At 47.8% G+C, this 71,183-nt stretch overlaps 1 protein-coding gene across 5 annotated transcripts; it reads left to right on the top strand.

Annotated features, from left to right (window-relative positions):
- The first annotated feature begins 25,431 nt into the window (after positions 1-25,431).
- On the top strand, positions 25,432-69,343 carry ETV4 (ETS variant transcription factor 4). 5 transcript variants are annotated; one of them, XM_073325890.2, is made up of 13 exons: positions 25,432-25,595; positions 25,998-26,100; positions 26,225-26,318; positions 26,590-26,637; positions 46,863-46,916; positions 54,064-54,187; positions 55,494-55,652; positions 56,068-56,318; positions 62,856-62,930; positions 63,043-63,111; positions 64,666-64,835; positions 66,203-66,304; positions 67,163-69,343. In XM_073325890.2, exons 2-13 carry the CDS (start codon positions 26,044-26,046, stop codon positions 67,382-67,384), a joined length of 1,425 nt encoding a protein of 474 aa, XP_073181991.1. In that variant the 5' UTR covers positions 25,432-25,595; positions 25,998-26,043; the 3' UTR covers positions 67,385-69,343. The 5 variants fall into 5 exon arrangements, with proteins under 5 accessions (XP_073181991.1, XP_073181990.1, XP_073181992.1 ...); XM_073325889.2 differs by having other exon boundaries at positions 64,663-64,835; XM_073325891.2 differs by having other exon boundaries at positions 54,061-54,187; positions 55,578-55,652; positions 64,663-64,835.
- Positions 69,344-71,183: the final 1,840 nt, after the last annotated feature.

Below are 71,183 nucleotides of genomic sequence, written 5' to 3'. Positions count from 1 at the left end.
GGGTCACGACAAGAAGTAATTTTCCCTCTGCTGATACTCACACCTTCTTGTCAACTGCTGGAAATGGGCCACCTTGATTGCATTGGCCTCGTTAGCACTATGAAAGTAATTTTCCCTCCCTAGGGATTCACCCCTTCTTGTCAACTGTTGCGAATAGGCGACTTCCACGCAGGGGTGAAAGTGACCCGGTTCGGGCCGGTACTGCGTACCGGTAAGAACCCGCACCGGACTATACCCAGCCCACATTCAATGTCGCTGCCCCTTCCCCCCGTTGGTGGCCCTGTCGGTAGGGTCCGTACCGGCAGGGCAGCTGCCAGGGGAGGCAAAAGGGGCCGACATGGGGAAGGAAGCAAAGGACCCTGCAGCGCTTTAACGTCCCTGCCCCTTTTGCCCTGACCTGGCCGCCAACGGGCCGGGGGGTGTGGGGGGGCAAAGGGAGCAGCTGCCCTGGGGCCAGCGATTTAAAAGGGCCCGGGGCTCTGGATGCCGCTGCAGCTACTGCAGCAGCAGCGTCCAGAGCCCCGGGCCCTTTGAATCAATACAGGAGTCCTGGGAGGCATGGGCCAGGTGGCCTGGAAGGGCTGGCTGGGGGATGCTGACCCCCCCAGCCCCGCTTCTTCCACCTGAGGCCCCGCCCCTTCTGTGGGCCGGAGCCACCCCAACGCTGTACCGTGTCCTCAGTTACTTTCACCCCTGCTTCCACCTTAATTGAATTGGCTTGTTAGCACTGACCCCCCACTTGGTAAGTCAACTCCCATCTTTTCATGTGTTATATATTCTTCTTACTATATTTTTCACTCCATGCATCTGATGAAGTGGGTTTTAGCCCATGAAAGCTTATGCTCAAATAAATTTGTTAATCTCTAAGGTGCCACAAGGACTCCTCGTTATTAGCAGTGTAATTGGAAACAGCCTGCACTTCCCAGGTTGGGATCCACATACTCTTCTTCCAGAGGAAGAGGGGCAGATGAAATCCCTGGTTATTACTGCCCCCTTCCCTTGGCTCTCCTGCCAGGGGGACTCCTGAGCACTCACAGCTCCGGCCTGGGAAATGCTAGGAACATAACCTCAGCTTTATAAACCCTTATCTCCAGCCCTTGTCTGCGGGATTCAGTTACTGGCTGCAGTGTGTGGAGATGAATATGTTTGGCCCTGCTCTTTGCTACCTGTACTTTCACTCCCAGCCAGGCAGGACAGAATAATGTGAGCTATTTATTCAGCTGTACCGCTCCCTGGATCCTGGGGAAAGAGGATGTGTTCTGGCCTCATTAATCACTTCATTCTTAGCCGGAATAAACAGGAGGAGCTGCGGGTGGTTGTCTCTGCTCAGGAGGTTCTGCAGGGCTCAGAGTTAGCTGAAAGGGAAGCCCCAAACAAAAGAACTCTGGCACTGGAAAACGCTGGGCTGGTTGAGCCCGAGGGTGCGATAGGGGGATGAGCAGCTCCCATCCAGATGGGCCAGGGGATGCCAGGCTGCCTGTCACTTCTTAATCATTAAACAGACTAACATTTACAAACAAAAGTCTGCAAAGAGAGTGGCCCAGAGGCAGATGCAACAGGCCAGAAGGAGCTCGAGGAGAAAGGGGGGTGCATTACAGACTTCCTGCTTTATAAATCTGTGTGTCCCCAGCCTCTGCTTTTTGACTGGCTGCAGGAGTGCAGGATGTGGCAAGGCTGCAATGGGCCTCTGTGCTCCGTTAATCTGGAGTCAATCAGGCCAGTCATAAAAGCACAGACCCCTTCTTCAGAGCTATTAACCTAACTTAACTATGCATACATCCTGACCCCAGGGAGCTGCTTCCTCCTGCAGACTCCCTTCCCCAGCACCGCACCCACAGGGCAGGCCCAAAAAGCAGCAGCAGCATTGCCCCCAGTGCGATGAGGAAGAAACCAAAACGTGCTACACTCCGAGTACTCCTAGAGTCTGGCCTTATTTCACAGTGGCTCCATGTGAATCTGCTCCAGGAGAGTCTCAGAACCAGGCGCAGGGCATGACTCTGAAGTTGCTTCTCATTATCCTTATCTGACTCCATTCCAGCCACCATCAGAGGTACCTTGTCCTTCCTTGAGTACAATTCAGAACTCCACGTCTTGACTTTCCAAGCTGCAGCCACCCCCCCCACCCCGCCCCACACTGATTCCCCTTTGCTAGGCCCAGCCTCCTCTCTTCCCTTCACATGATTATCCAGGGGAGAGGACTCTGCCCCTGCTCTTCTCTCCTCTACTCCCCACTGCTTCCGAGCTGGGCAGAGCAGAGAGATTGCTGGGTCACTCATGCTGCGCCATCTACCTGTTACCCTCAGTCTCTTGTCAAGAGCTGCCTTTTCCCTGCCGCTCCTGACTTGCCCTCTCATTGGTGGCATGGAGCTGGACAGAAGTGGGCATGCAAACCCCAGATAGGGAGTGGGATGTCTGTGCGACTCTCTGGGAGAGCAGACAGGATCCAGCACCGATAAAAAAGTCATCTGTAATGTTTGTGAAAAGTTCATCATTGCTGTGCATTTCTGAGGCTATTTTCTGTCCCTGAGACTTTCCCCTCCCCTGTCTCATTCCTCCCTGAGAACAGGAGCTGCTTTCTGCCAATGGGCAGCGTATTCCCTCAAGGACTAATGCTCTGTGCTTCCTGTTATTCTCTGCTTCATCCCAGGTGGCAGGGGGCGGTGAACAGTGTGGCTTCTCAAACTGGGGGGATTTCCGTCCTGCCTGGAACAGCTGCTCGGCTCTTGGTTACCTTGTCCTCTAGCCCTCTCCTGGAGCAACACCCAGCTCTGGTCTCACATTTTCCCTCCGTCCCATCATGCCTAGGAAGTCAATAGACATCTAATAAGACTCAAAGAGTCTCGTGGGAGATGCTGTAATGACATCCTCCTCAAATAAAGGATTTAGGCGAGATTTCCCAGAGTTAAAAACACATTTCCACTTGTAACATACACGTTTTAAACGTCTCTCCAAAAAGCCCCATTTATCCCATGCTGTGGAGCAGGAGGATCACTGTATCGAAAGTACCCTGTGAAGGCCAGTGAATCGTGTGGAACAGCAGCACTTGTGAGGGGTTCCCTATCCACGACCTTCCCAGAGTGAGGGGAACCCATCCAGTGACCCTGCTCATGGTGAAGAGACATCTCACCAGATCTGGGCCTGTGGGGTGAACGATCTCCAAAGACAGCTACGTCTGGGGTGAGACTCCAGGACAGTAATGGCTTTTACATCACCACGGAGATTATATGAGCTATCCAGTCGAAAATCTAACCTAGCCTGAAAGCTCTTTTCTAATTTGCCCCTAAAATGCCCTGCCCAGCTGTGATGCCTGAGAAATAACAGAAAACAGCTGTCCAAAATTTTCTGAGCTGTTATGTCACTCCAACAAACCCATCCCCTGGAATAATTCACTCCAGCCCAAGAGGCACAGACAGAATTCCCCCCTCACCAGGACTATGCCAGGGCCTTGCTGTGAAGGCTTCTGGTGGAATGCACTGGGCGATATAGTGAATATTGCATTCTCAGGGGATCAGGCATGCAATATACCCACATTTGGGACCATTTGGCTATTGTTAGACATCTGTGAACCTTAAACACGCTTGTAATTGCAGCTGCCATATGACATGACTGCGCTGGAAGGTCAAGGGCCCCCTGTAGCTCATCAGGAGTGAGATGAGTTGGGCCACCTCAAGGTTTCATGGGAATCAACATTCCCAGCCTCATTGAAGGTGGAAGCCCTTTAAGCAAAACAAATATTTTAACTTCATCCAGGTCTGGAAAGGGACTAAACACTTAGAGGGAAACAAACATACAGGTCAAGGGGGAAAGGATGTGGTGAGAAAGTTTGAAGTATTCCAGAGCTCTGCTAACTCTGTTGCCGAACATGAACATATGGCCGTGCCCAGCTCCACTCTGGGAGACCCAGTGCCACGGGTCCATGGGTGACAGGGATCCTTCAATCACAGGCTCTGTATTTTACTTTTCCTGTTGTACTGTTGATGTCTAACGCCACACTGTGGCGGCTGGTGTGAGTAAATACTGAGGGATTCTAATGAAACTCAAACCTCAGAGAGTGCCTTTGAAAGAGAAACCCTTCCTCATCTCAGAGTCCCCCAGACCTCAGCCACCTCCCCTCAGTCTGCTCTGGTTCTGCTCAAAGACATGGAAAATCCTCCACGTTCCAGAGAGAGAGAGAGAGAGAGAGAGGAAGCCAGAATGGGGATGGGGTGTACGAATGAGTGGGTGAAAGTACAAAGAGTTACTGGCCTCAACTGGGAACACAAGGTACATGAAGTACCATCGCTGAACATTTCAGTGACATGTGGGCCTTTGAGTGCTAGATATTGCTTCCAATACTGCCATCTGGTGGTGGTGACTTATAGCACATCAAACTCCTGTCCAGACGCAGACTCACCACAGAAGTTAGAGAAGACCCCTTAGATCAGTCAGTCCATCTGACAGTACAGGATTGTTCCCTGCTGGGCATTTGCTAGTGTCTTTTTCCATTACTCACAAAGATTTTCCCTGGCTTTTCCCATACAAATAAATCACTGCTCAGGGAAGATGACACCATTTACACACTGCTGCCAACATCCCAACAAGTAAAAGTGCAGACCACACTACCTGCAAGCGCAGCCTGAATTAAAGCTGTCTTTCATGGAGTCAGTCAAAAATTTTCATATGAATTTTTGTTAGTTTTTCAAACCAAATTTTTTCATGCACAATGTGCCTTTCTTGTTTCAATATATTTTTACTGAATTTTTAAAAATATTTTTTGCTTTCTGCAAAATCAGTTTTGGTACATGAAAGATTTCAATCACCATTTTAATAATGTTTCCTATAAAATTTTCACACCCTCCCAAAAAATCCCTTTAATTAATTGAACATTTTTTGAAAACATGAAAAATGAGTTTGTTTTGAACATTTTGAAATTAAAACAAGTCCAAAATTTTACAACTTTTTCATTAAAATAGGTTTTAATTTTTTGACCAGCTTGTCTTTCAGATTTCTTTACAAGATGCATCTCTGCAGCTGGGGACACAGTCACAGTTTTTAATGTTACAAAATGTGTCCTGTCCAGATACCAACATAATCCAGACTATCCAGAGAGGAGGAGTCACTGGACAAACATAACAGAAACAGAAGCACAGCTTATTGGTCACCAGTGCAGCCCTGAGTAAATCTCTGGGGTTTGTACATTTCATGGACTCTCAGAAAATAAATGCAATCAACAGCTGATAACTACCTCTTAATTTTAAATGTGCGTTGGGAGTGAGGAGGGGGACCAGAGCACCCAGGCCACATGGAAAACCCAGAGCTGTGAAAAATGTTCTTAGTCTCTGCACATCTTCCTCAGGCCTTGCAACATGGCTGGATTCCTGGCCATACTGCATCCCAGCCCACCAGCCAACAGTCAGTACCCCCTGTGCACTGTGTAAAAGCCACGGACTGGGTCTTACTGCTGTTCAGAGACTTCTCCCCTGAGTAAAGGGACACTACTGTGACAGCATGGAAGGATCCTTGCCCCTTCCCTCACCCCATGAATCAGGCCCTTTGTGACTCAGAGCTGCGTATACAGTTTCACTTGCTCACTTTCTAGAGGGTAAACTTGCAGTATCTCCACTTAGCTGCCGTGCTCTAGAGCAGTGGTTTTCAACCTTTTTCCATTTGAAAACCCCTAAAAAATTCAAATGGAGCTGTAAACACTTTTGGAAATCTTAGACATAGTCTGCGAGCCCACAGTGATCCGCGAACCACAGGTTGGAAACCACAGCTTTAGAACAAAAAGAAAAGGAGGACTTGTGGCACCTTAGAGACTAACAAATTTATTTGAGCATAAGCTTAAGTGAGCTACAGCTCACTTCATCGGATGCAGAAATGACACTGAGATGCACTGACAGCATGCTTTTGGAGAGTGGCCTCTAGTGGACTGTGTATGTCATTGCAACCCCATCCTAAGTTTTCAAAAACACAGGTACGGGTGTGGTTGGGAAGGGAGAGGGCAGTCCTGTGAAAAGTGCTGCGAGACCTTTAATGAGCCCAAAGGGTCAAGGCTCAGGTAATGGGCACTTCAGACATATGATGGTTTAGAGACATAAATGGTTCTTTAGAGTGATGCTGGAGGTTACTCTGCTCTGTAGTTGGAACAAAGCAGTCGGGGGAGGAGAAGGTTCTGAGAATAGCCAAGCAGAGCAGGTTTCAGGAAATGGCAAAATATTCCTAGGTTTTGGGAGGGGCCTGGAACTGGAGCCAGGAGAAAGGCGAGCTCTTCTGGGGGAATCTGCTCCTAAACCACTCAGCTGCTTTTGAAAAGGCCCAACACTCTGCTCTTCCTTAGAACCTGTGACTTGTTTGTTGTGGCTTCCCCACTGCACAGGCATGACGCTGTAGAAATAAAGGACTAACTCTTCAGCCACTGCATACTGGGGCCCCTCCACTGGAGTGAATGGAGTTAATGCCTGCTGAGTATCTGGCCCAATGCGTAACAGCAACAGAAAGAACTTTGCTAGCAGCTTCCACTGTGTCCTGAGGGCAGTTGACATGCTGTATTGAAGTGAAAATCAGATGAGCTATTTAAGGAAATGAAGAAGGTGCAAACAATTACACAGCACTCAATAAAGGTAAAGAAGAGGCACGCAAACGCAAACACCATTGGTGAGGAAGGTGTATGGGGCCTGTGTTGGGTAGCTAGTTGGGAGCAGAGGAGCTGTTAGCAGGTACTAGCAACTCTACCCATCATGGCTGAAGTAACCACCAAGAAAATCTAATCAATGAAATCCCTTTTAAGTTGGTTGGATCACTGACCCAGAAAATAGCTCCCCTGCAGAAAAGGAAATGATAGTCAATAAAGTGAGAAGTCAATGGGAAAAATCTATTAAAGAGAGTGAGCTACCAGGAGACCTTTGGTGTTAACTGAAACCTTTTGGAAAGAAGCCACAAAACTCACAGCAGACTTTTAACCCTTCAAATCCCAGCTTGCCAAAGCACAACCAACATTCATGCCATGCATCTGGCAGAGGATATAATCCATGTCCTGGCTCTACACCTGCCATCTCCTGCCAAAACCCACGTGTGCCTGACAGCAATGGGGGATGGGGTAGGACTATCAGGCAGGCAGAACCTCAGGTTTTGAATCTCAGTTAAAAGACCCAGGCACATTAGGAATATATTACTAATGGACAGACCCTGCTGGGATTTGAAACCCACTACACTGTCCCCTTCAGAATACACGACCCAACAGCAACCCTGAAAGCTGCTATGATATTTCTCTGTACTAAGGAAGGTGGTTTATTTTAGGCTGTGATTTAGGAGCAGAATCCCACCAGAAAGAGATTCCCCCGGAAGAGCTCGCCTTTCTTCTAGCTCCAGGTCCAGCTCCATTTTCCGCCCCCCTTCAGTGTTTTTCAAATGCTAATTAATGAAGCTTCATAGACCCCACCCTCCCCATGAGGCAGGTAATTGGGGTGGACACATCCCTTAGGGGAGGATTTATTAAAAGGGATACTCTATATCCTAGTAAAGAGGAGAAGATAGAAGCTGATAAAGTACAGGTAGGAGCTAAGAGCCTATTCAATTATATCACATGAAGGCAGACAGCTAAATATTGACACATTTTATAAGTGCTTGTATACAAATGCAAAAAGTTGAAATACTTGGATAAGTGAACTTGAGTGCCTGGCATTAAACAAGGATATTGATATAACCAACATCACAGAAACTTGGTGGAATGATGATTATCAATGAGACACAGTAATACCAGGGTACAAAATGTGTAGGAATTTTGTCATGCTTGTGGGATTGGCGCTATATGTGAAAGAAAGCGTAGAGTCAAATATAGTAAAAATCTTAAATGAATCAAACTACCATAGACTCTCTATGGATAGGAATTCCATGCTTGAATAATAAGAGTATAGCAGTAGGAATATACTACTGACCACCGGATCAGGCTGGTGCTGGTGATGCTGAAATGTATAGAGGGGCTACACAAACAGAAAACCCAATAATAATGGGGGATTTCAACTATTCCCATATTGACTGGGAACATGTCACCTCAAGACAAGATGCAGAGATAAAATTTCTAGACACCATTAATGACGGCTTCTTGGAGCAGCTAATGTTGGAACTCACAAGGGGAGAGGCAATTCTTGAGTTAGTCCTAAGTGATGCACAAAATCTGGTCCAAGAGGTGCATACAGCTGAATCACTCCGTTATAGTGACCATAATGTAGTTAAATTTAACATCCCTGTAGATGGAAAATATCAAAGAAACCTACCACAGTAGCATTTAACTTCACAAAGACAAACTACACAAAAATGAAGAGTCTAGGTAATCAGAAATTAAAAGGAAACAGTCACAAGAGTGAAATGCCTGCAAGCTGCATGGAAACTTTTTAAAAACACCATAAGAGAGGCTCAAACTATATGTATACCCCAAACAAAAACAAAACAGTAAGAGGACCAAGAAAAGTCACAATGGCTAAACAACAGAATAAAAGAGGCTGTTATATACAAAAAGATCCCTTTTAAAATTGGAAATCAAATTCTACTGAAGAAAATAGAAAGGAGCATAAACTCTGGCAAGTCAAGTGTAATTAGGCAGGCCACAAAAGAATTTGAAGAGCATCTAACAAACTCCACAAAACCCAACAATTTTTAAAGTACATTAGAAACAGGAAGCCTGCCAAACAATCAGTGGAGCCACTGGATGATCAGGTTGCTAAAGGAGCACTCAAGGAAGACAAGGCCGTTGCAGAGAAGCTAAATGAATTCTTTGCATCAGTCTTCACTGCAGAGGATATGAGGGAGATTCCCACACCTGAGCCATTCTTTTCTGGTGACAAATCTGAGGAACTGTCCCAGACTGAGGTGTCAGTAAAGGAGGTTTTGGAATTGGTAATTGATAAATTAAACAGTAATAAGTCACCAGGACCACATGGTATTCACCCAAGAGTTCTGAAGGAACTCAATATGAAATTGCAGAACTGCTAACTGTGGTATGTAACCTATCACTTAAATCAGCTTCTGTACCAGATGACTGGAAGATAGCTAATGTGACACCATTTTTTTAAAAAAGGCTCCAGAGGCAATCTTGACATTTACAAACTGGTGAGTCTAGCTTCAGTACCAGACAAATTCGTTGAAACTACAGTAAAGAACTGAACTATGAGATGAACACGATATGTTGGGGAAGAGTCAGCATGGCTTTTGTAAAGGGAAATCATGCATTGCCAATCTATTAGAATTCTTTGAGGAGGTCAACAAACATGTGGACAACAGTGATCCAGTGGATATAGTGTACTTGGCCTTTCAGAAAGTCTTTGACAAGGTCCCTCACCAAAGGCTCTTAAGCAAACTAAGCAGTCATGGGATAAGAGGGAAGGTGCTCTCATGGATCAGTGATTGGTTACAAGATAGGAAACAAAGGATAGGAATAAATGTTCAGTTTTCACAGTGGATTGAGGTAAATAGTGGGGTACTCCAAAGATCTGTACTGGGACCATGAATTAGACCCCAGGAGTCTTGACCCCAGGTCCCCTTCTCTAATCCCTATACACCATTCCCGCCCCAGAGCCAGAGATGGAATGAGCCCTGTATGCATGTGGGTAAGTGAGGCCCCTGCCAAATCTGAGTCAGTTAATTGTTCCTGTCACAGTAGCCAGGACCCTGATCTGCCCTGACAAATTCCCGCCTTTGAACCTACAGGGCCTGAACCTTTCTGTTTTGGTTGTGGCTCAGGCTAGAGCACAGAGGGGCACATGTGCTTTCACCAAGGAAGTGTCTTATTAAAGGTGACTTGGAAGAGTCAGCCTCTGGGGTTAGTGAATCCCACAAGGTTAACTGTAAGAGCCACTGCCTGACAGAAGAAAGGCCACCCCTTCTTCTTCCTCATCAATTAAAGGGAGTGGGGACCCCCACCCCCCAGCTTCACCCCCAGGCACCAGAGAAATGACAGGGGAGATTATTTCCAGGTTGTTGTCTCCAATTTAATTTTCTCCACTCTAATTAGATTGTGAGCGCTTTGGGGCAGGAATCGAGCCTCGCTGTTTGTGCCTGGCCTGGCACAATGGGGCCCTGAGGAGCTTGATTACTATGATCCAATCCAGTGATTCTGTGCAAGGAGCTGGACTAAGAGCCCTGGAGGGCAAGGGCTTCTGTTTGTTCATAGAGCAGTGTCCTTCAAGAGTGCCTTGCCCTGATCCAGAGGGCCTTGCGCTAGGGGGCGAAAACAGGCATTGGGGCTGGAGTGGCCTGAGCTGGTGCAGTGTGTTGTTTTGGCTCCCCAGCTTGCTCTGCTGCTGGTGTTGGATGCTCTCCTTTGTTGCTCCTACCCTGTTAGGGCCCCACTCCTGTAGCACTTCTCCCCCCATCACAGCAGAGAAGAGAGCAAAAAATTAAATGCTGAAGCACTGGGACTTGGAAGTAAGAGACAAGAGGGGGGAGGAGGAGGAAAGTGCTCTAGCCCTATTCTCTTCCCGGCAGGTACAAGGCGCTGGAACGGAGGATGGCAGACTGCTGTCTGCTCCCATTTCCCTTTCTCTTCATTTTGTCTTAGCACTTCCCGAACAGACACATCTCTATTTGCTGCCACAACTGCCCTGGTGCATTATAACAAGATGACAATCAATTAACTGCTCACTCTATTGCAATAAAGAAGCCACCCAACCTTATATAACTCTTTTTAATTGTTTTCTTACATTATAACATTTTGCTAAACTTATTCTGCCATAAGTTATATCGTTTAATTTCTCAAAGTGCTAATAATTTAATGGCTTCCTTCCTGAAGACAAAGTGCCTGAACTGTCTTCTCCCATTCAGAAGATTATAAAAAAGGAGCTGGCATGAATACCTAAAAGGGCCGTTTTGGCTGGAAAAGAGGTTTCTCCGAAGTCTCTATGTTGAGTCTGAGACACAGTTGCAGAGGTGCAAAATACCTGTCCACTGCTGTCTCCTTGTGACTAGGGTATACGTTAATTGTAGTCAGTCACCTAATTACAGGATTGTTCTGTAAATATCGAGTCTCGCACGAAGAATCCTGTGGCTGTTGGGAAGCTCCTTAGTGCCATGAACAACCCCTTGGGAATGAAAGAGGAAATTTCCTTCAAGTTGCTAATAAGACCTTTCATGATGCTGCAAAGCTTAGACAGATTAGTCCGTAATTCGCAGTGCAATCACTTTACACTTTACATAGTTGTGCTTGAAAAAGTGAATTTACTAGCAGGCTTTGATTAATAATCGGCTGTCTGCAATTTAGACTTCCCTAGTCCTCTGCCAGTTGTATTCACCCTGTTTCTAGGAATATGGATTGATTATACCAGTGCTGTTCCTGGCCTTCCCTAGGCACACACCTCTCCTAGTTCCAGATTCCGTCTGCAGATGAGTTATGATGGGGATGCCATCAAATATCCTTCTAGGAACTGGGATTGTTTCACTTAACTGTTCTGGCTCAACTTAATGCTTCAGCTCACAGGGTTACAGACCCAGAGGGCAGTGTCCAATTCAGTCAGCTCTCTGACAGTGACACATCCTTGGGGATAGATCAACTGCTAATAATCGGATTACATTATTAAAATGAAATAACGTATTAAATGGTAAGAGGCAGTTGAATCGCTAGGACTCATGCAGCCTGACCACTTTGTCTTCTTACACTACCACATCTCTGAAGGTCAACAGGGTTATGGCAGGTAGGTTCTGGAATGGGAGATCTCCAAGTAACATCTAGGCCTGCTAGAAGTAGAGTTGCCATTACTGTCCTTTGAGCTAGTACCCGAGCAAGGTGGTGAAGGGCATAGTCATACCAGCTATAGACAGTTGGCTGTGGTGTAAAATCATGGTCCTGATTCTGTGTGATTCTTGAAGGTCCCATGACACTTTGTGTAAGCGTTGGTGTGTGAACTCCACTGCCCTGATCAATTTACATTTCTGCCAAACTAAACTCTGCACTGCAGTTTCAGTTGGGTACAAGACTCTTCTCTTTTTCTGTGTGTCACATTCCTGCTTGCTGCTAACCAGTGGCTATGTTACACACCAGATTTTCAGTGGCAGCTAGTGTGACTGTGTGTAGTTTGAGTTAGTAAGTGCTTTGGGATCCTGCAGAATGAAAGGCCCTACAGAAAATATAAATTGTTTTTGTGATCATAATTGTAATCCATCTTTCTGTAGCATTCGCAGCTGGGAAGGCATGTGGTAGGAGCATGAATTTCTGCTGGTTTAGGGATTTCACTTAACAAATTCCACAAGTAATAACAGCAGCTGGGATCTCATCTTTGGACCTGATTCCTGTTGATCATGACAAAGAACTGGCCTGATCCTGCAGTCCTTTATGCAAGCAAATTCCAGACAAAGTCAATGGATCTTTTTCCGCATGAGGACGGCAAGATGATTTCTAATATTGATATGATAGATAGCAGTGGACAAGTCTAGGTAATACTTGCTCTCTAGCCCTCACTGGTACTTTGGAGATGTTCATCTGTGCTGTGGCATAATGAACTCTTCTAAAAGCAGCCCAGATTAGAGAGAGAGCCATTTCTACTGCTGAATGAGATCTACAAGAATTGCCACAACACCGAGCTCCCAGTCCTAAAGTGATGCCTGCAGCAGAAATGCAATAGGTTAGGTAGAGGGCTATGTATAAGAATGAGAGCGAGAGCGTAAACTCACACATAATGCTCTTTCTCCTTGTGCTACTCCATAACAGTAAGGAGAGCTCAGCCCTGAGCTCCAGACTCTGCTGCCACTCTCTTCCTGGAGCAGGTCAGGTCAGGGCATGCTCAGCAAGATTCCTGCCCAAGTCACTTCATATCAGGCTGCAGGGAAGACACCCGCCTGCCCAAAGGGCAAACAGTACAGGCTTGTCAGCAGAGCAAACCCACTCACACACTCAAGAGCTATCAGCAGGGTTTGCCCTTCAGACCTCCCGCACCACAGCGCACTCCACTGGCAACAGAGCTAAAGGAGTAGCTGAGTGAGCTGGTAGCAATAATAGGGTGCTGTTTTTGAAGTAGGGGACTGGCCACTAGCAAGGGTTAGAGCAAACTCTTTGCCAGTATGTTACATGAACATCCATGAAAATGATAACCAGGAACTTTGGGTCAGTCCTTCTGGGGACAGCCCTCTTGGGCAATGCTCATTCATTTGCTGGAGTTTCCCCTTTCACAATCAACTACCCGTTCCGTTTCAGCTCCTTGCAGTGTCAGAAGCCAACTTGCTGTCTCCAGTCACGCGCCTCTTCCTGCAGAATGAGAGATGGAGGCAGCCCAGGCTGGGAAAGGGTTAGAGAGGCAGGCTACTCCTTTCTGACCCCCCCCCCGTGCCTGAAGGCTGCCATGTGTGCAGTTCCATCCCACACCACACACAGGCATTGGAAACGTGTCTCTAGTGTTAGGATTTCTGTGTTTTCTCAGATATCACAGCATCTTGCTAGACAAAGATGGCTAATAGCAATAGGCAATTAGTAGACTTAACACCTTATTCAGGATATTCCTGTCCAGGGAACAACCGGGTATTGAAGAGTGGATGGGCTGGTTTCACTCCAGATGTTAGGAAACCTGAGCTCTTCATCCAGCTGTGTATTATTATTTTTATAAAACATAAAGGTCTGTTCATGCCTCCCTCCTGAAAAACAGGCCCTTTTTTCAAAATTCAGTTTGCCACATTTTTAAGACATTTGCCATTTGTTCCTTTTGTATCAGGATCCATGACTGAGAAATCTGCATTGTACTAACCATAAATGGTGCGATTTACAGGGCAAGGAGCTGAGAACGAGAACTGGCTTTTCTCAGACCAACAGGCTGAGGAGGCAGGTGAATGGGTTGGGGGGGTGGGCTTAGCACAGAACTTAAGTGCTACTTAAAAAGAAACAAGCCACCAAGCAGTGAAAGAAACATCAGACACAGGTGACATAGGTCTGATTGTTTGGAGTAAATCCATGGCTAGTCCTGAGGGAGCAAGAGCCAATTGCCCTCTGTTTTATATTTCCCTTCAGTACTTCCACACTGGCAGAATCCCAGTAATTAATCATCCTGAGTGTTAATTTTTGGGCTGGGAAGGATGGACACCGGAACCATGTGTCCAAGCCCAGTTGCTTGGGCCTTTGTTAACTAGACTGGACAAACCGAAAGAACAAACACAACAGGGACCAGTTCGGGTCTAGCAGGAGGGTGAATTGGATGATCTAATAGGTCTCTTCTATCTATAACTTGTATGACTCTATGATTCCTTTGCTCAGTCGGAATTTTCCCATCCTGGCCTCAGCTCCTTTTGCACAAACAACACAAGCCCTCAGTGTTTTCCCCACTCCTGAATGATGCAGTGCCCTGCAATAAGAATGTTAATGTCTATTTTGCTTCTATTTTATTTGTATGAGAGTTGAAGAAAAGATTTGCTTGCTAGCTTGCTCTGGGGCATGAGTCTTCCCCAAAGCTATTGTTGTCATTGAGGGATAAATCAGAGAATTGACCTTGCTAGTGATAAGTAGCCTCTGTTTCACATTGAGACACTTAACTCACCAATGAGGTCAGCCGTCCCTATGATAATTACTGCTTCATTCTATTACTGCCTCTCTTGTATCGTAGCGTAATGGGTTTCTTTGCTCTTAAGGCAATGTGCTACCTGCTTTTTATTTCCAGCCTAGGAGCTCATAATATGAGTGAAACATCTCAAATAATTGGACTAAATTGCCCAGACCAATGCGGGAAAGACATCTTTTTAGTTTTAGTCATTTTTATGCTTTTGCTCTCTTCCTTGCTAATTACAGCCTGGATAGAAGTATCAGAACCCAGAAGAAGCCTGGTGAATCCTGGCCATCATAGCCTGGGCATTCTCCAGAAACCAAGAAATTCAAAAACCAGTCTGTTCCCACTACTGGCCCCCAACGCTCATGAGATTGGCTTGAAAATCATAATTTTTTTTAACAAAAAAGATAAATTGGGGGTTCTGTTTATGGCTTTCTGGTTTATGAGCCTTTGTGGTTCATGTTTTCCACCTTTTCACTGCTACAAACTAGTCAGGAGCTGTGGTTTTAGGAGGAACACCAAATATCCCTAGACTCACAATAAAATCTTGAGAGTTGTCAACACTGTGTTCCCATGGATTTTCCTTTGACGTTTAGTGTTTACGCTGATCCACTGCAAGACGTGAGGCTGAGGCTGTGCTCTAAAGGGAAACACGAATCCAGAGGGTGAAGTTCTGCTCTGGGTGGAGGGCACCAGATCGAGACCCAGCACCCAGGGACCACTTGGCCTCCTCCTAACACACTGCACAGGAGGAAATTGAACCTAGCATGAACATACAGGCCAAGCTCCCCTAGGAGGAGGAGTCATTTCTTAGAATTCCAGCAGTGAAGTGGGGAAATCCCTATGATGACTGTTCCTGGTGGGATTCAAACTTCAGCCCAGCAATTAATTAATATTATCTACCTCAGTGGTCTCCAAACTTTTTGGCTCGCGCACCCCCAGGATGAAGACCAGAAGACCTGCCACAGACACACCTCCGATGGAAGAAGACTGGAAGACCAGCCGCAGGTGCACCGCCGCCAGAAGAAGACTGGAAGATTTACCGCAGGCGGGCTGCTGACAGAAGAAGAATGGAAGACTTATCGCAGGCGGGCCGCCGGAGGGGAACACCGGCCGTGGACGTGCAGAGCTGCCACTGAAGAAAAAAAACGGCAGAGTGCCGTCTGGCAGCACTTCTGCTGCCGCACACCCCCTGGGACCATCTCGTGCACCCCCTGGGGTGCGTGCACCCCAGTTTGGAGACCACTGATCTACCTAACTGACTTATATGGCACTTTGTGCAGGGCTCAAAGCGCTTTGAAGAATTTCAGACTTTGGATCAGATCCTGCTTCTGCTGAATCCATGGCAAAATTCTCACTGAATTCCTTGGCAGAAAGATTGGGCCCTATATACCATAGCTACGAGGAATCAGGTGGCTCTCATAAATATAGATATAGATGTAGATAAAATCTTCATACCATGTATGCATGCACACAGATGCACAGGCATGCACAAACACACATACATATATACACATTTGCACAAGCTTGTCTCATCCAGGTGTAACAAGGCCCCAGTCTAGACTAGTGCCTCTGGGCACTACTGGAATACAAACAAATGATCAATAAAATAATAATAATTAATGGTAGCCTTGCAACAGATTTTAATGAATCACAGTGAAAAATGGCATCACCATCCAATTAGTGAAAAGGATGACTACTATAACACACACACGCCGTGTGACTCTCTCACATATTTGTTCACACTTGCTCACAGTGGGAAAAGGGAAAGGGAAGCAGTAGCTTTGCAGTAGACTGTCTGTACAACACGGGCGTGACCCTGGACCCTGCAGAACATTTGCTTGCAGCCTGAAATGGGGTTGGCTTTGTTTTAGACTTTATATCCTGTGCAGGTGAGACAGACCAGACCAGGGACTCAGAGAAGCCCAGGGCCAGGATCTGGGATTCTGACAGCCTGGGGCCATAGTATTGGGAGTATACCACCTTTCCACCTCTTCACACACTGGGGTAAGTAGCAACAGGGCCCTTCCATTCCCTTTGCCCTGACAGCTGCTTCCAGAAAGCCTGCCACTAGCCATCCTCCCCAAACATGCCACAAGGTGGCAGCCTCTCAAAGCATTACTGTGGTGGCCATGCTGGTTTGGCTCAGGGTTCTGCACTCAGAAGATTTCAGAGGAGCAGCCGTGCTAGTCTGTAGTCGCAAAAAGAACAGGAGGACTTGTGGCACCTTAGAGACTAACCCATTTATTTGAGCATGAGCTTTCGTGAGCTACAGCTCGCTTCCTCGGGTGCGTGCCAGAAGAGTTAAAGGTCATGCACTGCGGTAACCCAGAGGCTGTGAGGATGGGGATTACTCAGGGCTGCTGTTATGGGAGATGATACTAATTTACATCACAGCCCCGCTCACCCTAAAGGGCTTTACAGAGGGCAGTGTGGGCACACACCGGAATCACGGTGCCACTGCAGGGCAGCCAGCTTCTGTGTGAAGGCTGATAACACACTGCACAGTAAGGCAGCTTAAGGCAAGGACACCAGGGAAAAGCTCCTGTGAGAAGACTCTGAATCGCCACCATCTCAATTGCAAAGGCTAAGGGAACCTTGCCGGGTTCCTACCTGTGACACCAAGGGATCTGGGCGGATGAACTAATGCACATGCCGCTTGGTATCTGCCTCAAGTGCTCAGGACATGTCTTGCACAAAACTGCCTCTTACAACAGTGGGTCAAAGCCAGCACCCCAATGAGTTGGCTCCTAACGACCACAGCTATGGCTTTGTTAGAGCCTAATCTGGGATAAACCACTACTGTGGGGCTGAGTAACACGCTCTTGTTTGGGGTGACAAGCACTGTTGTGCACAGGGCTGGTGTCCCGAGAGTGAAGGGACTTAAGTCCTGTGCTAGCTCTTTGCACAGGGTTGAATTTCACCCTGATTCCATCTTATTCAAGGCCTGTTAAACCCAGAAGCATCCACTAGGTGGCAAGCTTCTGGCCAGAACAGAAAGGACAGGCCTTAGGGTCCCCAAATGCTTTCAGCATCCAGGTGAGGACATGTACCCTTCTTAAGCCTCAGCAAAGCAAAATATCTCCTTGGCGCGTGCCCACTGGGAGCCCCATGTCACATGCAAGCTCTGCAGCTACAGGGCGCACCCTAGTTCTTCCTCTGGCAGCAGGCATGGAGGAGAGGAAACCAAATTTGCTAGACACCCACCCACACAAACATGCCTGTCCTGACTCTCCCTCCTCCCTTGGCAGAGTAGGGTCCTGTGCATTGCAAAGCTGGACCCCCTGTTCCTCTCAGTGCCTCTCCTCCCTCCATGGAGCTGGCTGGGGGTAGCCAGGGTGGAGAACAAAACCTGAGGTGGCATGGCCATTGGGAGAGGAGAAGCAGGTTTATCTAACTTCTCTGATTCCTCCAGCCAAGATCAGTGAGTGTGTTCATGGAGCACCCTCCAAAGGAGAGCAGAACTATTCTCCTTTGGGGCTGAGAACATGAGCAGGGACATATAGGCCTGTGTTGCACAGAGCATTTGTCTGCAGAACGTCTGCCTTGTCCCCTTCCTTCCTGGGGGCTCTGATGAATGCGCATGGAATGCACATGGTGAGTTTCATGCTGTGGAAACGTGAAGGGCTGCAGTCAGTTTGGACACATGAGTGGGACAGCCACCTTCTCAACACCCTGCAGCTGTCAGAGAGGAAGGGAAATGCTCCCATGCAACAGTCTGCCACTGAAATCATAGAATTATAGGTAGGGCCCTACCAGATTCATGACCATGAAAAACACGTCATGGACTGTGAAATATGATCTCCCCTGTGAAATCTGTCTTTTACCCTATACTATAAAAGTACCCAATATTATATGGTAAAACTATACAAAATACACAGCATTTCTCAAACTGGGGGTCCTGACCCAAAAGGAGTCACGAGGCTATTGTAGGGCTCATGGTATTGTCACTCTTCCTTCTGCACTGCGGCTTGTGGCAGAGCTGCCTTCAGAGCTGGGCGACAGGCCAGCAGCTGCTGCGCTCCAGCCACCCAGCTCTGAAGGCAGTGCAGAAGGAAGGGTGGCAATACTGTGACCCCCCTACAATAGCCTTGCGACCCCCTTTTGGTCAGAACCCCCAGTTGAGAAACGCTGAGTCTTAAGGGCTTTACATGTTTATAGCTTGCTGTTTTCAAATACATATTCATGTTTTGTTACAACACTGTGACATTTAAGATTTAAATATCTGAAATCATGAAATTCAAGATTTTGAAAATGCTATGGCCATGAAATTTACAAAAATGGACTGTGAATTTTGTAAGGCCCTAATTATAGGAGGTGGTGATGGGAAAGGCCTGTTGGGTCATTCTGTCCCTCCCTGAGGGCTCTGTGCAAGATTACACCTTACAGTACCTTCTCCAGGGCTTCCTCCACTCTCAATGGAGCTTTCGCCACTTCCATAATCTAGGGCACACTGTGAGGAAATGTTTCCTGATATTCACTGAGTCATGCCTAGCTATGCTCTAACCCGTTTCTTCCCCTCCTTGCCTTTTATGCCCTTCACATAACTGTAGATGGTTAATATCACCTCCCTTAACTGACATGAAAAGGGGTACTTGTGGCACCTTAGAGACTAACAAATTTATTTGAGCATAAGCTTTCGTGAGCTACAGCTCACTTCATCAGATGTATCCGATGCTCAAATAAATTTGCTAGTCTCTAAGGTGCCACAAGTACTCCTTTTCTTTTTGCGGATACAGACTAACACGGCTGCTACTCTGAAACTTAACTGACATGTGGCCATGTTGTACGTACTCATCCTTTAATATCCCTGCAGACCCCTCATATTTGTTGACTAGGTGGCACAGTCACCTATTCTAGATCCGAATGAACTAGAAACCAGATTCTCAGGTATCAGGCCCTATAAATTAATCTTCCCATCCATCAAGTCTGAACTGTGAGCCAAGCTTGTATTGAGGCTGCTCCTAGCACTAACAGCCTGTCTGGTCCAGCAAGCCATGGCTACATCCCTTAATCATAAAGTTGTGATGAACTTTAAAGGCAACCCTTTTGTCCAGCCAGTTTGGCTTTGACACGGGCATAGGGTGTCAGAATTCTGTTTCCAAGCAGAACTGGACACGCCAGATCTGAAACCTTAGCAATGAAGCAAAGGTCGATGTTCCAGTAATATAACTAATAACTGACATTTGACACCACCAGTGGGGTGGCTTCGGGAGACCACATATAACAGACAGGACCTGGATGACATAATCTTTGTCTGAATTCGGCTTTTTTATTAAATGTTTCACACCAGTTCTAACATGGGTGCTGTCACTATATCACTGTATAGTAGACGTGCTCTGAGCTGAGTTAGGGGAACAGTGGTTAAAACAACAGCAGCTCCATAAAGCCTGGCTCTTTAGCTCAAGTATAGAGGCTCATGCTTTCTGCTCTGGAGATGCCTGGTGTGTCAGCCAAGACACAGCCTCATGAGTCCCATCCTCACATCTTCTGGGGTTTAAATGAATGTAGAGGCCTGGCTATTGCTTCTCAAAGAACTGCCTTCCCCAACCACAGCCGTAGCACATACAACAGTGCCTAAGGGGGGGAGGGGGGGCTGTTGTAGCAAAATTGCACCTTGGAGGTAAGAAAAACTTGTGCACAAGCAAAACAGGAAGGCATTTCTAATTAAAGCCTTGGATCATTTTTCTGACTCAGACCTCTCTGAACTGGCCTAGATAGACCCACGAGTAGAGCAGAGAGCAGTCTCTAGCTCCCTAATCAGTTTAGTTAATTCTTTAAAGTGATTTTCTTTGAGATGTGGATTTTCGAGGAATATGTGGAGAGGCTCTGTAAGGTGGCAGAGGTGGCTTTTCTTGCTCCTCTTTCCCTGCCTGTCCTGGTGTGTGTGTGTGTGTGTGTGTGTGTGTGTGTGTGTGTGTGTGTGTGTGTGTGTGTGTGTGTGTGTGTGTGTGTGTGTGTGTGTGAGAGAGAGAGAGAGAGAGAGAGAGAAGCGCCTGCATTGTCAGTGTCGAATATTCACACCCGCGGAAGGCAGTTACGCTTGAAGCTGCACTACCCTGCTGCGTACCTTGTGTGTCATTCATGCCAGTGCAAAGTGGGTGCACATTGCTGCCTGTCTGATCCAGGAGTGTTTTACACTCAATTTGCACTGGGGTAAATGATTGTACAAGGTGCAGGGCAACAGAGAGTCAGCCCTTGCCTATGGCTTTCGGTTCCAAACGTCTCAATTTTCAACCATTGCTCCCCCCACCCCTCCCCAAAATGGAAAAAATTATACAATAAAATACAATTGTGGGGGAGGGGGCTCCTAAAAGAGGCTGAGCCAGAACTTGAGTTGCTCTAGTGACCCTACAGTAAATAAAACATCATCTGCCTCCCTGTCTTCTGCACTACATTCCCTTGTAGTAAAGGGAAGAGGCCATAGGCTCCCATTTCTGTTCTGTTTTTAGCCTTCTTGAGATTTCCTTGTCCATTTTTCTCCCTCGTCCTGGCTTTAGGGGTTTTTTTGGCAGCTCTCAGAATTAGATTTGATGTGGAGTGAAATTTTCATAAGCAAATATGAGCCAAAATCCTAGTTAATCTTGAAATTCCTCAGCAGGCAATACCCTGGCTTACAAAGCACCGCTCAGCCTCTAGCCAGGAGGGCCCTTGTGGCACATAACACCATTTTCTGCCGTTCCTTAGTGTGAAAAGTAACAGCCTTCAACACCTACTTACTAATGCGAGTGGAGTTCCGCTTAGGAAAACGTTTGTCCTCACGGCACATAACTGCACCTCCCTCCCTCCACCCCCTTTCAACTACAGGGCAATGACTTCACTTCCTTAGGGAATGCAGACTCTTTACCCTGAGGGTTTTTACAAAAAAGAGAGAAATCTGCTCCTGAATATTTAGAACTTGATTATCTTCTCATTTGCACTGTTGTAAATCAGGAGCAGTCCCAATGAAGCCAGCAGAGTTATACTGCGATAAAAAATGCTGTAAGTGAGACAAGACCCCAGGCCCTAAAACTGTTGTGAAGTCCAGTTCACCGGAAAAACTTCTTTTCTCCCTCCAGGCTGGGCACAGGTGATGGCGGAAGGGAGCATCACTGATTGATGCTGTCCCCGTCCTTGCCCCCTGCCAGATGTTTTAATAGCAGCCATGGAGCCGCCCACTCATTCACCTGCCTTACAGCTGGAGGAAAGTGTTTGACTCAAGGGTGCTTGAGCAGGGGGACACGGTGGCAGTGGGAAACGGGATGCAAAAACAGAACAGATTGGTGGATGTTTGCAGAAAATCATGGGGAATTTTCCTGATTTTTCTGCAGACTTTTAAAGATTCTTTTGCATGCATTCACTGTCATGCTCCTTAAAGGACCTGGCTGCACTATAAACAAAGCCATGGTTGTAGGCCACTCTTTATTACCTGTGCAGTCAGGAATAAACATGCTACAGCCATGTTAGGGAACTACTTTTAGCCTCAGTCCATACCAGGGTTAAAGACATGGTTTTTTAGAAGTCTTTTCTATGGCCCCCCTCCCATCACCATGATGCCAGAGCACCACACAAACATTAATGATTTTATCCTCTCCAACCTCCTGGGAGGTAGAATTGTCCCCATTTTAGAGGCATGGAAAGATTAAGTGACTGGCCCAAGGTCACAAAGGGAGGCTGTGGTAGAGCTGGAAATGGATCCCAGAGCTCCTGAGTCCTAGCCCAGTGCAGTAATCACAGGACCATCCTTCCTCGGAACCTCATCCTGTCCCTGACTTGTATTACTGCCATGCTTACACTAGTACTGTAGCAGAAATAATTCTTAAAGCCTTAATTAAGGTCAGGCTTGACAAAGCCCTGGCTGGGATGATTTACTTGGGGATCAGTCCTGCTTTGAGCAGGGGGTTGGACTAGATGACCTCCTGAGGTCCCTTCCCACCCTGAGATTCTGTGATTCTTAACAATGTGTAGGACTAATTCTGTAGTATCGATAATACAGCTTGGTTCCAGCTGAAGCGCCAAAGCAAAATGCATTGTAACAAGGCACTGACACGATTGTTTTCCCACTGTAATAGGCTCTTACGACTGGCTTCAGTCTTCCCCTTCCAGACACTGTAATAAGGGCTTGGCTGCTCAGAAAAGTCATACTGGTGTAAGCTAAGGTGTGAATTTAAGATGCTATGGTTATACTGGTATAATTCCCTGTGTGGACACTCTTATTCTGGTATGACTATTTTTAGTTTAGCTTTTGTTGCTTGGGAAAAGGTTTAAACGAAACAGAAATTTTATACTGGAATAAGAGTGTTCCCATGGGGTGGGGGTAGTGGAATTATACTGGTATAATTATATTGGCATAACTAGTGAAACTTTCCCATGTAGACAAGGCCTAAAAAGCTGGTTTTTGCAAAGCCCTCTCTTGCCAGATGATCTGCACAGCAGTTGGGGTTCTGAGCTTTGAGGCTCATACTTCATTCAGGTGCCTGGATTGCTGGGAGCTGACATTCACACCTTGGCTTCTGCTGCTGACCTTTGGCCTGGAGGAAGGTCATTCTACAAGGTCATTCGACCAGGTCCAGGGCATGGTTATCCTGTCTCACCAGAATGCTGTGATGGCTCAAATGAAGAGTCCACACACTGGACCTGAATGAATGCAATCTCCACCCCGTCTCCTCAGAAAGAGTCTCATCTATCATTTATATCGCAGTCATGCCTGGATGCCTCAGATGCATCAGGACACCATTGTGCTAGGTGCTGTACAACACATGTTAAATGATGGTCGCTGCCCCCAAACAGCTCACAAGCTAACACATATGAATGACTGTGGGGGAAACCCCTAGTCTTCTGTACTCCTTTTGATAGTTCTCCTGAGCCAATGGCTCATGGGGCTGATGTGATCAAGGCCAGTCAGTCTCACAGTCAATGGTACAGGGGAGTAATGACTGCCCTAACCAACAGATCAGGTACGCATTTTGCAGCTCGATGAGTTGGAGGTGGCTTTGATAGGGGTGCATGAATTTTTCTTTTGATATGAAATGTCTGTTGCAATTAACCCTTTCAGCTATTAGGAGAAGAGTATGAAATTGGGGAGGTGAATGACAGGCTGCGTATTTGAAGGTAAAAGGCTGGGGCTGCTCCATTTGTCACTATTAGAGCCTTGGAGTCTCTGATGTTAACACAGTAACGCGTGTGGGTGGGTGGGTGTGTGAGAGAGAGTGAGTGTAATACAGTAAAGATTGCTAGGAGGGCCGTTTGTATTGTTCAGAGGTATGGAAAGTAAAAAGAAGATGTTTACTGAGGCCTCTTCTTCCTTCTGCAATATTGCTACTGCCAGCTGGGTGGGAAATTAAAACACTGTAAAGTAAATAAATATTGCAGTAGAAAATCCCATCCGGTTTAGAGGTCAGAGTGTAACCATATGTTGAAATCAGAGCTGAAATAACAAAGGCTCCATTATCTCTCACCCAGGAAATGTGCCACCAGTAAAAGTCAAGTTGTTGTTTTACAGCAGTCTGCACAAGTGAGAGTGAATTATAGCATGAGTATTTGGTGTTAATTAATTATTTTAAGCAGAAATGGAACAGATAGATCAACAATAACCTAACTGGGAGGTTCTTCCCATTCAGTCTCATCCTGACTATTAAATACAGATTAATATTTATAGCCTGTTTGTTGTTCTGGAGGTCACAAAATATCTAAAAATTCATGGAAACGAAAAATATCCAGGCAATTTGCCTGAGCTGCAATCTCAACAACATAATCTCCTGCATTGAGGACTGAGTCCCAGCTAAACTACCCAGCTGCCTTGGTTGTGGGGAAGAGGGGAGGAACTATGCTGAAAGATGTTAATTGCATGATAGAGTTAAAACATTGTTCAGTCTTGTCTGTGCAGACAGTGTTGAACTGTGATTGAGCTATGTTTTCAGATAAAGCTACAGCCTGATTTGGTAGAAGGGTTCAAAAATGTTTAATTGACTGTTATGCCAAATAACAGTCTGAGACATCCACATACCAGAGAGAGAGAGAGAGAGAGAGAGAGAGAGAGAGAATGTCTTGCTCCAATCTACCATACTGAGGTTCCACATTGATATTTGTGATGTGCAGAACATGTCATTATGCCTAGTTTTCATGTAAAGACTCACACCTTTTTCTTTCTTTCTTTCTTTCTTGACTCTCTCTCCAGTATCAATCTTTGTCTAGGGGATAATTTCCCCCAGAACAATATCTTCTTGTAACTGAGTCCATGGCCCCATGGAACTCTAAGGAGAAATTTAAAAACTTGAGTCTACATAGGTTTATGAAAAACATTTATTTGGATATGCAAATGACATTTGAACAGGTAAATGCAAGAGATGGAGCACCTGGTTTGCACACACAAATGTTGACTGTACATGCAGGTGTTTATTTCTGGGTGTGCAAACTCAGGGACTGGAATTTTATTTTATTTTATTTTATTTTATTGGCACTAAGTAGTTATACCAAAGAAATTGGTATTGAAAGCCAGGGGCGCCTAGCTGGTACAACGGGACAGAAGGAGTGATAAATGCGAGTGATATTTTCAAAGTCTCACTGAAACTTTAAAAAAAATCCTTCATAACAGGAGTGTAGATACTTTAAAAGCTGCTTTTAAATGACCCCCACGTTGAGTGTGAGTTGGCAAGCCTGGATGTGTGTATGGTCCTGAGGGAGTCTGATGGTGTGAGCCGTGCACGCGCCGTGCCATGCACAAAACTCAGCTCAGCCCAGCTCTGGCTCCCCGTCCCTTGCAGACCTTTATGAATGAACTTTGGGAGTTTTTTTATGAATGGGAGCCCCAGCCTTGAATGAATCCCAGAGTGACGCGATCTGATTGGCCCTGGAAGCCGTAGCCTCTCCCCCTTCTGCTCTGGGTGAGGGCCAAGCCGAGCTGTGATTGGCGGGCGTGTCCCAGCCCGGGGCTTCATTCACAAAGTCAATGAAACAAAGAAGCAAGAAAGCAGAGCCTGGGAAGGAGGAAATGCACCAATGGGAGGCTCCCCCCGGGCACACTGTCTGAGCCGCCAGCAAAGCGAGCCCTTTCCCTGGGAGCGGGACTGGGGGAACATCTGCACGCACAGCCCTCGGGGCTGAGCCGCTCCGGGAGCCCCGCCGCAGGTGAGAGCCCGGGGGGACTGGGCGGGGGTGCAGGGTGGCAGTTCCCACTGGGGAGCGAGGCATCACCCCGCCTCTTCGCACAAGTTTTGCCAGATGCAGCACGAACGACGTCTCGTTGCACCTCACACCCAGCGCTGCAGCCGGGGAGCAGGGAGGGGGCGGTGGGGCTGCTGCTGGTAACCTGCCCCCAGGGTCGTTTTAGGAAGGGGCTGAATCTTCGAGCCCCGCTCCTGTAGCTAGGACAAGCCCGCGGGGGGGGGGGGGGGGGGGGGGGATGGGGAGATGCCACGAGGCCCAGCCTGGGACGTGGTGGGCTAAAGCAGGTGCAGCCGAGACTAAGGGGCGCGCCCTGTTTGCCCCCCAGCCCTTGTGAAACAGGCTCCCTCTGCCCGTCTCCCGCAGGTCGCTGCGCTGAGCTGGCTGCTCCATGCCCACGAGGAGCTAACGTATGGACGGGAGGATGAAAGGGTACTTGGACCAGCAAGTGCCTTACACTTTCACACACGTGAGTAGCGCTAGAACCTCAGGGCCGAGGCTGCAGACAGCGCCCAGCTCTCAGCCCCGGGGGGAGGTGGCCCAGGGCCCAGTCCTGACATGACTTTCCCAAGCTGGTTTGTCCTTTTCTTCAGAAACCGCCCGGAAATGGGACCCTCAGCAGCCGAGCTCTGATGGGCACCAGGAGACCCATGGACCCAGGCTTAGCACCCCCTCAGGACTCGGAAGGTAAAGGCAGTTGCAGCACCCCACGGGCAGTGGGGGTGGGGGGGGAGGCAGGGCTCATGGGGGACAGTGGGTGGAGGTAGCAGGGGGAGGGACAGGGCTCATGGGTAGGGAGTAGATAGGGACCAGACCCTCCCCTCCCTCTGCTTCACTCCCCTATTTCCCTGCAGTGTTTGTGTTTCTTTCCCATCCCACATCACCAACCCTGGAGCATCCTGCTGTCAGTCCAGCCCAGGCCAGCCTTCAGTAAAGGCACCTTTCACTTTTCTTGCAGACCTCTTCCAGGATTTGAGCCAGTTTCAGGAGACTTGGCTGACAGAAGGTAGGCACCCATTCCTCTTTTTGTTTGTCTCTCATTTGTTTGTCTTTGGTGTTTGCTCTGTTCTTCCTTTACTTAGTTAGCCTAGTTCCAAACATTAAATATATTTTTCAGCCTGGCGAAACTCTAGTCTTGTGTAAGTCAAGGATTATGAATCACACTATTGTGCTGGGTATTTGCTTATGAATGGAACTTCGCCCTTGGCCCATTTTCAGTGTCTGCTGGCAACTGCTGGGATTTTGTGTTAATTTGTCACTTATCTTTGTTAGTTGCCAAAACACTGATGATTTCTTTAATAAACAATGGAATGTTGCCTTCAGTTTTGGGAGCAAAATGCTCTTCTGCTAATTCAGAAAAGCTAGTGCTCTGAGGAGGTTGTCTTGGAATTTCTTTGTGTCTCTAAACTGTGTATTTAGTTTTGATGTCTAAACTGTTTTGCCTTTTAACTTCAGCACTGAAGGGAAATTATAAAATCTCTATTAGCCTAATTAATTTAAATTGAAACTAATTCTAAGTGGTCTTTTGTATTTGCTTTAACTGTAACGCTACCAGCGGCCTGTCCTCTGAAAGAGTTAAAATGTTTGTTTAATTTATTTATTAGCTGAAGAAGTACTCTTGTGTCTCAGAAAGCCCCTAGTATGTTGTTGGTACTTAACAAATATTTAATAATAATATCCTAAATACATATGGTAATCTGAGCAGCAATCTTTCCCCTAATTCTACCACAACAAGAAAATATACTCCTGCAAAAGCAGGATTTTTTTAAACAAAAATTTGTGAGTGGAATACAAAAAATTGGCTTTTATTTAAAAAAAATGTTTTCTATTCAGTTAAAACCAAAGTGAGAAGACCTTTTGATCAGGCAATGTTCAGGAATGCAGACTTCATGGACACAAAATATCATCTGGAGGCCAGTCCAGGATTATAATACCCATTGTGTTCATGCTACAAGGGAAAAAGAGGAGGATTTGCTTGAAGTCCATCTATGTAAACACCCTTCATACACTCAGATTATGAAAGAAGTTCTTTTAACTCTCAAAACCTGTGGAGGTGTTAGTAAAAGGACTTCATGTCAGACTTGGGTTCTGGTGGAGTTTCAATTCTGGGCCTTCTGCTCTCTGATAGTTGTTTTAAGTTTGACACCATTAAAATTGGAAGAGCTTGCACAGAATCTCTTGTGCAATGTTCCATAAGTAAGCCCTGCAGTAACTAATTTGTGAAATTACTAGAGGGGAAGGAGAGGCCACATCAAGGTCTCACTGCTATGGACAGAGATAAGATTTCATTAGATAGTAATGCAAACCACAAAAAAATATAGTGAAGAAATGATGGTTCTCTGCCTGGGCATACGTTGGGTGAAAGTTGTGGAAAGCTGCCTAATGGTTAGAGTGCTGGACTGGAAGAAAGAACTTCTGGATTCTGTTTCCCAGCTTTTGTCACCGGCTTTCTGTGTGACCTTGGACAAGCCAATTCACCTCTCTGATCTCCAGCTTCCCCCACTTGCAAATTCATAATAAATGTTAATCCTTTTCACTTCTATAGTAACCTGCCATTCCAGGATCTCAAAGCACTTTACTGACAGTGATGAATGAACCTCTGTGAAGTATGTATTGCAATTCCCCTTTTGAGGCATGGAGCATCTCGGAGACTTGCTCCAGGTTGCACAGCAAGGAACAGACTCCAGGTCTCCTGATACTTGGTTGCACGGTATAACTGTAGGACCACACTCCCAGTCATGGGTGATAATATGGACCCACTTTACCCAGGCAATAAGTGTTTGTAAAGTGCTGTGTCATCTTTGGATGAAAATGCAGAGTTGTTATATTTGATTATTGAATATTTGTAGATGGGAAAATGAGATTTTTTGCATGGAGGAGTTGGTGGACTGGGGTAGACATTTCCCTTCCCCTGCCAAGGAAAGCATTAGATACAGTATATATTAGGGAGCGAAGAGAAGACCATCCATGATAAGTCTGTGAAGCTGCCTGCACCATACCAAACCCTATGGACTTTCCATTCCCACCACCTCTTTGTCTTTCATAAGATCTGACTTCCAGCGCAAAACTAAAGGGAAATCTTGAGCTTCCCAGTTATTTATAGACCACCTGCATTATAAGAAATGACTGACTATAACAAAAATGATAGTATTTATTTGTAAAAAAGTGAAATGCTGTTTCTGCGGGCACAGTTCTCCTGGAAACTGCCAAACTGCTAGTATTTTAAATCTAGCTCACTGAGTCTAGTCAGAGTCCAATTGGAGCCCTAGTTGAGATTGTGCACATGCTTTAACAATCCAGGTTCCGTTCCTTAGACTGTATGTGTATGGTGAAGTGGCTCTTCAGCTAATCTGAGATGCTGTAAATTTGTAAATGAAACAAACAAATTGCAGGCTGAGGATTTAAGTCCCAATTTCCCTGAGGAGAGCTCCCCTCTCAAGCAGGCTATTATTTGTTCTCCGTACTCGCATTCGCTGACGTGTTTGATAATCAGTTATTATCTAATGTCTGTGTATGTGGAGCTATCTGCTAGCATTTTTGTATCAGATTCAGACAATTCTAAACTACAGACATATCTTTGAACAGTGCCAGGGATAACTGACAAATTTAAGAATTATGAATAATGTGAAAAAGGTGAAACTTTTAAATATTTTATATATTTCCTGCCTCCACCTCATGCAGTTGAGAAATATAGCTTTCTGTTAAAGGCTTCCTGCAATTACTTTTAAAATAAAATACCGCAGGAAGGAACCAACTTGTAAATATAAAATCAGGAATTAGTTTGTGCCAAGCATCCAGCTATGCACAAAATAAAAAATGTAAGTATGTAACTTAACTTTGTTCTACAATTGGTTTAATTCAGGAGGTTTTTATAGCAGCAAATAGGGCCCAATTTCCACATTGCACTGGTATAAATCACCGGTCTCTGTACATATGTAAGTCTTTTTTAGCAGACACTGGAATCTTAGGCCTTATAGCCACAACTTTCATGCTCTTTTCCACATCACTTTCTGTTTGAATTGGAGTATGTTAGAATGAAATGTGACTCTAGCAGTAGATAACTGTGGAACTAGTTTTGTGCCAAAGCTTTCATAAACGTGACTCAGGATTCAAAGATGCAAAAGCTTCCCTGGAGAAAAGTTTCTGAACTTTCCTTAGTTGCCTGTGTGGACTCCATCTCTGTTTTTAGAACCAGTGGGGAAACGGGGTGGGGGAAATATTCTTCTTTGTGCGCCTCTGGTCTGAATGTGTTGGTTGTAACCCTAGGGAGCCCGTAAGTGCTATGGGATAAGATGGGGCAAGTGTTGATGGATTCAGGTTAAGTGACTAAAATAAGTCAGGAGAGAGGCTATGAGAAGCCTGTTTAGTTCCCAGCTCTCTTGGAAGCACGTCTGGTGGCTTAGGGGCAAAGAGGTTGGAAGTAAATTTCTTGGTTCTGTTGCAGTTATGTGAGATGGAGAACAAATTTGGAGAATTATGTTTCTCATGTAAGTGAGACTGACTGACAGCTCTGGCTTCAGGGCACAGGGCCTGTTGGTGCATCCTCCCACTGCCCTCCCCCAGCTCTACAGGGCTGTAGCTCTCAACCTTTCCAGACTCCTGTACCCCTTTCAGGAGTCTGATTTAGCTGGTGTACCCCCAAGTTCCACCTCACTTAAAAACTACTTGCTTACAAAATCAGACATAAAAATATAAGTGTCAAAGCACAGTATTACTGTACAATTGCTTACCTTCTCATTTTTACAATATGATTATAAAAAAATCCATTGGAATATAAATATTATACTTACATTTCAATGTATAGTATATAGAACAGTATAAACACATCATTGTCTGTATGAAATTTTAGTTTGTACTGGCTTCACTAGTGCTTTTTATGTAGCTTGTTGTAAAACTAAGCAAATATCTAGATGTGTTGCTGTTCCCCCTGAAAGACCTCTGTGTACCCACATGGGTACGCGTACCCCTGACTGAGTGCCACCGCTATAGGGCATCACACCTCAGAGTTGCATTCCAGCCATGCCCCTTCTGTTTGATTCCTCCATCTCAGAGCAGACACCATCCACTCTGTGGGGCTGAGATATGGACCATTGCCCTTTGTTCTCTGTTACCCTGAGTAAAACTGTCAGCAGCCCAGGGCAGGCAGCTGGCCATGATGCTCTATTAAAAATAACAGAATAGACATAGGCTCTTCGGGCAATAGACTGAGACCCCCAAACTCAGCTCATCTGTTGCTGAGACTGAATTTTAACCTACAGTCCCTTTGGTGCTATTGTCCAACTACTGCCTGGAGCCTGGGTGCCCTCGTCAGTCACTTGCGATGACAGAGTTCTCAGACTGTTCACTCTTTGAATTCTGTAGGAATTTTCTTTTCTTCACTCTTGGTTCCACTTAGAGCCATGCAGATTATTTCAAATGACAGTAAGTTGAGCTGGCAGAGTTTTACTGGCTCCAGTCTAGTCCGTTACTCAGACCAGTACTGGGTTATTCCCTACAGTATATTTCAGGGGTGCTTTGTCCAGTCTAGTTTTAAGTGCCTCACGTGGTTGGGTTTCCACCAGTGGATGTAGCTGGTACCTAGTCCTACTATTGTAGCATTCAGGTAGCTGCTAGTCCTTCCCTACCTCTGTCCTTTAAAGCGTATGGTATCTATCCCACTTTCTGCAGTGCAGTTGAAAATGGTTTTGTCCATTCAGCACTAGCAGCCGAAGTGTTTTCAGCAGCAATTTGATAGAGGCTTTGGGGAACAAGCATTCGCAGCTGGTACTCGTTTTCCTGCTGTGCAAAGGCCCAGGAAATGCTTGTAAGAAATAATAATAAAACATTAGCCGGGCCTGTGCTGTCTGGTCTGTATTGTCTCAAAGACAATTTTGTTTATGGCAATGGGCAGGTGCGGGCTCCTTTGGCAGATATCTTATGGACATGCCCTTTGCGGTCTCCGCACTGCGCTAGTGACCCGACGGTGTGTAACGGCAGGTCTGTCTGAGCGAGGCTCGGGACTCTGTCCCTATTTGTGTGTTCCAGAGAGCAGAGTTAACACTTAGCTAAGAGGAATTGGAAGAGTGGGCAGTGTGCACACAATCGCTAGTTGCCACCCTGATTCCAGCTCTGTCCCTGGGAGACTGTCTTGGGCTGTGAAGGAAATGTTTCCTGATATTCAGCCTACAACTTCCCCTGACCATTCAAGTGAACTGGCTATCCCCTGGGATCACACCCTAGTTTTCTCCCATCCTATGGTCTTCAGAGACTTGCAGATGTTTTTCATTCCCTCCTGCCCCCATCTACATTACCTAACATTTTCCACTCTTTCACCTCCACTGGTGGTGCCAATGCAGAGAAGGGTCTTGATGCTGCCGCTGTGGTCACATAGACCTGCTCTGAGCAGGGTTGGCATCAAGGTGTTAGCGCACTAGCAGCTGCTGGAGCCCTGTCTATACTGGAGCCCCAGGGGAGCTGGACCCTTGGGAGCAGTGGCAGAAGCAGCCGTAGTTGCTATTTGTCCAAGCAATGCACATTTACCTCTCATCATTGCTTTTTGTGAATCAGCTCGAGTCATTTGTGCTGCACTTTTGAGTTCCGGTGCTTTATTGGCATATTCCTGGCTGGAGCAAATGAAATGGTCACATGCTCTTGGAGTGTTAAAAACAGGTTACAAAAAATTTGTACCAAAGGAAACTTTCCCTTCCTAAGTGGTGTCGATCAGACAGCTGCTCCTGCACTTGCTGCTACCGCCCCTGCCCCAGTATGGCTCCGGCTGGAGATGCAATAAGTCCCCTCTTGCCCCCCGTGTACCATGGGGCAGTCAGGACGGTCGTTTTAAATTACACTAAACTACCTTTTTTACGCCAGCGTTTAAGAGTTACAGCACAAATGTGCTCCCTGCTGTGCAACAAGAGTGACCTCCTGTGGCAATTCAGGCAGCTCCTAAGTGCAGTGTCCATGGGCCTGTCCCCAGGGAGCACTGTCGGCTCTTCCTAGTTCAACTTGCATCTATGGTCAGCGATACATATTGGTCACTGTGAGTCCCAACAGTCGGGATTCCAGGTGGGATCAACTCCCTTCCAGCAGGCTGGAACCCTCTTTGCCGGGTTTCTGCTTGTTACTTCGTGTTTTCTCAGCACTATCCCTCTACTGCTGGGAAACTCAGAGGGGCAGTTCGCTTCAGACAGTTTCTCTGTTCAGTCCCCTTTGAGTCACTTCCAGTTTTTCGTGGGACTTTATCTCCCCTCTCCAGAAGGGAGGAAGCTGTGCACTTCATTTTTGGGGCTGGTGAATGGTGGGGCTAGCAGCTAGTACCCCTGGGGGGTAGCTCTCTGTTTAGCAGCAATAGAATCTGACACTGGTGGCTGCAGCTGACAGGCCAGGTCCCTGCACTGTCTTCTCCACTTATCTGTGATACCAGGGAAATCCTTGTCTAGCTTCACTCCCCTGCATGATTTTCACTAGCCTTGAACTTTGGTTTGTAGAGTTAACTGGAAAAAAGAACAAAACAACTTGCACAAAAACTATCCGTTTGCAAGTTTCCTAACTAGGTTTAAATGCGAACCCTTAGATCTCTCCCGAGAACATACCTCTGCAACTAGACACTGTGCTGCATCTTATTGTTCCTTAACCTGCAGAGCCTGATGTCTCCACGCCCCGGCTTCTTGACAATACAGATGAAAAACTTTGGATATGGAACACTTTCAGCCCCTGAGGAAGAGCAGCGTTGTTCCAGCCCAGCCTGGCAAAGATTAGTGCTATTGTTTCCTTTGGTGTCACTGTCAGTTTCCCCCCGCCCCCATTAGTTTCTGACAAGACTAGAGGTGGTGGCAGCATAAAGATCTCTCTTTAATCTGTTAATATGCAAGTAATATGGTAGCTGGTTGTTTAGACCCAAAATATTGCCTAAAAGTTAGAACTTCCTCCAGACCATAAACTTCTCTTTTTACCTGTAATAAAATAAACTCCCTGCTCTAGCCAAGGTGAGAACACGAGCTGTTATTTTCTAGTTCCTTAAGAAACCAAGTGAGTTTTTTCCTCTTCCTCCTGCAGCAGCAGCAAAGAGATGCTATTCTCTGGACTGGGCTGGCTGACCTACCTCACTGATGCTGTGAACAAAGTAACAGTAATAATATGTATTAGTATCTGTAAATTAGGCTCTTGTGTTCTCACCGCCCCTTGTAGGTGTAGGTGTAGGTGCTGTCTACATTACAAAGTGCAGCTATGCTGTGATCTGTTTTCAGGATTCATCTATATTAGAAATACCACCAAGACTTGCCTCTGACAGTGACATTATCTGTGGACCTGGCCATGATTAGAGAGCTCAGTTGTTCCTAGATCACAGTCCTGTGCGCTGTCTGCTAGATCACTCTTACAGCGTACAGAAAATGAGCTACGTTCCTTTCAGTTCTATTAGACACACAAAAGTTAGCCTTTTCACATAAAATCCATCTTTCCCAAGTGGACAAGAGCAAAAGCCAGTAAATACATCATGTTTCTCCCTTTGTTTGTAAAACCCAGTTCAAAGTTCTCATTGCTTTTAGAAGCATCTTTTCAACAAGAAAAGCAAAGCTGTATTCAAAACACACAAACCACTTACAAGTGAGCCAATTTGATCTCTGCTGTCCAAATCTAGCATTTAAAATGCATGAAACAGAGCACATGTAAATGTGGAGAATTTCCATGTTGCTTATCTCTGCTAAGCAGAGAAATACATATTTTCACTAAGCAGAGGGAGTAGGGTTGCCATGTCTCTGTGTATGTGATATACATTTTTCCTGCATCATAGTGCCATGATACAAAATATATTTCAGGGGACTATCCCATGGAAATCGAAATGGATGTCGGAGCAGCTCTTCTGAATCATGTTGTGATGTCCCTTTTACAAGCCCGATCTTAAATACTCACAGTGAGATTGCAAGTCTTGATTTCTGAACTGCGCAGTCTTTCTTCTAGTACTTTAGCCTCATTTAGACTAAAGTTCAGCACTTACTTCTACAACTTCTTGCTAAGTCTCCTTTATTTCTATTTTAAAAGTTTCTATAGGATTTTGATCATCTCATTTTAAACCTCAACAGATGAGCTGCTGCAGCCTGACTCTCATTTTCCTTACAGATTGTTCAGATTTATATTTATATATATAGGGATATTTTTTTCCTCTGTGGTCTAACTAGAACATCTCACCATAGTCAGTGGCTTGGTTCCTTAATTTGTTTCATACAGAAATGCTTAAAGGGATACTGTCAACTTGAATCTGGTCTCAGATTTAATTTTTATTTTCTTTTTTAAAAACCCAAGCTTTTATAAAAATGTGAGACTGAAATAAATGTTTCCACCATTTAAAAAAAAATTCAGACAAACAGGTTTTTTGGAAAGGCTCAAAACCCGAGCAATGCAGAGCCATAAACTTGACAATGAAACTAGATATAAACAAAAGATGAACCATTGGCTAAGTCCACATAAATTGCATCCACAATTTTTTTTAAAGGGTAACATTAAAATCTATTAATCTATTCTTTGGCCCCATGCTATTTAATATCTTTATCATTGACCTGGCTAAAAACCCCAAAGTCATCACCAATAAAGTTTGCAGATGACAGAAAAATTGGAGGAGTAAACAATGAAGAGGACAGATCTCTGATTCAGAGCAATCAGGATCACTCGGTAAACTGGGCACAAGCAAATAATGTGCATTTTAATGTTGTTTTTCTAGAAGATTTGCTCTAGGAATTATTTTGGGACAGTTCTATGACCTGTGCAATATAGGTCAGACTACACGATCACAAGGGTCCCTTCTGGCTTTGGAATCTATCTATGAGTCTCCTCACCAGCTAAGAGAAATACAAAAAGTGAATGAAGAGCATAATATTGAATGTTCCTAGTAACCTAGGGAAATAAATGTACCTGCTTGAAATGTGTTTTCAAGTTGACCAAGTCGCTCTAAAGTTCTGGGGCCTAATTGTTCCATCAGCAGGATCAGTCAATGGGAATTGTGTGTGTTCTATTGACAGGATAATGGGGGGCAGCTCCATGTCCCTCTAGTTCTAACCTCTTCTTCCATTATTGGAGCTTTATCTGATGGATAGGGCTCCGTGTCTGTCACGGAGGTTGCAGAAATCACAGATTCCGTGACTTTCCGCGACCTCCATGACTTCTGCAGCCACCAGTGTGGCTGACCCTGTGCTCAGGTAGACCTGGGGACAGCCACACTGGCCATTGCTCAAGTTGCTCTGCAGCCAACCGCTCGGGCGGCCCCGCAGCCAGCTGCATCAGCCGCTACTGGAGCAGCCCCGGGGCCAGCCACACCGGCCGCTGCTTGGACAGCCCCAGGCAGCTGGCCCCGGGGACTGCCTGAGCAGGGATCCTGGGGGTGGCAGGAGCAGCTGCTGCTCGGCAGCCTCCGGCAGCAGTCCTGGGGGCAGCCAGAGCAGTGGCAGTTGGGCGGCCCTGGGGGTGCCCAGAGCAAGCAGCCACTGCTCAGTGGCCCCCAGCAGCTGGTGCTGTTGACTCTCCCCGGCAGAGCCGCGGCCCTCCCTGTTCCCCCCCTCCGCAGCAGTAGCCCGCCAGGTGCCCCCCAGAGCAGTGGACCCCCACCTAAGATTTAGTCAGGGATATTTATAGTACAAGGCCATGAATTTTTTATTTATTGCCCGTGACCTGTCCATGACTTTTACTAAAAATACCCCTGACTCCATGCATCTGATGAAATGGGGTCTAGCCCACGAAAGCTTAGGCTCAAATAAATTTGTTAGTCTCTAAGGTGCCACAAGGACTCCTCGTTATTTTTCCTGACTAAATCGTAGCCTGACTGAGGGAGCTAGCAGTGATAGATCTCATCTGGTGCTTCTGGCTGCTCTAACCCCTTGCAGTGAAACTTGATGTAGAGTGCTGGTTCTCGGGTTTTGAAGCAAAGGATTCTTGCTTCTTGCCCCACTCATGTTTGTGTGTTCTGTATGTGTGTGTTCATTTGCTCTGACAATTGTCCAAAGGCCTGGTACTGATGATGTGTCAGTGCAGTGGAACTGGACAATCAGGTGCCAGTTGTAGGCACTATGTGTCCTAACCCTTGTCCTATGGCTTTGCTGTGGGAATCATAGGCGCCGACTCCGTGGGTGCTCTGGGGCTGGAGCACGGCAGCTCCCCACCCCCGCCCAGCTCACCTATGCCTCGGCTCCACCTCCACCTCCTCCCCTGAGCGCAACACATGCCCACGTTTCCCCCCTAGCTCCCAGCGCTTGTGCCGCAAAACAGCTGTTTCGCGTGGCTGGGGGGGAGGGGTGGAGGGGGAACGCGGCACGCTTGGGGAAGAGGTGGGGCCGGGGCAGGCATTTTGGGAAGGGGTCCAGTAGGGGCAGGGAGGGGGCGGAGTTGGGGCAGGGACTTTGGGGAAGGGGTTGGAATGGGGGGGACGGGGCAGGAGCAGGGAAGGGGTGGAGTCAGGGCAGGGCGGGAGGGCGCGAGCACCCTCTGGCGCTAGTGAAAGTTGGCGCCTATGGTGGGAATATGATGAAAGCCCCTCGAGTTGTGTGGCAGCTGAGGCCCCCTTTGAAGCCTGATGCCAGCCTCATGGAATCTGTGGCAGGTTCTGTTTGGGACGCCCTGAGCTCCGGGGTGGCTAATATGGGCTTCAACCACTGCTTGTACTTTACCTAACTGCCTGTATCCTTCAGATTAGCATCCCAGATTGTTCTGTGTGACTCCTTGGGAGGCAAAGCGTCCCTGGTTTCTGAAGAGACAAGTCTGGTTTCTCGCCTTCAGGCCTCACTCTAGATTTCTAAGGAGGAAACTGGAGCTGTGCTTAGCCTTATCCTGTTAAATTTGCATGAGTGATGCGATTCGGAGGAAAAGGAGCATCTTTTATGTCGTGATAAACCTGCCTTGATTTGCCTACTTTTGAGCAGTTTGTTCTGAACCCAAAATGTGGACTTTTGCCTCCAGTGAAGAAAGATGTGCAAATCACCCCGCCTTCCCTCCCTACACATTCACCCATGCCTAACTACTGGGAGTCTGGGACGTTCTTCAGAGTAGCAGCCGTTCTTGATTGCTAGAGAATTTGTCGACACTGACAAGCTTACAGCAGCACAGCTGTACTGTCCTGTGCCTCTGCAGATCTCCCGTGTAGCTGCTTCCCCAAACCACCCCCAACAAGCGGTGGTAGCTACGTTGGCAGAAGAGCGTCTCGCACTGACATAGTGCTGCTTCAAAACATAGCTGCTGCTTGTGTTGACTCGTGGCATTAATTCAAGCCAGCTCTTTGAACCCTGGTGAAATGGAAAGAGTCTCAAAATTCAATGACAAGCTACACAAGTGTTGCCAAAGTGTAAAGGTGACAGGAGAGATCATGTGTCTCTCAGAGGTGTGTACAGGCCAAGCTCCTGCCGAGGACAGGGCCTCACAGCGTATCTAAGCCTTAGTCCCCTGGGTCCAGGGTCCTTGAGACTAAGTGATGCCTGACTTGCCAGAGCTGCTAGAGGGCAACATGCATGTCTCAGCAGAGCTCCAGGGAACCAGACTTGGAAACATGCTGCATTGGCTCACAGGGAGCGCCTTTGTGGGGACTTGTGATGTGTTTATAACTTGTTGACTGTTGTCCTGACCTCCTCATTACTGACAGTTTTCTTTAACATTTTGCATGTTGTACCAGCACGGTGCAGCCCTACGGGGCAGTCTAATGCAGATGAGGTGCCAGTGTGTCTGGACTTGTTCAGACAAACTGGGAAGGCAAGCAAGAAAATGCAGGTGACTAGAAGGATAATTAGATCTTCCTGCTTTGGCGGAAAAGCAATAGCTCTGGAGGCTTTTCATTTGAAAATTGAAGGCGTATTCTTCTGTGTGAGAAGGTAGGGTGGGAAGGTAAACTTAGGGGGAGGGGTGTTTGCACAGAATTGAATGCAGATGTGCAGCTATTCTGAAGAAGTTCGTTGGGTGTGGGAACTGCAACTCCCAATATGTTGCTTAGGGCTGAAATCTCTGCACAGTGTAAGCTCAGACTGGCTGGAAAAGAGTTAATTGTGTATTGGTACAAGGGCCAATTTCTGAGCAGCAAATGCTATGCTGAAACCAGGATTTGATTCCTATACTGATTGCCTCAGTCTCTTTGCTGTTCTTAGTAGCTCACGAATAGCTCACAAAAGCTTATGCTCAAATAAATTGGTTAGTCTCTAAGGTGCCACAAGTACTCCTTTTCTTTTTGCAGATACAGACTAACATGGCTCCTACTCTGAAACCTTAGTAGAAGTGTGTCTTCTCATCCAGAAATTAAGGGTGTTCTAGAATAAATACAGCTAGATGTTGTTGCTTTTGAAGACAAAGCTGGGTTGGTACCTTTATTTTTTATATTTTTGTCCCATAAGGGAGACGATTATGAGAGAAGAACTTCAACAACACTGTACATCCTAGGTTGAGGGCAGTCTATTTGAAGTTAGGCTGGACCAACATGGCTCTCAATACCTGGAAAGACACTGAACAAATTATTAATCAATTTGTTAGCATCTAGAGGATAATAGGGTTATAAGGAGAAGCAAACTAGGGAAATGTGATCTAGAGGAAATTACTATAAGGTGGGTGCAAAGCTGGCTGAATGATCGTATTCAAAGAGTACTTGGTTTACTATCAAACTGGGAAGATGTATCTAGTGTGGTCATGGAGGGGTCTATCCTGGGTCCAGTACTAATCAATATTTTCATTAATGACTTGGATAATGGAGTAAAAGTATACTTATAAAATTTGCAAATGACACCAAGATGGGAGGGGTTGCAAGCACTTTGGAGGACAGGATTAAAATTCGAAATGACCTTGATAAACTGGAGAACTGGTCTGAAATCAATAAAATGAAATTCAATAAAGTCAATGCAAAGTACTACACTTAGGAAGAAAAAATTAAATGCACAACTACAAAATGGGGGCGGACCGGCTAGGTGGTACCGCTGCTGAAAAGGATCTGGGGTTAGAGTGGATCACTAACTGAATATGGATCAATGTGATATAATTGCAAAAGAGGCTAACACCATTCTGGGGTGAATTAACAGGAGCATCATATGTAAGACATGGGAGACAATTGTCCTTCTCTACTTGGCATTGGTGAGGCCTCAGCTGAAGTCCTGGGACCAGTTCTGGGCAGCACACTTCAAGAAGGATGTGGACCAATTGGAGAGCATCCAGAGGAGAACAACAAAAATGATCAAGGGCTTAGAAAACCTAAGCTCTGAGGAGAAGTTAAAAAGCCTGGGAATGTTTAGTCTTAAGAAAAGAAGACTGAGGGGTGACCTGATAAGTCTTCAAACCTGTCAAGGGCTGTTCTAAGGAGGGTGGGGATCAATTGTTCTCCATCTCCTCTGAAAGTAGGGCAAGCAGTAATCAGCTTAAACTGCAACAAGGGAGATTTAGGTTAAATATTAGGAAAAAAATTCTAACTAAGGCTAGTTAAGCACTGGAATAGGCTTCCAAGGGAGGTTGTGGAATCCCTGTCATGGAAGGTTTTTAAGAACAGGGCCCTGGACTAGATGACCTCTCATGCTCCTTTGAGCGCTACATTTCTATTCTCATATAGCTACAGCAGAAGGAAAATGGCACAAATAACCTGGGAGGAGGGTGTGTCTACAGACTCATTATAATTGGAAAATCTGACTGAATTACTCCTTCTCTGAATGTTTGAGGGGAATGTTCATTAAAGCTCTTCCTAGCAAAAAAGAAAAGTGGAACAAGAGCAAATCCCTATCTGCCTATTCCCTGAAACTGAAAAGACGTATAACTGAAGGGTGCCTATCTAAGGTATTAGTAGAACAGGAATGGGCTGTAGCATTACGGCACTATTAATATAAAGTTTGTAGGCTGGAATACCCTTTCCAGGGCATGCCCATAGAATTTGCTATGTCAGCTCTCCTGGTGAAGTGGTTTAGTCCTTGTTCCTTTACTGTATATGTTTTACTCTATTTTATTGTTATTTATACTGTGATCGTGCCTAGGCAACTCAGTCATGGACCAGGGCCCCTGGTTCAATCCCAGAACAAAGAGACAGTCCCTGCCACCAAAAGCTCACAGTTTTATGACCAGAAACAGGTAGATACAAGTAGGCGGGGAGCATGAGATAACAGTGAGTCACCGGGAGTCAGCATGATAGGCAGCTGCCCAGCACACCAGCTGCCGCACCATTGTCAAGCTTTTCACAGGCCTCGTGTGGAAGGAGGATTCTAGGATTTAAGTCTGTTTAATTGAATGTTTGTGTTAGCTGTAAGAAAAGTTGAAACAATAAAGCCTGAGAGGGGTGATTAAGATTCTGACCACCCTACAGGCTTGTAACCAGTTTGTGACCCATAATGTACAACATGGTTAAAACTTGCTTACCAACCAAAGTGGTGACAGTGTTTTGTCCCTGCCCGAGCCCTAGTCTGGAGCACAGATGGCTATCTGAGGTCATCACACAGTGGACAGGGCGCCCTAAGTATATTTGTGTAACCAGTTTGGCTGGGCGTACTTACTCCCAGCTGCCTGTGAAGTAGGATTCCCCAGGGTGCATTGTTCTGTATGTCCTCTGGGCACTATATCCCCTACAAATCATGGATTTGCACTGCTACAAACATGGTCACGATACAGAAAATTTGCTGTGTGCAGACACAAAGTGTTACTTGTAACCAACTATGGCCACTGCACAACCAGGTATGGCAACTGCACATCTACCTGGGTACAAAATCACAGTTAAGCGCTGCAGTGCGGAGAAGGCATACATGAATTCATGTCTACTTGTCTCCTGGTGCCTCAACCTGAGTTGAGGCATCTCCATGAAAACTTACAAATGTATGCTTTAAAGAGGGTCAAAGAATTCTTATCAGAAGAAAGCAAAGAGCCGTCCCTGGAAAGGATTCTTCATTTGTTCTAGATTCTTTATTTGTGTCTCTGTAGTAGAGGCTGTGGGGATCTCTGCACATGAGGTTTTATAGCTTTCTCCAAAGTCTAAGCTTTCATTTAAAATAATAATAATTAATAATTCTAGGCCTTTGGGATGTGGGGAGAAATCAGAGAAATCAAACTGCCTAGCTGTTGTCTTTTCATCCCTGCAGACAAACAAGTGTGGCTTGATGAGGCATTAATTCTTGAAGTCTTGTTATTACTATTGAGTTGCTAACGCTGTTAACCATTTCATTGCTCTTCGTGCTCCCACAAGATGGGATGGTCCACGGGGAATGAGGCTGCAGATATTCAAACACCTTTATCAGACAGTTTCTGGATTATTCAAAAACCACAGAGGCACTTGCTATTGTCATTATGATGAGCTCTGTCTACAGTATCTTCAGCAGGAAGTGCAGGCCTCCTGCAGTGTGACTGTGAGCTGTTCAGTGTTGTCTTTGTGAAGAGAGAGGTCAGGTGTTTGGCAGGTCATATAAGATGCCAATATGCTACAATTTTCTCCTAAATTTCCCACCTGAGAGATCATGCATACAGAGGGGAAGCTTTCTCTCCCTTTCTCCCACACATACATGCAGAGTTTAAACGCTTTCTCTGAAATGCTCCTTCTCCTGTTAGTAACTTACGAACTCCAGCCTTCCCCCTCAAGCATCAAGCAATCTGCTTTTTCTGGAACGATTGCTTTGCAAAGGCTACGTCCGTGCAGAGACATAAATGTTTCTTGCTTCTCTCAGGACCTTGGCATATCGTTCCCAGCTTGAGTTTCTCAATCAGTAGCTATTTGTGCCACAATGAATTCTCTAAGATTCCTGGGTATTGGGAAATAATGAACCCTAGTTAGAAAGTCATCTTGACTTCGAAGAAAAGAGGGAAAGAAACGGAGGCCTGATCTACACTACAAAAGTAGGTTGACAGAAGCCACCTTATGTCAACCTAATAATGTGTGTGTCTACAGTACCGGGTCCCTACCGCTGACCTAATTCGCCTGTAATGTCGACTTAAGTACTCCACCTCTGCGAGAGACATAGCGCTTAATTCGATGTTGATGGGTCAACAGAGAGGTGGTGTAGACACAACATTGTGTGAGTCGACCGAATTAGCCTCTAGGGGGTATCCCACAATGCTCTGGAGACTGTTTGCTCTGGAGATAGTTTTCAACTCCGCTGCACAGCAGCCAAGTACACAGGAAACAGCACCTTCCCTGTTAAAGCCCCGGGAACTTTTGAATTTTCATTTCCTCTTTGATCAGCATGGAGAGCTCGCCAGCCCAGCTGATCATGGTAACTCAGTGCCCCAAACATGCTCCAGCCTGGAAGTTGTGGATCTTATTGGTCTGTGGGGAGAAGAGTCTGTGCAGGCACATCTCCTATCCAGCCGAAGAAATGAAGACATCTGTGAAAAGCTTGCGCAGGGCATGGGAGAGAAGGGCTACACCAGGGGCATGCAAGAGTGCCATGTGAAAATCAAAGAACTTAGGCAGGTGTACCAGAAGACAAGTGAGGTGATCAATCATTCTGGTTCTGCACCACTGATGTGCCACTTCTACAATGAGCTGCATGCGATTCTCAGCGGTGACCCCACCCCTGCCCTCAAACGCAATGTGGGCACCTCCCAGGAGTCTGAGTCCTGGGCCACCTCAGGCAACAACGAGGAGGACATTCTGGACGAGGAGAATGTGAGACAGGCAAGTGGTGGATCCATTCTCCTCAAGAGCCAGGAGCTACTTTTAATCCCATAGCCCAGCAAGGCACAGGACAGCATGGTGGCCAAGCATGATTCTGGGGAAGGCACCTCTGGTGAGTATGCAATTCCAACCAAACTGTAGGGGTTACACGCTCTTATACTTTATGTTTAAGATGAAGAAAAAGAGAGGTGCAGTGGGAATCCGCTTCCCAGTGGCCACTCCAACTACACAGAGGGTGTACTCCGGAAAAGACTGTTTATGTGCACAGGGATGGTCTGGGAATCCTCCATGGAGACCTCCAGGAAACTTTTGGAGGTACTCTGCAATCCTTTGCAGAAGGTTTCTGGGGAGGACTGCCTTATTTCTTCCACCACGGTAGGATACTTTCCCACGCCACTCCAGTATTAACTCTGCTACCCTCATTGTAGTACACAGCATAGCAGCATAAGGACCAGTTCTGTACCCAGACGCTTGCAGCATCTGCTCCCTTGCCACCTCTGTCACCCTCGGGAGACTGATATCACATAGGGTCACCTAGGGGAGACTGTGGACGTTTTCATTACAAGTGCTCGGACCACAAACAATCATTCATGGTGATTTCCGAGTCTCTCAACTACGGTTTCCCTAACATGCCAGTGTTTTGGTTGGCAGGGAATTCAGAATCTCCAAGCCCAGAGCGACTGTTGCCTGCTGCGTTAAGGGAAGGGGAAGGTGTGCTTCCTATGTTTTCTCATGGCCGCAACGCCCTCCCCCCCCCCACACACACACTTTGGAGCTGCCTCAAATAAAAAAACCTCAATTTGGGAGGCTTAACGCTGGTCCCCAGTCTCCAAGCACCGTCCATGTTGCTAAAGGGAAGAGGCATTGTCCACTTACACACCTGGGCTCCCAATGCGCGTTTCCCACAAGTTGCAGCACAAGGCCCGTCGCCCATGCCACTGGGACATATTCACCACGGCAGGAACAGCAAACAGGTTTATTGAATGGCTAGAGATTCTGATTATGTTCTGGCTTGCACTTGAGTGTAATAAGGAGAGGGATATTTAAATAGCATCCTTGTACCAGACCCCAGGTATGCACTGACAGTGGTTGCCTTGTGCTTTGCATGCCTTACAGTGGAAAGCTTGGCCTTCAGCACAGCTTCCACACCAGCAGAGAGGCTTTTGCAGATTAGAGGATGGAAAAAGAGACCGTGTGATGACTTGTTCAGCGAGATAATGAATGTGTCTGGGACAGCGGACATGGAGCTCAGAGCCTGGAGGATTTCATTGTCTGAAAAACGACATGGACAGAGAGAACAGGAGAGCATCCCAGGAGCACAAGAGGGCTATGCAGGATGAGATGCTGCGGATTACGAGGAACCAGTCAGACATGTTGGAGCGTCTGGTTGAGCTTCAAGAAAAACAGCATGAGGCTAGACCCCTGCAGAATGGCCTGCAAACATCACCCTATTCCCAATTGCCCTCCCCCAAACGTTCCAGGAGGCGGGGGGTGGGGGGGGGAAAAGATGCAGTATCCCTTCCACTCAACACCAGTGGAGGGCACAAAGAACAAAAGGTGGCCATTCAAAGACCTTTGATGGCCAGGACTTCTGTGCTTTCACAGACAAGCTGACTTGGTTTCTCCCCTCCCAATTTTATCTCGCGGTTTACCCAAGGTTAAAGTATTTCCCTGCTCTTTCAGTTTCTGTATGTTTGTGCAATAAAAGTCAATGTTTCGAGAATGAAATGCTCTTTATTTATTGTGAGCATGAGGGTGTGGGGAGGGGGAGGCGAGGTGCAGGAAAAATGATGCAACAGAGGAGATGGTATGGGAAGGCACAACGCAGATAAACAGTGCACATTACTGTGGCTCATTACTGAACCAGGTTTTCAAACCTCCTGGAGACCGAGCTGCTCACTGGGTTCTTCTTATTGCCCTGGTATCTGGCTGCTCAAAATTGGCTGTGAACCTATCTGCCTCCATGCCCCACCCCTGCGGAAACTTCTCTCCCTGGGCCTCACAGATATTGAGCACACAGCAGGCAGCGATAACAATGGGGATATTGCTTTCACTGAGGTCTAACCCAGTAAGCAAACTGCTCCAGTGACTCTTTAAATGCCCAAAGACACATTCCACCACCATTCTGCACTTGCTCAGCCTATTGTTGAACCGGTCCTTACTGCTGTCCAGGTGGCCGGTGTTCGGCTTCATTAGCCATGGGAGCCGGGGGGCTGGGTCTCCCAGGATCACTATTGGCTTTTCAACATCATCAGTGGTTATTTTGTGATCTGGAAAGTCCATGATTGCAGCTTTCTGAAGAGACCGGAGTTCCTAAAGATACGTACGTCATGCACCTTTCCTGACCATCACGCACTGATGTCGGTGAAACGGCCCCTGTGATCCACGAGTGCTTGCAACACCATAGAAGAGTATTCCTTTCAGTTTTATGTACTCTTTGGCAAGGTGGTCTGGTGTCAAGATAGGGATATGGGTTCCATCTATAGCCCCACTGCAGGTAAGGAACCCCATCGCGGCAAAACCATCCACTATGTCCTGCACATTGCCCAGATTCACTACCCTTCTTAGCAGAAGTCTATTAATGGCCCTGCACACTTGGATCACAACAATACCCACGGTGGATTTACAAACTCTGAATTGACTCCCCCCAGTCTGGCCTTGCAAGCTTCCTCAGAGAGATCGCCACTCGCTTCTCCATAGTCAGAGCAGGTCTCATTTTAGTGTGGCTGCACTTCAGAGCCAGGGAAAGCTCTGCACGAAGTTCCTGGAAAGTGGCCTTCCGCATTCAAAAGTTCTACAACCGCTGCTCGTCATCCTGTGGTCATGCTCGTCATAGCTGCGTAATGATGCGATCCCACCAGTCACTGCTTGTTTCCCAGGGCCAGAAATGACACTTCACCATGTTCACCTGCTGTGCAACTGCCAGCAGCAATTGGGAATTGTTTCGTTTCTTGGGTTGCAGCAGGGCTGCTTGAATAACATCACAATGTTCTGTGCGGCGGCTCCTGTCTCAGCTCTGGAAATACTGCAGGATAAGGCTTGAGGTGTTTGTAATGCTCACAACAAGAGTAAATAGGTGAGCTGGGTCCATGCTTCTTGGTCTATGGCATATGTGCAGCTAAACCAGGCTTTCAAAAAAGGCACAAAAAACTATGGGTTGAATGCCGTTGCTATCAGGATAGGGAGGGAGAAAACTACATCGTGTGAGGTTGAAGCCATGTTCCCATTCTCATTCCCCCCTGCAACAATATTTTGGTCCCATGAGTCATTGCAAGCCCTTCCCAAAAACCCCTGCAGCTAGTTGCACTGCTTTGTGTATTGATGCAAGGGCTGCTGGTGAGGAATGCAAGGGCTGCTAGTGAGGACGCACTCCACCGACACAATGAGTGTGGTATAGACTCACCGAACCGACTTAATTCCTGCGGCGGCTGGATGTCGGCTTACATTAAGTCGACCTAACTTTGTAGTGTAGACGTGCCCTGAATCTGCAGGGGGAAGAACTGCATCAGTGTGCTTGTAATCCCTAAGGGAAACCAGCCCTAAAGAGCCTTCCAGCCGAAAGTTCTGATTTTACACACAGAGACTCATTTGTGCCTCACTGTTTAATTACAGCTTACTAAGTGCCAGATCTGAATCTCCGCATCTCTCTTTCTTCCTCTTTGCAGCTCAGGTTCCAGACAGCGATGAGCAATTTCTGCCTGACTTTCATTCGGAAAACTGTAAGTACCGTGGGAATGTGTTTATGGGGAAGGGGCAGGAGCTGCTTCAACCAAACAAATGTATCAATGAGAAGATCACTGTGCCACATGGAGAGTCAAAGCAAAGGCACGAGCTCCCTCCTGCACCACCCAAAGTAGAGGGATAGTGACCACCTCTCCCTTTCTTGAGAAGACAAAAATATCCCTATCTAATTCCAGTCAAAGGCATTTGGCACATTCCCCTAATACTGAGGTTCCAAGGCTGTTGGCGTTTGGTGGCAGATGTGTATGATGGTTAATTGGGCAATTCCAGCCAGCTAAGGAGTGGCATTGGCATGAAATGCAAGGGCGAAACCTTCACCTATAGCCACCAAGCTGAAGGAAATTGGCTCGGATGGAGATGTTCTCACTGGAGGGAGAGGAGAAGAGGGAAAATAAAAAAGGAGGGGAAATCCATCTTTAGTCATAAGTCAATTATTTTTGGTTAGGATTTTATTTACAAAGCTCTTGAGGTGGGACATTAACAGTACGGAATTGGGGTCTGGGTTACAGATGGCATCAGCTCCTTTAAATCTCTGACGTCTGGAGTCTGAAGGCATGTACCCACCTTTGGCCATAAATGGAAGTGTGCTGAGAGCTCCCTTGACGTATTGGGAACCTCCTAATTATCACTTCTGCTGGGCTCTGATAATCAGCTTTGACACCTGCCACCTGGGCAGGGGATTGGATTAGGAGCTGGGTACTGTGTAGGGGGACTTGGTGCTGCCCAGATTGGAGACACTGTGAAAACTGAACTCTCCTGAGGCCGACCTGCAGTGGAACAATCAGTTTCCTAAATAGATCCATGCTCCAGCCTGATCCTTGTGTTTTACCAAACTTCAATGAAACAATCAAATGGGTGTGTTTGCCCATGTGTGTGGGAGCATTTATATCACCCACCCTCATTCTAACACCAGAGCACTTCTGTTCACAAAGGAGGGTCTGATACAGCACGGTTAGTGCAGCACCAGGGAGCTGTCTCTGTATAATAATGGTGCTCAGTCCTTGCAGAGCACTTCCATCCTCCAAGGGCTGAGCAGGCCCTAAGGAACATCCCCGGGAGGGATGGCTACTTCCTAGGTGTGGACCCAGACGCAAGGTCACACAGGCGTCACTGGCAGCGCTGGGAAGAGAGCCCAGGAGTTCCTGCCTCTCCATTCATGGTCCATCCCTTTCTCCACTCCAGGAAGCCCCTGTGCTGACCCCAGCCTGTCTACATGGCACAGGGTAGTATTTTGAGAGCCTAGCTGGATCCTCATCAGAATTAACCTTGTAACTGGGAGCCATTGAACCTGCTGTCCGTTGTCCTGTGCAACTGCCTGTCCCATCCAGCTGATGTTAACAGACTGTTTTGAGTAGAGAGTCTGTGTTCCAGGCTGGCCAAGAGAGCCCAGAGCCTGGCGTGTCAGAGCTTCAGGAAGCCCCGCTCCCCTCTCCAAGCCCCTGCACATGTGAACATCTCACACTAACTGAGAACAGAGGGAGATGGATGTTTAAAGCCCTTCCAGACAGCTCTGTGCTTTTCCAGGGACGATGCTCCTCACTCCCCATCAGCTCCAGGGATGGGTTCCCCTCCCCCTTTCTGTGTCTGCTCATGAAAAAAAGGACAACGCACTTTTTCTGATTGCTCCCCTCTCACCCTCACTGGGATTTGGCTTTGCAGCACTGGCCCAGCATGTGCTCTAAGTCATATGACTTCTTTCTTCCTCCCGCTGACCTGGAGCTGAGGAGAGGGCTCGTCCCATGTTTCATTCTGAATGAATGAGCCAGTTGTAATGTAATAGCCTGTTCCAGCTATTAGGGGCCGGAAAGGGTTGGCCGCTCCTAGCACACTTTGCTTCATGAGGCTTGAATGGAGCTCAGTGTACTGGCCAGTGGGGTTTTTTCTCTCCCTTGACAGCAGCATTTTTGTGGCTGGTTCTGTAGTTTCTGTTTACTCTGTAAAACGAATTGAGCTGTCACAGACAGAAGGGGAAGGAGTGCTCCCAAGCTATGGAAAGAGACGTCTCTTCTCCACCCCTGCTCCTGGGACCTGCACTGTTTGCACAGATGTCATGCTTCAGACACTGAATCTCTCCCAGGTGTGGGACAGGCCCTGGGGGGCGGGGTTTTGGGGGGAGAGAACTCGCTCCTGTTCGGTTGTGCAACGAGCTATTCATGAGCATGCCACTCCACTGTGATTGATGGACGCCTCAGGTTTGGCTGTAGGATCAAGCCCTCAGCAATAAGGACTAGGAGCCTCCCTGCTGTTGCGGGTGTATTTATTGGTGTTGATTTCTACCTGAGGGTCTGGATCCCTTGGGGGTCAGGAGGGATTTGAGGAATAAGCACATGGGCTCTTCTCCTCTGGGCTGAAAGTCAGAGCAGGTGAAGGGGGTGAGGCTCCAGGTGCCTGTCTCTCTCTCTCTGATTGAGAATGGATTTGTTTGGAATGACCAGGCGTGGCCTAGAGCCACACTGCGGTGATAAGCTGCCCCCTTCTCCAGTCCTGGGATGCCTGCTTATTTACAGTTGAGGGGCCACACATGTCACCTCCACAGAGAGCTTACTTTGGATTTGAACCCAGGACCTCTAGTATCATTAGCCAATATTGTACCATTAGGCCATTGTAACAGGGCCAGCCACCTCCTAGGCCTCTCCTCTCATGGCCAGAATGCCCTGCTACCAACTTCTGCCCTCATCAGGGCCCCTTAATAGCTTACAAGCCACAGGTAATTTCAACATTCCTCTCCTGAGCTACCTATATTGAGTCCTTACATAACAGGCCTCCAGGCTCCAACCCCATTCAATCCCTCTCTCCCTTTATATATGGAGTTCCCAGCCCTCCTTCCTAGGGCTAGGCCCCAGGTCAACATCTTTCAGGCTTTAGCTGAAAGCCTCTCTCAGCTCTCTGGCTTCCAGTCCCTCACCCTTCTCTTGGGCAGGATCCTTAGCAGGAGCCTCCTGCTCACTACAATTCCTTGCTCACAGACCCTTTGGGCTCAGAGTCTCATCCCTGCAGAACCATTCACACTCTCTCTGCCACAGCCTACCCTTCCCTCCTTCATGGGAGCCTCCTGCTGCTCTTTATAGGCAGCCACCCTGATCTCTCCCAGGAGTGGATCGTTCTCTCCCGCCCATAATGGGTGAGCTACCCTATTATAGCCTCCAATCCACTTCTACCCCAGGTAGGTTGTTTATGGGGCATCCAAGGGACCATCTTCAGCATCTCACAGAGCAGAAGAGAAACACCAAGGGCCAACTCTGCTTTCAGCTACAATAGCATAATTCCAGAGTAACACAAAGTCATTGCTCCAGATTTAGATTGCTGTAACTGACAGCAGAGCTGCTTCCAAGCATTTGTTTCCAGCAATATCTGCTCATGAAAATAGGAAAGTTAGTACCTAAAATGTTAGAAATTTAAAAAAAACCAAACAAACCCAAGCCTTGTCCTGGAGAGCTCTCAATGGCCAGGCTCCTGGGTGCTCAGTAAGGCTTCAAGAATGCTCAAAGGTTCCTCCTTGTGCAGCTGAAGAGCAAAGGTGGCTGGGCTGGAGAACGACTGCTGGGGGTGATGGGAATAAAAAAAACTGGGCAACTCTTGGCAGTAAACTAGCCTGACACAGTTGGGGTGTTGCTCTTGTTATTCCTGGGGGGATTCTCAGGGGATTGTTCTCCCACCTCAGGCGCACTAAGAATTTCAGAATTCACTTTGACCCCCTCTTGTAGGGGGTGAAGTACGTCTTGCTCCCTTCACCAGCTGCTGCAGGGCGGAGTGCACAGCACAATCCTCATGGACAGAACTCTGCAAATCAGCCAGCGTGGCTCATCTCAGAGAGAGCTGTCTCCTGTTGGCAAAGGGTCTGGCATGAAGTTGACTGGCCAATTAACATCTCAAGTTACTTAGTGCTAAAATAAACTGAGCAAGCCATTCACAGATCAGTACTTAACCTTCCCTAGGTTTTTAGGGAGATTTTTAAGCATCTGAACCCCTAGTAAGTGAAATGGTATCAGCTAGAGTGGATGGAATTTTTAACTAGGCATGAACTGGTAATTGAGGACCAAACATAGACCTGGTGCAAGAGTGCACATCTCTCTGTACCTAACCCCTCCACTCCTTATGCTTCTTCTTCCCTTTTCTCCCCTCTCCTTGTTGAATGCTCAAAATGGGGCATAACCCCTGTAGCTCTTTCCTTCCTATGTCCAGCAATGACTTGAAGGAAGCAGTGGAGGCAAAGTCAGAAGGTACTTACCTTGTTCATAGAGCTGCATGTGGCCCTTAGCCTGGGACATGCTCCTCGGAAGAGCCTGTAAAGAGATTTTGCTCCCTGCTGGATTTAATTATGCATAAGAAGTAACAATATCCGCATCCCACTTCCTGACCCTGTAAACTGCAACCCACGTTTGTTATTCATTACATTCTAGCCAGCTCAGAAATATTTCTTCCCGCCTGCATCAGGCCAAAGCCACTGGCTGGAGCGATGAAGATGGGACAGTGCTCTTTCTTTAAATAAGGAATGCTTTAGATGAGTGTGGAATCAACCAAACATGCGCACATACAGAGGACTGCGATTAATTGTTTTCCATGATCGCTGAAAGTAGGATAAGAAGCAATGGGCTTAACCTACGGTAAGGGAGATTTAGGTTAGGGATTAGGAAAAACATTCTAACTCTAAGGATAGTTAAGCTCTGGGTCAGGCTTTCAAAGGAGGTTGTGGAATCCCCAGTACGGGAGATTTTTAAGAACAGCTTGGACAAACACCTGTCAGGAATAGTCTAGGTTTACTTGGTCTTGCCTCAGGGCAGGGGACTGGACTTGATGACTTTTCGAAGTCCCTTCCAGTCCCTTCACTTCCACAGTTCTGTGATTCTATACCTTTCCGCAATGGTTCATGCAGTAACATGGTCCCCACGCCCATCACTCACTCCTCTTTCTCCCTTCCCCCCCACATCTGCGCACACGCTCCTATGGGGGGCTACTGCATCTCCTCTGCAAATTCACTCTCTGGCAGTCTAGCAGTTTGGACCAAACAGGCTGCTTGTTTCTCCCTGCCCCTCCTTCAGCATGGAAAGAAGCCAAGTCCACCAAAGGAAATTGCCACAACCCACCATGCCACTGCTGCAGAAACCTGGAGCAAAGTGGCAGACACTTGAGCTGTTGCAGGATGAGTGGGGTGCAGAAAATGTAGGCACGTGTGTGCACTGCAGCTGGGAGCTGGGAAGCATTGTCCTTCCTGCTGATGTGTAATGTGCTAGCACCTGTCCAGAGAAGTGGTGGCACATTGAAAATTAAACGGGACAAGACACTAGGGAGCACTGGGTCCCCGAGGGATGGACTGCGTGTGACCTAGTTGGGCTTTGCCAGCCCTAATTAAAACATTAGACTAGAAAACCTGCCTTATAGTGATAGATTCAAAGGAGCTACTTAGCTTAACAAAGAGAATGTTAAGGGATGACTTGATTATAGTCCATAAGGACCTTACTGGTAAACAAAGATTTGTTAACGGGCTCTTCAATCTAGCAGGCAAAGATCTAACGTGATCCAATGGCTGGAAACTAAAGCTACACAAATTCAGACTGGAAATAAGGTGTGTGTTGTTGACAATGAGGGTGGGCGTCACAAGGGAACTCTCTGGCTTGTAGCTGCCTACTGGCTCTGCCTGGTGGCTTTCCATGCTGTTGATGTCAGTAAGGGCCTGTTGGTTTGTATCTGATTTTGGTCCTTATCTGTAGGGATTCTGGATAAAGAGCATTTCCTAAAGATCTAAGATAAAATGCACTACCGGCAGACTGACTGTGTGACTTTAAAGTACACAGTGCTTTGCTGAGCTGTCACTCACTAGGCAAACATTTACCTGGCTACATTGGGCCTTTCTCCAGACAGCTGCAACCCAGAACTCTGTGTGACCTGCACTGTTCTCTGTTCTAAATAGATATTGAAAAATAAAAAGGAGGGTGTTGGGGAAGCAGTGGTTATGTCTCCTTCACAAGAAATATCTCCTCCTCCCAGCTTCATGAGCAGTCTCTTTGCGAGAGGGCACCGGGGAACATCCCTCATGGTTGTATGTTGTCTGAACCCATGCTGTCAAATGTCACATAGCATGCAGCCGGCTGTGTAATGGTGCTGCGGGTGTTAGTGAACTGTGTGGTTACACTTAGCTGGTTCCCAGGAGACAACCTGAAATTTCTAATGTTACAAGGGGGCATCTTGCTGATACTGCTAGTTAGGAAGGGGTTTTAATCTTCCAAATTAAAAAAAACAAACAAAACTCCCTACCACTGAAAGCTTTGACCTCTGAGCTGTGAGTCCAATGGTCCTGTGTGATACAGTCTGTACTGACCTCTGGTCAGAGACCTTGGATAAAATTTTCAAGAGCCCCTAAGTGACTTAGAAGCTGAACTCTCATTGAAAGTGAGTGGTATTTAGACTTTTAATTGTCTAAGTAACTTGAAAATGGAATTTAGCCTCCTAAATCACTAAGGGGCTCTTGAAAATATTAGTCCTTGCTTTCTTCTGCATTGGTACAGGACTAAGGAGCGAAGATGGCTCAATAAGTATAATAATATTTCCCTACAGACATCCTTCAGCAGCCAGTGTAGCCGTTTCTATGGTAACCATCTTAAATTGTTTGTCCTACAGGACAAACTAGCGTATCATGAAATGTACCTCATGAGACTGTCAGTACAGTATGGCACAATGAACAACATGGCGATGTCACTCACAACACACTGTTAGCACCCATGTGAACCTGAGAGCGTGGTTTGCATAATGCAAAGCCAGACCTTAGGGTCTAGGTGTTGAAAAGCAGAATATGAATGTGTTACCCTTTGGGTTATAACACAAAATAATTAGACACCCACTCACCATGTCACCTCTCCCCTGAAGGGCTCAGTATGAACCTAACTAAATATTCGGACAGCAGCTAGTGCAAACAAAGGGTATGGAGGGGTATTTGGGACAGAGTTCGGCAAACTCCAGAGAACAGTTGTACCCATTGTTATTCTGCTTCACCTAGAGCCAGGTAAGTAGGTCAGGCAGTGTGTGCACATGTGTGTCTCAGTTGCCATTAGTTTCTCCGCTGGCACAAATGCCATCTCTCCAGGCCCAGGAGGAGTTTTGACTTGACTGTTTCTTTCTCTCTCTCAGTAGCTTTTCACAGCCCTCCTGCTAAAGTTAAGAAGGAGCCACAGAGTCCCTGTTCTGACCCAGCACTGTCCTGCAGCCATAAGCAGCCATTTCGGTACCGCAATGGCGAGCAATGCCTTTACGCCAGGTAATGCTGCTTGCATGCAGGAGGGAGGGAAGGGTAACTAAAGGTGAGGGAGTGCTATTGCAACGTGTCCTGTTCAGTCCCTGGGTCTCTCCTGACATGCTAGTGCAAACTGATTGATGGGTTACTTCCCGTTTAACACTGCACCCCCGGCAGCCTCCTCATGTGCTAGTTTATTGTACAGTATTACACCCAAGAAAATCAGTGCCAGGCAGGAGCGGATTTACCATGAAACAAACCATACAGTAGCCCAGGGCCCCCAACAACAGGGGGGCCGCCAAAATGCAGGACAAATACCTGACAGCGAGTCCCCAGGTCCTGGCTGGTGGCGCAGCAGGGCTCAGGCAGGCAGGCTGCCTGCATGCAGTGGCTGGTGGCCCCACACCACTTCTGGAAGTGGCCAGCTGCTGGCAAGTCTCTGCGTGCCCCTGGTGGGGGGAGGCAGCTCCACACGCTGCCCCACTAACTCTGAATCTGCCACTGGTGCCAGCCAGTTTACTTGTTCAAATAAAACCCTCCTAATGTAGCAGTGCTCTGCTGTACCCCTGTCCTCAATCCCTGCACAGTCCCCTTGCATCTCCTTGTTGATGTCTTGGCTGCCCCTAACGCTTAGAACAATTTCCCTCTTCTTGTCTGCCAAGCACTTTCCCTCTCCTCCTTCATCCCTCCCTTCCCCAGATCCTCCCTGTACTGACCTTCCCACCACTCCTCTGCACCTCTTTGTATTTGCACTGTAAGTGCTTCACCACCCAGGCCTTGTCCTCCCATTCATAAGAACATAAGAACAGCCACTCTGGGTCAGGACAAAGGTCCATCTAGCCCAGTATCCTGTCTTCTGACAGTGGCCAATGCCAGGTGCCCCAGAGGGAATGAACAGAACAGGTAATCATCAAGTGATCCATCCCCTGTCACCCATTCCCAGCTTCTGGCAAACAGAGGCTAGGGACACCATCCCTTGCCCATCCTGGCTAACAGCTCCATGAACTTATCTAGTTCTTTTTTGAATCCTGTTACAGCCTTGGCCTTCACAACATCCTCTGGCAAGGAGTTCCACAGGTTGACTGTGCGTTGTGTGAAGAAATACTTCCTTTTGTTTCTTTTAAACCTGCTGCCTATTAATTTCATTGGGTGACTCCTCTGTAAAGTGCCATTAGTTTGATCAAGGAGAGCGATCAGTAATAAGAAAGAGGGAACTTTACTCAGAGCGCTGCATTGCCAGGTGACAGCCTGTGGCACGTTCTCCCCAGGTGAATGGAATGGGTCGCTGTCAGGAGATTGTAATATTCCAATATCTGTTTGACTGTCCCAGTGCCTATGACCAAACCAGACAAGTTGGACTCAAGTCCCCAAACCCAGGAACCCCGATACAGTCACCGCTTCAACATTTCCCTAGGCAGGACAGGAGCTTCCTGAGCCCTCGGGGGCCGTCCCAACCCACATCCAGCCGTGGATTCCTCATGGAACACAGGTGAGTGTCCACAGCAGTAGCAAGGTGGTAGACAGCCTCCAACGAAAGGGGCTCCCCTCCCCAAAGCTCCCTTGACGTTCTCCCCCCTTCCCCCATATCTCAATCAAAGTTGTCTCTTTCCAGCAATCATAGACCTTCCCTCTTGTTACCAGCCTGGGTCCCAAGCTGCTGCCCTGTGCCTATGTGGGGGAAGTCTATTGTCTGAAGCCCATTCAGCTCTATAGCCGTAGCTTCTATATGACCTACGGCTATGCAACAGCCCCCGGGAATACCTTGCTAGAACTGTGCACGTGTGTCTCTTTTGATTAAGCTACAACCCTCTAAAATCCCTGTTCCTCCTACCACTGCATACGGGTCTCAAATAGTTTGTGATTAGGGAAAGCAGTCACCACAACAGCTATTTCCCCCCATTTAGCTCCATCTACCAGCCACCTACGGAGATGTGCCGTTCCTTCCCCTCCTCTCAGGCCATGGGCCGAGACGCTCCAGTTGCCTACCAGCGCCAGATGTCCGAGCCCTGCCTACATTACCATCCGCAGGACTTTAAACAGGAGTACCACGACCCAATGTATGAGCAGGCAAGCCAGCTGGGGAGCAGCAGTGACCACTCGTACCCAGCGGGAGTGGTGATCAAGCAGGAGCAGACAGACTATGCCTATGACTCAGGTAGGGCAGGAGAATTATCCTGACTAAAGCAATACATGCAGGCCAGATGCTGCTGGGTGTGCTGGCTCCTGGGGAACCTTCTCGCTGGCATTGTCACGGGCTATGGGGCAACAGCACATAGGTGCTTTGGCTAACAGCCTCCCTCCCCCTGCAAAACCTCCCCTCCCTATTTCCACACCCTGAGGGAGGTTTTCTGAGAGCAGGGAAAGAGCTGTGAGAATGATTCAAGGTTGGAAAACATGACTTAAACTGAGTGAGAGGCTTCAGAAGCCCAGTTGGTTTAGTTTATCCAAGAGAAGGTGAAGAGGTGACCTGATCCCTGTCTATACGTACCTGCCTAGGGAAGACATTTCTGACAGGAAATGGCTCTTTACTCTAGCAGAAAAAGGCAGAACAAGACCCACTAATTGGAAGCTGACATGAATAAATTCCACCTGGGAAAAAGGCACCCATTTTTATTAGGGTGGGTGATTAACCATTGGAACAATTTACCTAGGGCCATTGTGGATTCTTCATCCATGAAGTCTTTAAATCAACACTGGGTCTCTTTCTAAAAGACAAGCTCCAGCTCAACCAGCATTTAGAGGTTTGATGCAGAAATTACTGGATGAGGTTCTCGGGCCTGTGCTATGCAATAGGTCAGACTAGATCAGGGGTTCTCAGACTGTGGGTTGCAACCCCATTTTAGACTTGCTGACGCCTGGGACTAAAGCCAAAGCCCGAGCCCCACCACCAGGGACCAAAGCCCAAGGCCTAGGCAGCAGGGCTGAGGTTACAGGCCCCCGGCCTCGGGCTGAAGCCTTTGGGCTTCGGCTTTGCGCCCCCCCTACCCCACCAGGGGTGGTGGGGCTCGGGCTTTGGGCTCCCCCGGCCTGGGGCAGCAGAGTTTGGGTGGGGCTTAGGCTTCAGTCCCCTCTGCTGAGGTCATGTAGTAATTTTTGTTGCCAGAAGGGAGTCACAGAGCAATGAAGTTCGAGAACCCCTGCACTAGATGATCAGAATGACCCATTCTGGCCTTGAACTCTGTGAATCGATGAATCAGACTTTCCAGGCTGCAGAAGGAGAATCCCTCAGCTGCAGCTGCCCAGTAGGAATTTATGTTGTTAGTGTATTATTTCTATTTTAATATTGCCTAGGGGTTCTGGTCAAAGAGCAGGACCGTATTGTGCTGGGTGCTACGTACACACATTGGATGTCCCCAAAGGGAAAGGGGACAGAGCATCTCAGAGGGTCTGCGGGAGATTACAGGTCACTAGGCTACTCCCCAAGTCTGTCCTCTACCTTCCCCTAAAGCCTACGATTACATCTCAAAAAGAGGTGTGGCCTCCCTCCCCCCTGTGCCTGAGCACTAATTACAGGAATACTGCCCTGCCAGAGATACTTGTGGCCCCCAGAGCTGGGAAATTAATGAAGGCTAATGCACAGTAATGCATGTTCTTTACTAGCCTGTTATTGACAATCTTAAGTGGTGAAGCAGCCAGAGATGGAGGCCAAGAAGCGTAATCTCTCTGCCTGGCCCTAGTTGGCCTATTACAGAGGACATTCCACGGGCTCTCTGGAGCAAATTCCTTTCTCCCTGAATGATAAAGTGGAGGATTTTTGGAAAGCAGTGACTTTTGAGATGATGATGAGTCTATAATTGCTTAGAAAATGGACTGCTGCCCTGCCAGTTTCCAGTGAAACCTCAGAACTGCTTGGCAGTATTGGTAGGGATGCCATGTCCCGCCTGCTCAGCATCCCAGTGGGTTCTGTGCTGCCCACAACCCTGCAGGGGTGGGACGATCCTGCACTATTGCGATCAATGGCAAAGCTCCATCAGCAATGCAGGACTGGGCCCTTATTGAGCCCAGTTTGTAAAGAGTCATGGAAGTGCCTTGGAAAAAAGCTCAAGTCCTATATTCAGTCTTTGATTCATGCCCCACAATCTGCCTGCTAACAATAACAATAAATAATAACTTACGCTTCCTTAAAAAGATCAGAGAATGTTTCCTGGTAGGAATTCTGACTCCTGCAATCTGCAGAAATGCTCTGGCAGCTGGCCAGGCTGCAATGACCTCCTCTTGAGGGATCTGAGAACACTGAGCAGGACTCTTGCTTTCTGGATGTATTTTTAGTCATGTTCTGGTTGGATTCCAAGGGTAAGTCCTCAAAAGAACAGGTTTCAGAGTAACAGCCGTGTTAGTCTGTATTTGCAAAAAGAAAAGGAGTACTTGTGGCACCTTAGAGACTAACCAATTTATTTGAGCATGAGCTTTCGTGAGCTACAGCTACTTCATCCGATGAAGTGAGCTGTAGCTCACGAAAGCTCATGCTCAAATAAATTGGTTAGTCTCTAAGGTGCCACAAGTACTCCTTTTCTTTCCTCAAAAGAAGGAGCCCTTTTCTCTGGATCCAGACCTGTGTATGGGCAGGGTAGGTCACATCTGGTTTCTCTGCTTCCTTGAAGAGTCCTGGGGGTGCCTTGTTGTCTTCTGACCCCTCCCCCAGCAATGCACAATCACTAATCCAGAGTCCCCAGTGAATGAATGAGTGACAAAAAACAGAGGGGAATGGAACTCTGTGTGTGTTCCTCATACCACAACATATGAACTGCCACTCCTGATCAGACCAGGGGTTCATCTAACCAGGCTTCTCTCTGCAACAGTGCCCAGCACCAGATGCTTTGACAAGCGATGTAAAACACCCTACAATGGACAGTTATGGAATAATCTTCCCCTATCCCCAGGCACTTAGAGGTTGGCTCATGCTCTGAAGAAAAAGTGTTTAACACCCCTATAAATTTGTATTTTTTAATGTAACTCTGGATAGCCTCATGATTTACATAAATGTCAAATCCCACTCAGCTCTTGGCCTCAAAATATCATGTGGCAGTGAGTTCCAGATGCTAAGTATGCATTGTGTTTAAAAAAACCCAAGAAGGATAGCATCTCAGGAGCTTCATTTGCCCCCTTGTTCTTGTGACAAGGCAGGTGAGATAATATCTTTTATTGGACCAGCTTCTGTTGGTGAGTGAGGCAAGCTTTCGAGCTACACAGAGCTCATCCTCAGGTCTGGGAAAGGTACTTGGTGTGTCACTCACTTGTTTTGGTGTCATGAGATGAGTCAGAAATGAAACACTTGTTAGTGAAGACCACTAGGGGCTTCAGTGTGGCTCTTGGTTTTGCATGGAAAGTGCTCAGATACTGTGCTGATGGGAGGCTGCTGTTACTCCCTATATAAGAGGTGTGTCGGGTGGGATCGAGCTTAGTGCATGAGCTAAAAGCCAACTGGTTGTTAGCTAAGGTCTGTAGAGCAGACTCATTTTATCTCGCTCTCTCTCTAAGTGGTCTTGGTGCCACTAGATGGGCCAGAACACCACACCCAGAAGGTGTGTGGGTTACACTAGCTCTTAGAAAAGGAGTACTTGTGGCACCTTAGAGACTAACCAATTTATTTGAGCATGAGCTTTCGTGAGCTACAGCTCACTTCAAACATCTGATGAAGTGAGCTGTAGCTCACGAAAGCTCATGCTCAAATAAATTGGTTAGTCTCTAAGGTGCCACAAGTACTCCTTTTCTTTTTGCGAATACAGACTAACACGGCTGTTCCTCTGAAACCTGTCACTAGCTCTTAGGAAGAGCTTTGGCCACCTAGGAGGCAGCAGTGGCCAGAGGGAATAGCAAGTGGGTTCTGCAGAAAGCGGTTTTCTTACCCGAGCCAGTGTGTGCCAGGGACGCTGGAACAGTTTGTATAGTTGAGGTGCTGAGAGCCATTGAACCAAACTGGAAAGGCTGTATATAATGGAAACCCCTTCAAGGGAGGCAAAGAGTCCTGTGGCACCTTATAGACTAACAGACATATTGGAGCAGAAGCTTTCGTGGTGTTCCAATACGTCGGTTAGTCTATAAGGTGCCACAGGACTCTTTGCCGCTTTTACAGATCCAGACTAACACAGCTACCCCTCTGATACTTGACACTTCAAGGGAGCAGCTGCATCCCTAGTTCCAGCACCTATGGTGTGCACGCTGCAAGCTCCCCTGCATTCTGTTTAGCTCTCTGCAGACTTTGCTGTGTTCAGCCTTGCAGAAGTTGCACAGAAATCCCTTTGTCAAGAGCTGCAGGAGGGAGTCCAGTGGCTTGGAACTAGGACAGAGAATGCACTGCGGTCTCTGCAGCGCCAGTGACCTTCAAATGCTAGGGGAGCTGGAGCACTCCTCCCCAGTGCCAGGGATTGCATTACATAACCTTGAACCGTGCTCCCGCCCTGCAGCTTGGCACACATTGCTCCTCTCCCTCTGAATGGAGTCAGAGGAATTTCATTCACAAAATGGAGGGCTGGGGAAGGAGCTGAGCTCCCAGTTGGGCTGGCGGTGGTGTCAGCTTTCACCACATGCTTTCTTTTCATAGGCAGCTGACATCAGCCGGTGGCTGGTAACATGAGCTGGTGTGTTGCTGTCTGACTGCTGCCTGGAGCGAGTCAGGGACAATGAGAAACGACTCCCTCGTTTGGAGGTTAAATCGCAGGATAAACCAGCTTTGTTCTGAGAAGCAAATCTTTTCTTTTTACATCTGTGCCACTAACACCAAACTGGAGAACGGGAGCCACTCCCAGCACAGCTGGGCCTGTCTGCTGCGCTAAGCAGAAATTTCTAATCAGCTGGACTTACTATCTTCCTCTTGGCTCTGTCACCCCCACAGCAAGCATCCTGGGGGAAGTCAGGGGTGAAGACCCAGTATCTCAGAGGATGCCAGAGCTGATCACAGCACTACAGAAATGTTTATTAATAATCTCCAAAGGGGGCTGCCTGGGAACCCAACCAGTCAGGGACTAAAGTTAGTTTCTCTCAGTGAAAAGCTTATTTTCCAGCAGACTCCTGCCTGAGGTGTGGGCACATGCTGCCGTGATCCATACTAGATTAATCCCCCTTTGAAGAGAGAAGGCTGCTCCTGTTCTCCTGGTGTTTTAATGGCCACTTTGGACTGGTTTTTATGAGCAAAAATAAATTCAATCACATTTCCCACTGGGGTTCTGAATGTATCTCTGTGTCCGCCATAGAGACATACCCCTCACTGAGTGCCTCCACCCTGACATGGGTAAAAATGACCCTGCTTCCAGCAGAATGGCTTTCGTGAAACTAGTTTATGTCTGTAATAATGTACAGTGCAGACTGCAGTCAATTCAGTGTACCCCTGCCTTTAGCATCAGCAGAAGAGCGCTGAAGGCAACTGCATTATACAAAAAGGCATGAGAAACGTGAGAAAACTCTTCCAAAGTGTCCAGTTAGTTCCCTCATTCCAGGCGGGGCTGGAAAATTAATGTATAAACTACAGTAACCAGTCATACTGTATGTGCAGTATGGAACCTTTAAAACTGCTGCCCTCTTTCACACCCACCTTGTTTTTACCCTTTCACTTTTTCTAATGCTCATGAGAACTAAGACCCCAAGTGCTTGCAACAATATACCTGAAACAGACTGTCCATAGGAGCACTATGCAGCAGGGGCCCTGCAGTCCATAGCTGCACTGTAGCAAAATAAGAACATAGGAATGGTCAGACCAAAGGTCCATCTAGCCCAGTGTCCTGTCTTCTGACAGTGGCCAATGCCAGGTGCCCCAGAGGGAATGAACAGAACAGGTAATCATCAAGTGATCCATCCCCGTCGCCCATTCCCAGCTTCTGGCAAACAGAGGCTATGGACACCATCCCTTGCCCATCCTGACTAATAACATCCTCTTCACCTGTAACAATCAGAGTGCAGTCCAGTGTCACGCATAGCTGCCGACTCCGTGGGTGCTCCGGGGCTGGGAGCACCCACAGGGAAAAATTGGTGGGTGCTCTGCACCCACCAGCAGCCAAGCTCCCCACCCCAGCTCACCTTGCCTCCGCCTCCTCCTCTAAGCGTGCCGCGTCCCCACTTCTCAACCCAGCACTTGCTGCCGCAAAACAGCTGTTTCGCAGCGTAACAAGCTGTGGGAGGGAGGGGGGAGGAGCGGGAATGCGGCGCGCTCAGGGGAGGAGGCCGGCAAGAAGCGGGGCCGGGGCGGGGATTTGGGGAAGCAGTCCAATAGGGGCAGGGAGGGGGAAGAGTTGGAGCGGGGACTTTGGGGAAGGGGTTAGAATGGGGGCGGGGCAGGGCAGGGATGGAGTCGGGGCAGGGGGGAGTTGAGCACCCACTGGCACCAGGAGAAGTTGGCGCCTATGGTGTCACGTCACCCTAAACCCTAAATGAAGGAGAAATAGCAAACAAATTTAACCTGTGTTAATATTTCCGCTCTCTCTTTGTCATGGTGGATAAAAACAGTGCTTTGGGTGGTGTCACAATTGCACATTAATTTAATCCATGGCTATTGAAAATGTGGTGAGAGGACAAGCCCTAGAACCGGTCTGAGCTGGAGCAAAGATGGGATCTAGAGTCTCAGTTTTCTCTTAGGAGGGCACAAGGCTAGTGGTTGGCCCGGCTGTTTCAGGGCCTGAGGCTGTGATCCCGTATGATGAGCAGGCCGGCTCTGATACTTGTTGTGCTTGGCAGTGATCTGTGTGTGTTGATCATTCTGTAGATGTTCCTGGCTGTCCTTCCATGTACATGAACGCTGAGGGGTATCAAAGCCATTCAAATACCGAAGGGACATTAGGTAAGAAACCTCCATGGCTCTGTCTCCTCTTCATCTGCTCCTGCAATGGACCTCACTCCAGTGCTGCAGCTTGTCTGTGTTCTCTGATTGCATCTGCTGCTGTCTCTTCCAGGCTATGGCTACAACAAGCAGATGAGGCCATTTGCTGATGATGTCTGTGTCGTCCCAGAGAAGTTTGAAGGTCAGAGAGAAACCTGTGTGTCTTCCAAATCTTGGGGTAGAATGAGGTTACCCCAAGCCCTATGTAGCCATGTGAGTGGGCATAGTCACTGCCAGCTCTGCTCACTCTATTTGTGACCCTATTCATTCGGAGATGCCGCACCTGGATGTATGAGTCATGGCTGATGTTGTGCTTCCTGGGAGTTTGTTTTCTGAGTTTTCATAGAAGCAGACAGACATTTCAGCAGCTGAGCCCCGATCACTGCAGTTGGTGGTGAATTTCTCCTCCTCTTCACTCCTGTGCAAACTGAAATGTTGTAGGCAAACACTTGAGAGATGCTGATTTCTGCACAGTAGTTGAACCCAGGATCACCCAGCCAGTAGCCCCATTTCCCAGCTTTGTTATTGGTGTTGGGGCCCAGTCCCTCTTGATTACTGTCCCAGCTCTCCACAGGCACCCCCAAACCTTCTCGCCAAGATCACTGCCCTTTCCTAGTGCCAGCTGAGCACGGCACCCCAGGGCCTCTTTACCAACCTGGCTTCCGTTTACAGTAGTCTCCATACACCCCTAGAGTCGCTGTGTGGTTGTCAGTGTCACTCTGAAGGCAGTGCGTCTAACATGGGCTCACTCACAGTAATGGAGCTTGGTCCTGATGTGCAGCCTGCCACCCATACAGGTCAGAGTGTGTGGGATTGCCCTGGGATGAGACACAAGCTGAAATCATTCCGATGTGCTTTGCTGCTGCAGGAGTCAAGCCTGAACATGTAAATGCCTCGTGCCAGAAGCCAGGCCCGGCATCTGCCCAGAATCTTGGCACCTGTATTTCTCAGCCTCTCTCCTCGTCCCCTTTGGGATTCGCCCACCCCCATTGGGACCCAAGGGCCAGCCCTGCCTTTTGTGAACATTAGAGGAGGAGATTACCTAATGGGCTTTGATGCTGGGCATCAGCCAGCTGGGCTATCTGCACATTAACAGCAGTTCTGAGCCTGGGCCTGAATGAGTTGCTAGTGATTCCCCACTGCCCAGGGATGTGGGAGTCAAGGGAGGTGGGGGCCAGTCTCTGAAGGGGGCAGTGACGCTGGGGGGAAAGCACATTTGGTCTAAAGCTCTATTTCTGCAGAGTTCTCTCAGAAATCAGAGGGCAGCCAGTTCCTTTAGCATCCATCTCTGGAGGATGGGGCTCTACTGGGAGCGGATGCCATGTCCTACTGCATTAGGGTCTTGTTGCATTTAAACTGTGAAGTGATCCCTGAACTACAGTAAAACTCTCCCAACTTCTTCCAATTAAACAAAGAGCAAGCAACTCTTTCGGCTGGCTTGTCACACGATTCCTGCTGCACTCTGGGCTCTGGCTTTCTGACCAGACTCTCCTCTTGGGTAAACAGCAGGTGAGAGGAGGTTAGTCCTCAGGCATCCCTGTAGTAACCTCTGTAGGTGGCCTGGAGCCTGCTTTGTCTTTTGTGGCTTTCCACCGAGAAGCCCTCTCTGCATCTTCCTCCCGTCAGGAGAGGCAGAACTGCTGGAGGGCAAGGGAAGGGACATAGCAAAACCCTTTGTGTTTGTTCTGCTCAGCAGGAGACATCAAGCAGGAAGTGAGCGGGTACCGGGAAGGACCCCCATACCAGCGCCGAGGGTCTCTTCAGCTCTGGCAGTTCCTGGTGGCTTTGCTGGATGATCCCACCAATTCCCACTTCATCTCCTGGACCGGCAGAGGGATGGAGTTCAAACTCATTGAGCCTGAGGAGGTGAAAACTCTTCGGCTTCTACCCATGGAGCAAGAGGGGCCCCTGGGCTGACTTACTGATTCTGCAGATTCCTAAGGGCCAGGGCCTTTGCCACATGTAAGGCCTCCTGCCTGCCAGTTGCCCTAAGGGTCACCACTGAGGCTGGGGTTTTAGAGGAGGAGGCCACAGCAGCTGAGTGCCAAAAATCCCAGCTCTATGATGGCGGCGCCCATCATCTGAGCTTCAGCAGGTGAACAGTCTGGGTCAGTGGGTTCCAGATACAGGAGATGGCAGTTTCCCCTCCAATAGCTCCCTCATTAGGATCTCAGAGTTGCTAAAGGGAATTGCAGTTGGTGGGTTTCTCAGCTGGTCTCCTTCTTCCAAGGGGTTTTACTCTTGGGCTGTCCCATGTTGGTTCTGTGCCACCTATCTCATGGTCAGTGCCCGATGCTGTCTCTGAGATCCGGGGCAGGAGTGTATCTCATTGATCACAGCATTTTAAATAAAAATCTGGGAGAAACCGTGTCCTAATCTGGGGATGGATGGATTCGAACTGCAATTAACAGATATCATTTCTAGTGCCACCATGTTCCAAACAGAGCAATAAACTCTGATAATAGCTGGGAAATGTGTCTGGAACATCCATTAATGTCAGGATCCGATTTATGGCTGTGTTTAGCAGCTGCTCCAGCTAATCCCCCGGCTCTTACGAACATGTGCAGCGCAGATGGGCTGAGTCACTTTGCTGGGTCACTTCACTATTAACATTCGTTTACAAGTGTTTTCTCAGCCTCTTTTTTGTATAATAGTGCTCATCGTTCAAGGGTGAAGGTGGTTTCAGGTGAAGTGGTCCTTTCCCAGTGCTGACCTGGCTGTGGGCATGTCCCGCCAATATAGAGGCACTGGCTAAAAGTGCCAAGCACTTTGCATGTAGTCTGTAGTAACATATGACCTTTTCATCAGCTACTCAGCACCCAGGATTACCAGTATTCTCAAACCCCTTACTTTCCGTCAGAATGTTGGGGGATCGAGGAAGGTCGTTTGTGGGCCGGTGACAATGTTTGCCTATTGATGGACTTTTCCATCAATACAATTGCCACAGGGACATTTGCACGCACACATTCTCTCAGTGATGAAAGGAAGCTTCTGTTTATCAGCCTTGCCCTCCTTGTTCACTGCAGTGAAATGTGAACGATGCTGTATTTATTAGTTGTATTCCATTGTTTGCCTACTTTAAATTATTATTTATATTACCTTTTGAGCAGCATCCTTCTCTCAGAAAGGAATCACACGGAACATCCCCCAGACAGATAAACACAGGCATTTGTCATGCGCTCCTTTCCTCAGAGCTTACAGACATTAATGCACCCTGGTGTTTTGTCCTGCAGGTGGCCCGGCTGTGGGGTATCCAAAAGAACCGGCCAGCCATGAACTACGACAAGCTGAGCCGGTCCCTTCGCTATTATTATGAGAAGGGCATCATGCAGAAGGTCAGTTTGTGATGGGATCCAAGTTCTATGCTCGTCCTGACACTTGTCTTGCTTGTGATTGGAGGTTTGGCTGGCTCATGGCAAGTTCTGAACCCCCTGACTTCCTGAGGTTCCCTCTTTCCCTGCAACTCTCTCCCTGGCCCACCATTCGCAGAGCAGGAAGCAAAGAAACAAGACCCCTGAGGAAAGGTTGAAGGAGCTGAATCCAGGCATCCTAGGGGAAAGCCGATCAGGGGGCGGGGTCATGCTTTCTCCATGTTCGCCTGCGTTGGGGAGCAAGGGGGGGATCCTCTCTACAACAGTCAGGGTGCCTGTCATGGGATTAGTTGCCAAGGGAGTCTCTTGTTGTTATTAGTGCTAGTTAGAGTTATAAAAAGGCTAAAGGTAGCACCTATCCATGTGCTCTGGGCACCCTTAACATAGCCTATAAATACAGCGTTCAGTCCAGCAATTGAAGATAACCCACGACAAATCCTGGTCCTCATCGAATGGTTCTCCAACCCGACAGTTAAAAGTCTCTTTCCCACCCTCCCCATTTCCAGCCCCCTAAGAGAAAAGCTGTACCTTGCAACATGGCCCGCCTGCTTATCAGGTTGAGATGTCACCATCCCTGGAGCTATTTCAGATGGGACTAGGGCAGCAGCCACAGAGGATGCTGGACGAAGTGGTGAAAACTCCCTCTCTGACATGGGGACGGTCTAGAGGAGCCCAGGGTCTTTCCTAGCTCTATGGGGTCCCTCTCATCCCCCACTGAACAACTCACATGCCCATGGCTGCTGTCATTCGCTGGGAGCAGCTAGCTGCACGCCAACTGGGTGGGACAGAGACTGTAGCATTCACCTTGTCTCCTCCCTGCAGGTTGCTGGAGAGCGCTATGTGTACAAGTTTGTGTGTGAGCCTGAAGCCCTTTTCTCCCTGGCCTTCCCTGACAATCAGCGGCCAACCCTGAAAGCAGAGTTTGACCGGCAGATCAGCGAGGAAGATACTGTTCCTCTCTCCCACCTGGACGAGAACACGGCTTACATCCAGGATCTTGGGAGCCTCCCTTCCCAGCCTTACAGCAAGGGCTACCCCTACTAATTCCACCAGTAGCCTGCTGCACAGCCGTTGTGTTTGTATCTATGGAGACGTTTGTTAGTAATCGATCTGCATAGAAGCTTTCCTGGGCCAGCTTGGGCTCCACTAGACTCTTTGAATAGCTGCCTTTGAAACAGGCAGAGGTGATGCGAGCCCATCCTTGGACAGCTCGCCAGCATCTGAGGCTTTGAAAGACATTGGCTGCACCTCATTCACCCAGGATGTGGCCCCAGACTTGGTGCAATGGAACTGGCTCTCTCACCAGTACAGAAACCTCTCCGGGCTGCCAGCAGCAGCATCCAGAGCCAGTGCTGCCTTCATTCAGTTAAATGTGTGATTGTGTCACATCCCTGCATCGATCCTGTCTCTGGCTATGACCTCCCGCCGAGCAGGGTGGGGAGGAAATGGGACCCTGTTGGGCTCTCTCCTCTGATTTTATGATTCTGTGAAAGCTGTTAATTCCCTCGCTTCCCCAGACACACACACTCCTACAAAGCTTCCCTCAGACACCCAGCCCACCTACAAGCACTGTTATTACCCCCACTACTTCTTACGTGCTGGGGACGTAAGAAGTAGTGCAGTAAGCAGGGCAGTAGGGAGCTGAAGGCTTCAGCTCACACTTATTCCATACAAACAGCTTGGCGGGAATGGGGAACATTTCTTCCCTTGGATGCATTTGCTCCTGTCTTGGTGCCTTCTTGCTCAGGATGCTTCATCTCTGGGCTGTTTAGTGTTTGAAGCCTGTTGTCATTCTGGCAACGACAGGAAGGGGACCAGCTGCCACCAGCCAATGCTGGCGTGGTTCTGGTCTGCTTGATAGGAAATGTCACCGAGGGTGAGCCATGGAGCCCCTGGACTCCACTGGCCTGGAGTGTGGCTCTGAGCCAGAGGAACCCTGCAGATAACTGGGAATTTGAGGATAGAGAGCAAAGTCTGAGATGGGGTCCGAGGAAAGGGATGCTGGTGCCCATGGGCTCCAATGCCCAAGCCAGTGGCTGGGCTGCTGATTGCTCCTGACTGAGCAGGGGCTACCTACAGCAGCCAAACTCTTCAAAACTGAAGAGCTTCCACCAAAAACATCCTCAGCAATTTTGAGAGACTCTAAGGTGCCACAAGTACTCCTTTCCATTAGCGCTGGTCAGACCTGCTGTCCCTGGGCAAGTGGGTAAACCCTGGAGGTTAGAAAACAATCTCAGCCTCTGGATGGGAGGCATTTGCTTTGCAAAAAAGCCACACTCTCCTTGTTCATCTGATTCTGGCCTTCCCAGAAGGGCACATGCGAGGGGTAAGGGAGGAGTTCATGAGACGCTGTCAGGGGTCCCAACTGGTTAATGCAGCACGGGCTGCATAACGAGAGATTGTTATGCCATCTCTCACAGCCTTCTCACTGAGAGGCCCCCTCCCCTGCCCCCACTGTGCTAAGCAGCCCCACCCAGGCACAACCACAGCAGGATCACAGGAGCAGCAGTGCCTGTGTGGTGGAGCTCAGCTCTCCTTGCGCCCTGCTGCTCCTCTGGATGACTTTCAGGCTCCTGAGGGCAGAAGGCTTTTGGCTCAGCCTCATGTGGCAGTTTGGAGGGAAAGTTTTTTATATTGCTTAAGAGGCTGATTTCCCAGGAACTTCCTCTCTATGCAGCTAGCAGGGATCCTCGCTTCGGCCCCAGGTGCAATGTCTGGAGGGGAAGCTCTCTGTGACCCACAGCGTGGTGGGCATGTTCCATTTACAAAGTGCTCAGCCTGCTCCTCTGCCCCCTTGTGAGAACCTCCCTCCTCCTCTACTGGCCCCACCCCTCCTCTGGGCCTCTGCAGCCCTCGCCCTGCTCACTCCTCTTGTGGGAAGCACACTTTCTCCATTGCCCCACGAGTGAAGGAGAGGGGGAGCTCTTCCCATCGGCATCACTTATTTTTATTATTTATGAGTGTAAAAAAATACTATAATCAATAAATTGGTCTATATCTTTGGCCGGTGCCCCTTCATTCAGCTCCCTGGCTTCTTCTACCTTCCCTTCTAAGCTTGCTCTGCTTGTGTCACGGGCATCAGCATGCAGCTTTGTATGGACTGATTCAGCCAGACGGGGGATGTGCATTTATTTTCATGTTCGGTGTAGGCCAAGGTACTGTAACTGGCCGGAACCCTGTGGACTAGTGACCTGCTCCTGTGCAATCACTTGCAAAGGGACAGTTCCCACTCAGCAGCCTCCGGTTCCTTGTCCTCCAACCCAAGTCGTGTCTGCCCTGCTGAAGCCCACTCCAGAGGGCGAGACAAGGACAGGAGCAGTGGCAGATCATGGGCTCGCAGTGCGAGCTGGACACGTGCAAGTTTTATACCAAATATTTGGGGGGATGTTTTTTCTCACTGTGTGTTTAATTTTTCTACCTGGCTAACAGCATTTGCTTTTTATGATTTGCTGTCAACTCTCAATGAAAACAATGTACATTATAAGACTGCACTAGGCACCAGCTGCCTAAGATAAAGGTGCAAATTCTCCCAATGCTATAAACCACCGTTTTGGGTCAGCCCCTGTTCAGATAAAGCCTTTACAAATTACAGTGCTGGGCATTACAAAAATCCCTTTCCTACAATCCCAACCCATGCATGATTCACCCTGCAGCCCAGCACCGGCTCCAGTCTTACTGGGCCATTGTCAGGGTGCTGAGAGTTGCTTTAGCAATATACTAGCTGCAGATGTTTCCATGGGAAATGCTATTTGAGCTGTTCAAGCCTGCCCAGGGCTGGCTGCTGCTGGAAGGAGGATGGGGGCAAATACTAGATTTATAAACTTAATATTAAGTGAGAAAATGGAGTGTTTTGTTTTGTTCCCTGCCAGGCTGTGCAGGCAAGAAACCCAGAGTGAATGACTTGCCTTCACACTGGCACCATGCTAGGCTTCCTCTGCATGTTAAACTGCTCCTGTCACAACACCGCATAAGTCCCTGTTTAAAGGGGAAGTCGGTGGTCCAGCAGAGCCTCTCCATTGCAGGAGGGCTGAGAGAGTGCACATGTCCACACTCAGGAAGAGATTGCGATACCTGGACAAACCTATGTGGCTTTTTCACTCCTCAGAGGTGGGCTCTGTGACCTCAGGCATCAGTGAGCACCTTTGGATTTGAGTGCCTGCAAAGTGCATCCCAGCAGGAGTCCTGCACTGAGGGAGCTGGGCCTCCATGCTTTGCACAACTGCCTGGGTGGCGGGAAGCAGGTGAGAGGGCAGTGGTGGGCTGGGGAGAAAAATACACCAGGAAGCAATGGGGCAAGAGAAGAAAATGTGTTTCATAGCTTGTCATTTCGGCACAGGACGACTGGAGACGCTGTCTGGGCTTGTGGGGGTCTGGTCATGCGAGGGTGACGCTGGGACTCTCCCTTTAAACTTGGACAGGCAGGGGTTTTAATGTTGTGGTAATGCCCAAAAGAGGGAAGGTGCTTGTCATGACTCCACGCTCGGCAGACTCTTTACTCCCTCCCTGAGCCTCTCTGTATTCACCATCCTCGGACCCGAATAAAAGAACCCACTGTGCTTCATCCCACCCTGTCTCCATGTTCTCTGTGTGAGGATGTTAGCAGACGGCTTCTCCCCCTGCCTTGGCTAAGAAGCCCTAGGCCTGGGGGTTTCCCCACAGAAGAAGGATTGTCCAGAGTCCCAAATCCCCCGGTCCGTTTCCATGACCACAGACCTTCTGTCCATCTTCTGCTATAGAGTGCCGGGAAGGAGGGAACCCCGGAGAGTCACAAGCCAGGTGAATTTACTTCTGAGCTGAATCTCTCCTGACCATGGGCCTCTTGACTCTCATCGCAGGCAGGTGC

This window comes from Lepidochelys kempii, chromosome 27 (genome assembly GCF_965140285.1).
Source record: "Lepidochelys kempii isolate rLepKem1 chromosome 27, rLepKem1.hap1, whole genome shotgun sequence".
NCBI lineage: Eukaryota > Metazoa > Chordata > Testudines > Cheloniidae > Lepidochelys > Lepidochelys kempii.
This window is presented reverse-complemented; position numbering and strand designations above follow the sequence as displayed.

What these genes read in the sequence shown, in the direction of transcription:
- ETV4 (XM_073325887.2), top strand. Translation starts at nt 26,044, where the DNA reads ATGGACGGGAGGATGAAAGGGTACTTGGACCAGCAAGTGCCTTACACT. An exon ending in GGAGACTTGGCTGACAGAAG is followed by an intron (nt 26,638 to 46,862) that starts GTAGGCACCCAT and finishes TCCTCTTTGCAG; the next exon opens with CTCAGGTTCCAGACAGCGAT. An exon ending in GAGCAATGCCTTTACGCCAG is followed by an intron (nt 54,188 to 55,493) that starts GTAATGCTGCTT and finishes TGACTGTCCCAG; the next exon opens with TGCCTATGACCAAACCAGAC.